Raw genomic sequence first — 72,089 nt, 5'->3', positions numbered from 1 at the left:
GCATCACATCTGGCCGTGATTGGGAGTCCCATAGGGCGGCGTACAATTGGCCCAGCGTCCTCTGGGTTTGGCCGGGGTAGGCCGTCATTTTAAATTTGAATTTGTTCTTAACTGACTTGCCTAGTTAAACAAAGGTTAAATAAATAAAAAATTATGTGAGGAGATGTCAACTCAGGGCCAAATCAGAATGGACCAGTTTGACTACGAGGACATGCAACGTAGAGACAACTTGAGAATAGCCAATATGAATGAAAAAACTGAGGCCCAGAACACTTTATTTCATCAATAGATCACTTCCAGAGTGGTTTCCAGATCTAGCTGGAACCAAAATGGAAGTGATGTGAGCTCATCGTATAAGCCCGCACATTGACAACTCAGCCAGATCCCGAACCTTGATTTTCCAGGTGCTCCGATTCCCTGACCAAGACCGCATTCTGAAGGCACTAGGAAGAAGGCGCTTGCTCAGATTACTTTCATAGATATAACATTGATGTTATATTTATTCAAGAGTCCCACTTAAAATAATTATATGCCCAGATATTTGCAAACAGTCATTATTATGTTGAAGCGTCATCCTCTGTTGATTCCAAAACTGTGGCTCCCTTGTTGTTATGAGACATAGTTTATCAGTGACTGTTCTGGAAAAATATGGTAGTGCGGTAGGATATCATAGACTGAAATGATATGAAATTAATGTACAAAATTGAGTTACACTCCATTTTTCAGAACAGCCTCAATTTGTAGGAGCATGGACTCTACAAGGTATTGAAAGCGTTCCACAGGGATGCTGGCCCATGTTGACTCCAATGCTTCCCACAGTTGTGTCAAGTTGGCTGAATGTCCTTTGGGTGGAGGACCATTCTTGATACACACTGGAAACTGTTGAGCATGAAAACCCCAGCAGCGTTGCAGTTCTTCACAAAGTAAAATCGGTGCTCCTGCCACTTACTACCATACCCTGTTCAAAGGTACTTGTAATGTCAATTCACCCTCTGAATGGCACACATACACAATCCATGTCACAATTGTCTCAAGGCTTACAAATCCTTCTTTAACCTGTCTCTTCCCCTTCATCTACCCTGTTTGAAATGGGGTGATCAAATAAGGGCTCATAGCTTTCACCTGGATTCACCTGGTCAGTCTTTCTCATGTAAAGAGCAGGTGTTTCTAATGTTCTGTACACTCAGTCTATATCAAAAATGTAATCTCAGGTAGGAAAATTGCTCCATCCCAGAATGATCCTACATTTGATGAGAATCTAACGGAGTTGCTGGCGAATGTTATTGATTTTCCTCTGATCGTAGGTGCGGATATGAATGCCGTTTTATCCGCTTTGGACCGCTCTGGCCACGAATCTCAAACAGCTCCCGCACCTGTGTCAGTGGCATTTAACAACTTGGTCAAGGATTTTATTTTAGATTTGGTCAATTCTACGTCTAGACAATTGAGTTTTTACTCTGCTAGACATACACTGAAAATATGTGGACACCATTTCCGCCACACCCATTGCTGACAGGTGTATAAATCGAGCACACAGCCATGCAACCTCCATAGACAAACATTGGCAGTAGAATGTCCTATACTGACTAGCTCAGTGACTGTCAACGTGGCACCGTCATAGGATGCCACCTTTCCAACAAGTCGGTTCATCCCATTTTTGCCCTGATAGAGCTGCCCTGGTCAACTGTAAGTGCTGTTATTGTGAAGTGGAAATGTCTAGAAGCAACAACAGCTCAGCTGTGATGTGGTAGGCCACACAAGCTCACAGAACTGGGCCGCCGAGTGCTGAGGCACGTAGCGTGTAGAAATTGTCTTTCTTCAGTTGCAACCGAGTTCCAAACTGCCTCTGGAAGCTACGTCAGCATAAGAACTGTTCATTTGAAGCTTTATGAAATGGGTTGCCATGGCCGAGCAGCTGCACACAAGCCTCTGGAGCAGTGGAAACGCGTTCTCTGGAGTGATGAATCACACTTCACCATCTGGCAGTCCGACGGACAAATGTGGATTTGGCAGATGCCAGGAGAATGCTCCCTGCCCGAATGCATAGTGCCAACTGTAAAGTTTGGTGGAGGAGGAATAATGGTCTGGGGCTGCTTTACGTGGTTTGGGCTCGGCCCCTTAGTTCCAGTGAAGGAAAATCTTAAGACTAGAAATCTGTGTTTCCAACTTTGTGGCAACAGTTTGGGAAAGGCCCTTTCCTATTTCAGCATGACAATGCTGAAAGCGAGGTCCATACAGAAATGGTTTTTCGAGATCGGTGTGGAAGAACTTGACTGGCCTGCACAGAGCTTTGAACTCAACACCACTGAACACCTTTGGGATGAATTGGAGCACCGACTGCGAGCCAGGCCTAATCGCCCAACATCAGTCCACGACCTCACTAATGCTCTTGTGGATGAATGGAAGAAAGTCCCCGCAGCAATGTTCCAACATCTAGTGGAAAGCCTTTCCAGAAGAGTGGAGGCTGTTATAGCAGCAAAGGAGTGACCAACTCAATATTAATGTCCATGATTTTGGAATGAGATGTTTGACGAGCAGGTGTCCACATACCTTTGGCCATGTAGTGTAACTCCTACTCCAGAATAGATTATATTCTAGTTTCCCACACTGCATACTCAGATACTCATAATGCAACTATTTGGAAAATAATGATGTTTATCTAACATAGAATGATGGGTCTGTTGAAGATGCCCATATCCTATGGAAATCTATAAAGGGATTTATCAGGAACTTGTCAGTGTCATTTGTGTCTCACCTTAATAAAACCATAATGACAACAATTAACAAACTAGAAACATGTTTGGCTAATCTGGAATGAGAACAACAAAACGCTTACTCTGACGACAAAAAGAAAAGAATAGATGCAGTTAAATTAGAATGTAATTCTTTGCTCAGACACAGGGCAGAATTCTTAATTCATCCAATCAGACATAACTATTATTTTAATGGGGCTAAACCAAGTCCTCTTTCAGCAATGAGACTCAGAAGCAGTGAGAAATACTCTAGTATTACAGCTATGAAAACACAGAATGGCTTGTTAACTAATCCTTTGGAAATCAATGCAGAGTTTGGTTCTTTTTAGCTGAATACTCTATTCCAGGAGTATTCAGCTCTTACCCTATGAGGTCCAGAGCCTGCTGGTTTTCTGTTCTACCTGATCATTAATTGCACCCACCTGGTGTCCAATGTCTAAATCAGTCCCTGATTAGAGGGGAACAATGAAACTACCTGGTGTAACTGGCTTCGAGGTCCAGAGTTGAGTGTGAGGACTCGATAAATCTGATAGTGTTAGTGTTGGCACTAAGAGCGGATATTCCTTACCTTTCCAACGAAGGATCACAATCCCTTGTGGAACCCATTTCATTGGATGAACTTAAACAGGCACTAACAAATATGAAAAAAGGCCAATCCCAGAATTCTACCTTGCCTTTTGGGATAAATTAGGCCTATTTTTACATGATTTGATTCTGACTTCTGTTGACAAGGGATCTTTTCACAATGATGTAAACTCTGCAATGATTGCGGTACTTCCGAAGCCCAATAAAGATCACACTCTAATGGGTAACTCAATCGACCTTTGTCGTCGTTGTGCTCGGAAGTTAAATTGTATGCTAGTGTTCTCTCAGCCCGTTTAGAATCCAGTGTGACGACACTAGTGCATCACGATCAGACAGGGTTTATTAAAACTCGACTAGCCTTAGGTAATGTGTGTCGTTTATTACATGTTGTTCATGCCACTAATAAAAAAACATGAGCTAGCGCACACCCAGAATAATAGTTTGTGTGAAGGTGCTGACTAACGGCAAATAAACTATCAACTATCAAAATAAAGTAGTCGCACACTCCATATATAATCTCCCAGCAAGTTAATGGGTCTTTACCAACGTTTCGGCATCACTGTGCCTTCCTCGGGGTAATGTCATGAATACTTGAACCAGGTTATGTAGACACACAGTGCAATTAGTGTAACCAATGACAGTAGTGAGGGGTGTGTCAAAATTATTAAGTTAATTCAAATTAATTAGTGAAACTGTTAAACAATAGTATATGGCATATGAAATATATTACGCTATTGTTATCATATAGAAACATAATGGGAGATTGTACATCATATTAGCATCAACATACATTATTATTTCATTCATTCATTTTTGTTACATGTAATCTTTTGGTTCAACCTTAATATATAAGGAACGTCATCAACTGGGGGAACATATTAGGTGTACGCTAATAAGCTGTAAAAAATATTTTTTCAATTTATTAGACTTGTTCATAAAGGAAAATGTGTTCATAAGAAGGGCCTGAGATCAAAGTCAATATTCAGACCAATAAGGGTCAATGTTTTTAGATAGGATCTCCAGTAAGCCTTGTAGTAGTAGGATCTCGTTACCTCCTCTCCTTGGTAGAACAACATGATCAATGCCTGTGTATTTGAGGGAGGAGATGGGATGGTTGGCTTCAACAAAGTTAGCTGCTACTCGATAGTCAATGTTCTTACACCTGATTTTGCTGCGGTGTTCAGCTATGCGTTGTTTTAATTGTCTTTTCGTTTGTCCTATGTTGACTTTTCCACATGAACAGGTGATGAGATAGAATACTCCCTTGGTCTTGCATGAGCTGATACCCCTAACAGGGATCTTTCAATCTGTATGTGGGTGTCTGAAGAAAGACGTTTTTATAGTGCTATTGCACTGTGTACATGAGCCACATTAGATCTCCATGTACCGTTCTCTCCTTGGATGCTGAGAAGGCGTTTGATAGGTCAGAGTAGGATTTTCTATGGTCGGTATTAGCGATTTAATTTATCAGCATGATTCAAGTTTTATATGCAAATCTTTCTGCCATGGTGACCACACAGGGGGCAATCCCCGTATCCAGAAGCTGTCGCCAAGGATGCCCAATCTCGCCTTTGCTCTTCACCCTTTTCATCGAACTGCTATAACACAGAAAATCAGACAGCACCCTTCCTTACATAGGGATGGTACACTGATAATGCTGTCTCATAATTACCACATACTCTCTACATTTGATGATTATAGCACCCTCTCAGGGTACAAAATGAATTGGACAAAATCCGCTATGATGTCATTAAGCTTAGGACTCACTCTGTCAATGGTACCCAAACACATCCCATTGGTAAAGAGCTTTACATAGTTTTTTTATATTGTTTTTTACATTTTTATTTCACCTTTATTTAACCAGGTGCCTACCTGTCTACAAGTTGAAAAAGCTGCTTGTTTAAAAAATACATGTAATATTTGTAATATGATAATTGTTGCAGAGGAAAGCAGTATAATAAATTGGTCTATAATCAATTTATATAATCAACAAGTTCTCATTGACAACTGTGACCTGGCCAAGATAAAGCAAAGCAGTGTGACACAAAAAACGCAGAGCTACACATGGGATAAACAAAAGTACAGTCAATAACACAATAGAAAAGTCTATATACCGTGTTTGCAAAAGTAGTAAGATTAGGGAGGTAAAGCAATAAATAGGCCATAGTGGCGAAATAATTACAATTGAGCAATTAAACACTGGAGTGATAGATGTGCAGAAGATGAATGTGCAACTAGAGATACTGGGGTGCAAAGGAGCAAAAAATAAATAACAATGTGGGGATGAGGTAGTTGGGTGGGCTATTTACTGATGGGCTGTGTACAGGTGCAATGGTCGGTAAGCTGCTCTGACAGATGATGCTTAAATATCTGGGTATACTGTATAGATATTTTCCTCAAAACATGGCATTAAATCATTTCCAAATATATGTGAGTAGAAGAGTACCTTTCTAAATGTTAAAGCTTCCCAACTCTCTACAAGCTAAAATATCCATCATTAAGATGAATATTCTTCCCCAAATTAACTTTTTCTCTGCAATGATTACACTTGCTCCACCAAAGAAATACTTGGACAATATCTTGTCTTTAGCCTCTCAATTTGTATGGAAAGGTAAGTGACCTCGAATGAAACTATCCACTATGCATCGTGACAAGGGAGATGGCGGGCTTTCTCTGACTAACTTTAGTTTCTAGTTTTATTAGTCGTATGTGTCGTATCGTCCAGTAAATGGCTCAGTAGAATAGAAGTTTGTTTTACTTTTGGGCTTTTGGGCTTTTGTGCTATGCCCCCTTTCAGCATGGTTTGATTCAAATGCTTTAATGTCCTGTAGACTATGGAAGAGAATTTGGCTTTACCACCCAGACTTCAGGATCTTGTCTATTCTGCAGTACCATTAAAAGAAGCCAAGTTATGTTTTGAACCACTAATTTCCTTTGTTGTGCTTTGTGCTTAATATAAAAATAATTCTAACACAATACACAAGTGGTATGCTCAGTCACCAAATTTCCACAATCATTCCCTTCTTTCTGGCGGTATCATTCACCCCTATAGGAGGATAGGGGTGTTCATGTTTGGATGATCTATTTAGAGATGAAGGTTTGCAAGCCTTTGATGATCTTAGGGCTATATTTCAATTACCTGGTACCTCTTCTTTATTTTATCTATGTTTAAGATCAGCAATCCGGGCGTATGTTGTCTACCAACAATGGCTGTGCATAGGCCTTCAGCACATTTTGTTTCAGCAACGTGACATCCCCTCCCTCAGACCAAGAGACATGGTAATGGCTGGAGCGGAATCAGTGGAATGGTATCACATATATCAAACACATGGTTTGATGCCATTCCATTCGCTCCGTTCCAGCCATTATTATGAGCCGTCCTCCCCTCAACAGCCTCCTCTGCTTGGTCTCCTTTACGCATATGTACTTAGAGGGGCAAGGGTGTGGAGACATTTTGGGAAGAGGTATCCTCTGTCTTATCTGGCGTTCTTGATATGACTATACCTTGTTCCCCCAAACTGTTATCACTTAATGATAATTCCCCACTTATCATGTCATTACAGAAAAGACGTATCATGTTGTCAGGTTTGACAGCAGCTAAAAAGATATTGGCACTAAGATGGCAACCTCCACATTCTTTGGCTATGTCCCATTGGATCCGCCCTTTTGTAGATATCATTTATTTACAACTATCCACTGGTTAGATCCATGGGGCTAGCCAAGAAACAATTGACAGCTGGTTATCTGCAGCTGAAACCATCAAACTACTATAGTGCGTATATTTCCCAACAGATTGCCTGTTACTTGTTCATTTTCGGTCTCATGTGCAAAAGTGTACCCCGCTGATTTTATCACAATTGCTTGATTTAGTTTTTAATTTCATGGAGATCAGGTTGGGTCGCCAGGAGGGGATGGATGGTGGGTTGATGCAGTTGGGTGGCCGATATATGTGTGTATAGGCTATGTGGTCTATTCTATTGTAATTATGTAACCATTCCTGCTGCTTTTTGGTATTGTCTTTGTTCCTTTGAAAATAAATAAAATGTTGATCCCAAAAAAAGGAATTAGGAGTCAATAAATGGAAAATACAGATTTTGTAATTAAGAATAGGCTTTTATTTCTACTGTGTCTACTGTTAACTTGTAAATGTTGATTACAGTACAAAAACATGGCTGTCATTTAGGCATTTTAAATTACAGTAAATTGTGTTTACTTGCATCAGGTATCTGTATCTGTAATTGACAAAACAACAAAACAAATTGCAAGTCATTCATTAACATTGGTGTCATGTTCAATGAAAATTGCTGAAAATTGCTATTCTTGGATTGCTTCTTTCTTAGACGTCTGATGCAGCAATGTTCTTCTGAAAACTATTACAAACTCATTTCCTGAAAGATATACTTGCCTGCCTCAGCATAAGTGCTTCAATTCTCTAAATTAAAATAGTCAACTGAACCCCGCCAACTGTGGGGTGACTGTCTTTTATAGGCAGTGAGACGGTGAGAAGCAGAGACAGCGACTACATCACTGCACACGGCCATGTTTGGTCCAGGGTAACAGACTTTCGGCTCGAAACGTTGCCCAATAGAACTGTGGCAGCATTCAACTGTGTGTGGGTATCTATCTATTTTCATGCAGTAAACTAGGGCCCTGTTTCCCTCACACACTCCCTATCTAATGATCAGAGAGGTCATCTGTGGACTGGCCTACACCTGTCATTCAACTGAGTACCTGCCAATCACTGTCACACACCTGCTCCGTCACTGTGTGATTCATGTAAAGGTGGAACCAGCTGCCTGACCATGAGACTGCACATCTCACAGCAGTGCACTACACTCTAAACTAATGGCCACGTCTTAGAGCACAGACATGTTCCTGAAAGAGCAGTGGATTACAGACACAGTTATTAAAAGACTGTTAGGATGGTTTGCTCATCTAGCTCTTTGATTCACATTTGTAATGATGAGGCTTTTGGTTGAAAGAATGTTTCAGAGTTATAGTCCTTCTCTCTCTCTTGCTTTGACATTTAAATGCTTTTGTGGATTTTAAAGTGAAATTGTCAAAGGCATTTATAGCCAATTATACACTCTGGCCTGCCTGTTGGGGAGGGGAGAATGAATGACAAACCCAAATCACTCTTAGCATCTCATCTCCCTAGCTGCTTGTGGTGGGGCTCCACAGAGTGCCATCCACCTCTCTGAGCTGCTGGAGAAGGAAGGAGCGAGTGATAGATAACGCTACTCAAGCAGAAGATTTGCCCCGCCAACCATATCCAGCATGTCTGAACAATGGATGTGTTCCCAGACTGACACTAACCATTATGATAATGTGGGGCTCATAGGGAATGATTGATGCTAAGGCAGGTCAAGTAGCTCGACCTGGACAATGGCACTGCCACTCAAATACACTACCTGTATCCCATCCAATAGTGTCAAACACTGCATAGACTACACTGTCCAGTCCCCATAGACTACACTGTCCAGTCCCCATAGACTACACTGTCCAGTCCCTACTCCCTATGGCATCCACAGGATTCACCCCATGACCAAAACATCGAATCACCATCAAATCCCTTTAACAAATTGCAGATATAAGATATGGTCACAAAAATGAATCTACAGTCACATTTAAATGAAATGTGCAGATGTTTTCACCCCATTAACATTTTGGAAATGCATATACACATAAATGGACCTTGAGGTATTCAAAAGAAATGCACATTAGGCACTAGAGAAATTCAAAAATCCCAGAGTAAGTATTCATGACACACAGAACTGTTCAGGTTGATACACCGCAATCCACATGCATAAATCATGAGTAACAACATTATACCCCCCCGAATCATGAGTAACAACATTATACCTCCCCAAATCATGAAATTTTCATAGATCCAAAATGATGGTGCAACCCTGTGTTATATCACTCTGAGTATGAATGGTGTAGCAGAAGATGATCCATTAATTTAATAATTAATTCATCATTAAGTCTAGACGGTGATGACACACTCCTTAACCACCTGACGCATTTCAATGACATGTCTCTTGGTCTGAGGGAGGGGATGTCACGTTGCTGAAACAAAATGTGCTGAAGGCCTATGCACAGCCATTGTTGGTAGACTTCTACAATGGTATAGGCCTGCTAAAATAGCCTACTAATGCTTGCTAAGTCTTGGTTATGTGACAGAGTTATGGTTCAATATAGCCTGTGGCCTATTTGAATGCAACACACATTTAGTTGAATGTGACAGAGACATAAGAATAGGATACTTGTTTGCACTTATTTTAATAGGTCTTTATCAATAAAATGTCCCAATAAGGTGCAGAGCGTTCAATTTGCATGCTGGGGGGCACGGACACCCGCAGCTCCACAAAAATGATTGACAACCATGTGCCATTATCACGCCTGCTTCCGCTCTCCCTCCCTGGTGCTCGAGGGCGCCAGGCTGCCCGGCATTACGCACTCCTGACACCATCATTATGCAAACCTGCTTCTCTCGTCACGCGCATAGGTGATTCATTGGACTCACCTGGACTCAATCACCTTTGTATTTCCTCCCCTATATCTGTCTGCTCCCCAGTTCTGTTCCACGCTTCTGCATTGATTGTCGTATGTCTCTGTACTACCCTGCTCTGACGCTGTTCCTGTCCTGTTCCCTGTTTGTGTAAATTAAATGCTCACTCTCCGCACCTGCTTTTCATCTCCAGCGTCGGTTCTTACAGAATGCTGAAGCCATCATATGAAGCATCAGGGAGTGCTGGCCTTTCGGTTGGTGGTGACGTCGGGTCCGGGGGCTGCAGCCAAGGGAACCGGGGTTGCCTCAGCTGGCTTGTCGGGCTTCCACGCCCTAGCTGGCTCGAGAGGTCTCCTTGCCCCGGTTGGCTCGGCCATCCCACGTCAGGCCTCCGCTGGATCGTCAGGGTTTTACGCCTCAGCCGGCTCATCAGGCTCCCACGTCCCAGCGGGATCATCTGGCTGTCAGGCCTTGACTGGATCGTCAGGCTCTTACGCCTCAGCCGGCCCATCAGGCTCCCACGTCCCAGCGGGATCATCAGGCTGTCAGGCCTCGACTGGATCGTCAGGCTCTTACGCCTCAGCCGGCCCATCAGGCTCCCACGTCCCAGCGGGATCATCAGGCTGTCAGGCCTCGACTGATTCGTCAGGGTCTTAGGGCTCAGCAAGTTCACCAGGCTCCTACGCCTCTGCCGTTTCGTCGGGCTTCTACGCCCCAGACGGCTGGTCCAGCACCCATTCCTCGGCAGGCCCTTCAGACTAGACCAGGTGGGATGAAGGGTGACACCCCTAGAGGGGTGGGTACTGTCACGCCTGCTCCTGCTCTTCCTCCCTGCTGCCCTGCATTACGCACTCCTGCCACCATCATTATGCACACCTGCTTCCCTCGTCACAGGTATCAGTGATTCATTGCACTCACCTGCACTCAATCACATGTGCTATTTCCTCCCCTATATTTGTCTGTTCCCCGCTTCAGCATTATTTGTCATATGTCTTTGTATTTCCTGGTTCTGACGCTGTTCCTGTCCTGTTCCATGTCTGTGCAAGATTAAACATTCACTCTCCGTACCTGCTTCTCACCTCCAGCGTCAGCTCTTACAGCTGTTTTCAAGGGATTGCTAAATAAATGTGAACTGTGAGCATATATTGTGAGCACAGTCCGAACTACACATTTTCGATAATTCCATACAACACAATTGTGCACATTTAGCTCTATCAGAGTTATACAGCATGCTCTTCGTGGGCTCTCCCTGTCAAGCAGCAGAAGGCTGCACTTGCCGATGTACTGTTAGCTGATCATGTTTACTTTGCAAGCTACTGGTAGAAACTTGGCTAACATGTGAAGTTGGCTAACATCCCCGTTTCAACATTGTTTTCAAGCCTGTTTAATCACGATTGCTGCTGACAGACATGATAGGCTACATTGATTGATGGACCATGTCAAATTGGCTAGCAGGTTAATAACAGATCACGTTAATATGGCTAGTTAGCAAGTTAACTTTCAGGGGATAAATTATATGGCTGTATATCCAAATATTGTTTGATGTGCTTGCCATCTATAGTGGTGATGACAGTAGTCCGACTGACAACTTTGTCAAACTCTTTCCAAAAGCATAATCTCTGATGACACAATGTTTGTTTGCTTGGCTAGCTACATGCCAAATGGATAGTCTACCCTCACGTATCTGAAATGACATCATCAATTGATGTTTACTGAGCATGAAAAGCATGCAGTTACTTGCTGTATAACTCTGATGATAGAGTTAAATGTGGAATAATTGGAAATATGTCGTTCTGACTATACTCTTCAAGAGGTGATGATATTAAAACCAAATAGTTATAACATTTATTTAACAATCCCTTGAAAACGGCATACAGTTGTCAATGGTTTTAGCGGAGTTGGATGTCTCCTTGACCCCTAGAAGTCAAATCGAACTCTCTGCACCGTATTGTGATGTTTTATTGAAAACAACCTATAGCAGGTAGTGCTGAGCAATTAACTCAAATGTTGGTTATTTTTCAATATTTAAACAACTAATTGACCAACATCGGTTCAATTATTTGAATTCCATTTCGTTCTGTTTTTTTCTGTGAGCTCAATGCCCAGAGAATTCAGATCAAGCCCAAACTGTGTGATGTAGTAGGGAGCTGTAGTTTCCAACAGGCCAATATTCTACCTAGTTTAGTGCAGAAAACGTGGTAATTAATTACAATGACCATAATCCATTGCACGCCTACTTGTCCAGTCTGTTTGGTGGCAGACACACGGAGCGGGAGAGGGAGTTGGAGAGGGAGAGGGAAAGAAGAGACAGAAGAATTGAGAGGATAGAGAGTAGTTGCTTCACAATGTATCTCTACCTGAACATACATAATCTAAGTGATTGATAGTTGGTATTCAGCAGTAAAACTATGCATTATTTACTTTGAAGAACTACTAAAATAGTGATTTTGGCAGACAGCATAGGCAGTAGCTCTATAGAGAAGAGATGACTTGGAAATTCAACTAAAACAAATGTAATATAGACAACTTAAATATTTTATTAAAGTAAAGTAATATGAATAAACAACGGTTAGTAAGCTATAAGCGGAAATGGGCAGTAACTACCATAATGGGACTTTAGTTCATTGTTGTATTGTGTGTTGTTACAGACTTTAACCCACATCATGTATATTGCATTTAATGTTTTAACAAATGATCTAAACTGAAATCTAAAACCATGATTATTGTTTAATAATCTAACCAAAACCGAACCGACCTCAAAAAGCACCAATCACTCAGCACTAATAACAGGTGTCTACATATTTTTCCACCAAGTTGTCGGCTCCATCATAGGCATCTCTCAGTGAAAGACGAAGTATAGATGTGCCTAAATAAGTATAGATGTGCCGACAGATGTGCCTAAATATACGCTGAGTGTATAAAACATTAGGAACACCTTCCTAATGTTGAGTTGCATCCCTTTTGCCCTCAGAACAGCCTCAATTCATCGGGGCATGGACTCTACAAGGTGTCGACAGCGTTCCACAGGGATGCTGGCCCATGTTGACTCCAATGCTTGCCACATTCGTGTCAAGTTAGCTGTACGTCCTTTGGGTGGTGGACCATTCTTGATACACACGAGGAACAGCGTGAAAAACCCAGCAGAGTTGCAGTTCTTCACAAAGTAAAATCGGTGTGCCTGGCACTTACTACCATACCCCCTGTTCAAAGGTACTTAGAATCTTTTGTCTTGCCCATTCACCCTCTGAATGGCACACATACACACTCCATGTTTCAATTGTCTAAAGGCTTAAAAATCCCTCTTTAAGCTGTCTCCTCCCCTTCATCTACACTGATTAAAGTGGATTTAATAAGTGACATCAATAAGGGATCATCATTCAGTCTATGTCATGGAAAGTGCAGGTGTTCTTAATGTTTTGTTTACTCAGTGTATTTGCATGATTTGAGTGTAGGCTACTGTAAGCTATTACAGCTAACTAACCTGCTGACCAAAATAAATGTACACATACATGTTATTCAATCATTGCATCCACACTGCTTGCGAGCATTAACGAGTATATGCGTAGCCAGGCTCTAAAATAGAACTTGGTTCTATTTCTGATGCTTGACACGCTGCAAGTCCCGCCTCTCCCACCTCCTCATTCGTTTTTAGGAGCATATACCCACATGGGTGATTGAACAATGAACTGAGGTCCACACTCCAGTCCAGTTGGTGGTGGTAATGCACCTTAAAGTTGGTTGCCAACCATCATATAAAGTCCAAAGAAGAAGAAGCCCGAAGGAGGAGAGATTACTAGAAGCTAACTCAGTTTACCCTTTTAACTGAGGATTTATTGTCAGAGTAGAGGACCTCGTGCATTTCAGGTAAAATGACAACCCAATGTTTATATCCCAGGACAAATTAGCTAGCAAAGGCAAGCTAGCTAGCTAAATTGCAATGAATGTGTAATGCTTTTCAACCTGTCCCCAAATTAATATAGTTTGTTTCAGAGTTCGTTTCAGAGTTTGTTTTGACATTTCAACCTGAGTGTCCTGATCGCATCTGGTGTGGGTAGACAAAATCAAAATGTGTGCGGTGGCGCACGTGGACGCACTGGCGTGCCAGGTGTAGTCAGCAGGTATGACTTCATTCACTATTTACAGTTGCATTTGGTTATATTTTGTTTATTGTAAGTTTACCAATACCTTAAGTATTTCCGTATACATGGCCTACTAGGATGAAGAGGAAAATCAGCAACTCTTGGAGGGCAGTGGAAGTTGAGAAAATAGTTTATGTGAAAGTAGTCTAGACCTGAAACCAATGCATATCAGACTTTTGCCTTCACTGGGATTTAAAGACCAAAAGAAATGTGGGTTTTATACATTTCAAAACGCCCTTCTATGAGCCCAAGACCAATCAAAATTGAAATACGAAACAAACATAGACTGACCAATAGGCTAGATTACGATTATGGAAGATACAATTATTGTAAATGCAAATCACAAATGTATTTAAAAAGTCTTAAAATCAAATAGTTTTTATTTCAAGGAAGTACTATTTTATTTAAAGTCAGGCTTTTTTTGTAAAGCATTTTTCCCAAAAAACGGAATCAGCCATTGCTTAGGACCTTTGCAAGCCTATTTTAAAGTAAAAACTATAGAATCTATAGAAAAATATTTTACACATGCCTTTCTGTAGGGAACATTTAAAGCTTTGGCATATATCACAGGTGAGAAGACCATATAAGGGGGAAAACTCCTCCATAAAATGTATTAATGAAATCTTATTAGACAGCACACATGTAGCCAACTCCCGCGCACTCCCAATGTGACTTTGAGTCGGTGGGTAGTAATACATAATATGTCCTACATTATAGGCTACTAGTACACCGGAGTGGCCTCGGCGGATGCTGATTTGACTGGGCAGACAGTTTGGCTTGTGAACAGGAGTGTCTTTCTTTAAGCAAACAGCCCTGGAGCTTTGACATTCATGGAGTTCGAGGACAGGCAGACGTAGAAAACACATGCATCGAGAATATTGTTTTAAACGATCATCATGTTCCAGAGAGAAACGCGGGGTGTGTGGGTCCAGCATCAGTGACTGATAACTCACGGAACAGGTGGCGCACAGAGACCTTCAGGGCACAGGGTAAAGGGAGATCCGGGAGCAGGACACTGCTGGGCGGCCGCTAATTTCTGCATTTCTGTGTCACGATTCCCTCTCTGTCTCTTGGCGGCTTGTAGGCTCTTTAACAATATGACCTATTAATGTAAACTAGTAGCTTTAATTATATACTGCACTATATGATTTAGCTGGCACTGGTCCCACGACGAACCCAGCGCTGTACCTGTATCGCAGTGATTAGTGGAAGCGCGCTCTTCTGGAGAAGAGATTAGTAGAATCATTAGAAGAGAGACTTTTATTATAGCTTTGCACACATATTTAAATGTCACCCCACATAACGAAATTATACACATTATATAACTAGGCTATATAAGGCCTGCTTTTAGTAATAACACACATATTATTTAAAATAAAATAATGAATCAATACTAATACTACTACTAATAATAATAATAATAATATTACGTATCCTTTCAGTTACTTTTTAGTATTTGCTTTCGTTAGGTCTATAACACTAGTATTTAAATAGACAACCACCTCGATTCTAAGACATAGCCTATACTTCACAGGACATTGGGATATTATGTTGATATAGGCTACCGGTAGACAATATTGTCAAACAATAAGCGGCTAAATGTACCGCGTTGTAATATTATTTCAGAAGTGAAATAGAAGGACAGCATCTGGATAATCAATCACATTTAGTCTGTATTCTACACTATGAAATAATGACATAAGAGTATCGCTCCTGATCATTGTGGACAATGAGGTGACCCGGTCGGTGAAAGAGCACGAGAGAGAGACCCCATGCTGTTCCCATGCCTCTGCTATGCCACATTGGTTGCTTTTTATTTCCTGGGCCCCGCCCCCTGAACTAGCCTACACTACAATACATGGCAGTGATCTAAACAGTTATTTTGGTATCTTAATTACGTCTAAAACGTATACATTAGCCTTCTCAAAATGCCACATCAGCATCGTCACACAGCCCTAATAACTAACATCTCATTCCCAGTGGTGATTTCCGTCCTCCTCCTTCCGGAGCATCTTTTAGCCTATCTGTCTATGACGATCTAACTATCAGGCACGGTGAAGCAAACAGACATTCCTTGTCCCACCCCTTAACTAGGAGCCCAGCACATGAGCGTAAATGTAAACATACACAGACATAGGCTACAAAACAGTAGTATCCTAGCGGATGTGGGGTTGACACTCTGACAATTAACCGCGCGCACTCATTCGCACACGTGTGTGTGTGTGTATGTGTGTGTGTGTGTGTGTGTGTGTGTGTGTGTGTGTGTGTGTGTGTGTGTGTGTAAAGCAACAACGTACTGCTTAGCAGGAAACTCCCACATGCCACAAACATCTACAATAATTACACTTTTTATGCTCTCATAAGAGCCTCGAATGCTTTAAAAAATATATACTGTTTTTGAAAAGGGTGTTGCTGCGTGCATACAGAAGCAAAGAAATGATACCAGAACCGACCTTTATGCATTCCAGTAAACCTGTCTTTCAGCACAGTGAGTTCGTATATCTTTCCGAATTCCTCAAAAAGGGGCTTCAGATCTTTCTCCTCCAGGTTTCTGGGAATCTGTCCGATAAACAGCTTGATGGCGTCGTGGTCCTTCATTGGAATGGTGTTCTGACCGATCATGAGTCCGTTCATCCTGCCGGCGCTGTTCGTGGTGCTGAATCCATTCTCTTGCTGCACTCCGTTTGCAGTGACTGTAGCCATCTTTCCTAAATGGGCCGGCGGCTGGTCTCTCTCTCGCTCTCTCTCTCTCCCTTTCTCCCTTTCCCTCTCTCTCAAGTCAACTGCAAACTCCCCCTACTTTATTTGTATCTTCTTTCTCTCTCCCTGTCCCTCTCCCTTTTTACACAGTTTCTCTCTTCTTCTTTCTCCTTTCTCTCAATCTATCCTATTGCTTTGATTTCGCTTTATTTATGTTTGATGTATTTTCATTCCTCTAACCCGTTCTCAATCTGTTTCTTTCTCCCTGTGTCAGCTGCCACTCTGCCTAGTGACGTCAGCTCGTAGGCTTCTGACTAGACCCCTAGCTAATTTGCATAACAAGCCCGGTTTAGCCAATTGGAGGGCAGAACGACCGAGAGTGGACAGGGTGTAGTGAGAATCCAAACATTTGTGTAAAGGGAAAGCTCGAGACTTTTAAGAGGAACAAAAACAGGAACTTGCCGCTGTAGGCTACGTATGAAATTGAATTCTGTAGATAATCATTCTCACAGGTAGCCTTGTTCTGGCTAATAGGAAAGACACATTTAGATATGTGTAGGTTATTGTCTGCTGTGTTTTGATGTCGCGTGCTCAAAGAAAACCCAGTATCTACAGTCCTAACATGTTGCTGTCCATGGTGCTGAATTGGCGCTACCGTTTAGTTTCAACAGTTTTTGGACTGATCTACGGGTTAATTTCACCCGCTTCATTATCAACTGGACTTTGTCTATACATATCAAAATCCACATAACTGATGTATATGTTGTCATATTAAAGTACAACTAATTAAGTTTTGCTTTTGGTAATCATGGTTTATGAAAGGCTCAACAGTTTGGTCATAATTAGGTCAGAGATCCTAAGTGGTGATGATGTGCATTATTACGGCAGGGATGAGATTATTGATGGGATGCTGAATGACTCCAGGACTGTAAGGCTATTTTGAGAGCCAGGCAACAGGTTATGCAGAGATTAATTGTTCATCAGTCAGTGGTGGCAAATATTCTAGAAAAGGATATAAATACAGTTGAAGTCAGAAGTTTACATACACTTATGTTGGAGTCATTAAAACTCGTTTTTCAACCACTCCACAGGCTTCTTGTTAACAAGCTATAGTTTTGGCAAGTCGGTTAAGACATCTACTTTATGCATGACACAAGTAATTTTTCCAACAATTGTTTACAGACAGATTATTACACTTATAATTCACTGTATCACAATTCCAGTGGGTCAGAAGTTTACATACACTAAGTTGACTGTGCCTTTCAACAGCTTGGAAAATTCCAGAAAATGATGTCATGGCTTTAGAAGCTTTTGATAGGCTAATTGACATAATTTGAGTCAATTGGAGGTGTACCTGTGGATGTATTTCAAGGCCGACCTTCAAAAGCAGTGCCTCTTTGCTTGACATCATGGGAGAATCAAAAGAAATCAGCCAAGACCTCAGAAAACATATTGTAGACCTCCACAAGTCTGGTTCATCCTTGGGAGCAATTTCCAAATGCCTGAAGGTACCACGTTCATCTGTACAAACAAGAGTACGCAAGTATAAACACCATGGGACCACGCAGCCGTCATACCGCTCAGGAAGGAGACGCGTTCTGTCTCCTAGAGATGAACGTACTTTGGTGCGAAAAGTGCAAATAAATTCCAGAACAACAGCAAAGGACCTTGTGAAGATGCTGGAGGAAACAGGTACAAAAGTATCTATATCCACAGTAAAAACGAGTCCTATATCGACATAACCTGAAAGGCCGCTCAGCAAGGAATATACTATTGCTTCAAAACCACCATAAAAAAAGCCAGACTACAGTTTGCAACTGTACATGTGGACATAGGTCATACTTTTTGGAGAAATGTCCTCTGGTCTGATAAAACAAATATAACTTTTTGGCCATAATTAACATTGTTATGTTTGGAGGAAAAAGGGGGAGTCTTGCAAGCTGAAGAACACCATCCCAACCGTGAAGCATGGGGGTGGCAGCATCATGTTGTGGGGTGCTTTGCTGCAGGAGGGACTGGTGCACTTCACAAAATAGATGGCATCATAAGGGAGCAAAATTATGTGGATATATTGAAGAAACATCTCTAGACATCTGTCAGGAAGTTAAAGCTTGGTCGCAAATGGGTCTTCCAGATGGACAATGACCCCAAGCATACTTCCAAAGTTGTGGCAAAATGGCTTTAGGACAAAAAAATCAAGGTATTGGAATGGCCATCACAAAGCCCTGACCTCAACCCTATAGAACATTTGTGGGCAGAACTGAAAAAGCGTGTGTGAGCAAGGAGGCCTACAAACCTGACTCAGTAGCTCAGTAGCTCTATCAGGAGGAATGGGCCAAAACATATTGTGGGAAGCTTGTGGAAGGCTACCCGAAACGTTTGACCCAAGTTAAACAATTTAAAGGCAATGCTACCAAATACTAATTGAGTGTATGTAAACTTCTGACCCACTGGAAATGTGATGAAAGAAATAAAAGCTGAAATAAATAATTATCTACTATTATTCGGACATTTCACATTCTTGGATATAGGGGGCGCTCTTTTAATTTATGGATAAAAAAACGTGCCCGTTTTAAGCGCAATATTTTGTCACGAAAAGATGCTCGACTATGCATATAATTGGCAGCTTTGGAAAGAAAACACTCTAAGGTTTCCAAAACTGCAAAGATATTATCTGTGAGTGCCACAGAACTCATGCTACAGGCGAAACCAAGATGATACTTTAACCAGGAAATGGGCAGAATTTTCGAAGCTCTGTTTTCTATTGTCTCTTTATATGGCTGTGAATGCACCGGGAATGAGCCTGCCCTTCCTATCGTTTCTCCAAGGTGTCTGCAGCATTGTGACGTATTTGTAGGCATATCATTGGAAGATTGGCCATAAGAGACTACATTTACCACGGGTCCGCCCAGTGTCCTTTGTGTAAATTCGTGCGTAATCTTCAGCCACAGGCATTTTCTCCTGGGATTCAGAGGGGAAAGCACACTTCCACGAATGATATATCATCGAAGAGATATGTGAAAAACACCTTGAGGATTGGTCCTAAACAACGTTTGCCATGTTTCAGTCGATATTATGGAGTTAATTTGGAAAAAAGTTTGACGTTTTGAAGACTGAATTTTCGTTTTTTTTTGGTAGCCAAACGTGACGCACCAAACGGAGCAATTTCTCCTAAACAAATCATCTTTCAGGAAAAACGGAGCATTTGCTATCTAACTGAGAGTCTCCTCATTGAAAACATCTGAAGTTCTTCAAAGGTAATGATTTTATTTGAATGATTTTCTGGTCTTTGTAAAAATGTTGCCTGCTAATGCTAACGCTAAATGCTACTCTAGCTGCGCTAGCTGTTACACAAATGCTTATTTTGCAATGGTTGAGAAGCATATTTTGAAAATCTGAGATGACAGTTTTGTTAGCAAAAGGCTAAGCTTGAGAGCTAGCATATTAATTTCATTTCATTTGCGATTTTCATGAATAGTTAACGTTGTGTTATGCTAATGAGCTGCGGGGATAATTACACTCCTGGATACAGGTTTTTTTCGTAGCTAAACGTGACGCACCAAACGGAGCGATTTCTCCTAAACAAATAATCTTTCAGGAAAAACTGAGCATTTGCTATCTAACTGAGAGTCTCCTCATTGAAAACATCTGAAGTTCTTCAAAGGTAATGATTTTATTTGAATGATTTTCTGGTTTTTAAAAAATGTTGCCTGCTAATGCTAACGCTAAATGCTACGCTAGCTGCGCTAGCTGTTACACAAATGCTTATTTTGCAATGGTTGAGAAGCATATTTTGAAAATCTGAGATGACAGTGTTGTTAACAAAAGGCTAAGCTTGAGAGCTAGCATATTCATTTCATTTGCGATTTTCATGAATAGTTAACGTTGCGTTATGGTAACGAGCTTGAGGCTGTATTCACGATCCCGGATCTGGGATGGCTCGACGCAACAGGTTTAATAAAGTGGTGATCCTAACTGACCTAATACAGGGATTTTTTAATATGATTAAATGTCAGGAATTGTTAAAAACTGAGTTTAAATGTATTTAGGTAAGGTGTATATAAACTTCCGACTTCAACTCTATCTAGAATATATGCCTAACTAGTGATTAACATTCAGATATTCTTATGCATAGTTATATAGGCACGGCAAATATTGATTGTTGCATGATTGTAACATCTATGCATATGATTAAAAAAAAAAATATATATATATGTATGGTATGTCAATTCAATATATATATATTTTTTTAAATTATTTTTAAAATTTGACCCCTTTTTCTCCCCAATTTCGTGGTATCCAATTGGTTTAGTAGCTACTATCTTGTCTCATCGCTACAACTCCCGTACGGGCTCGGGAGAGACGAAGGTTGAAAGTCAAGCGTCCTCCGATACACAACCCAACCAAGCCACACTGCTTCTTAATAACACAGCGCCATCCAACCCGGAAGCCAGCCACACCAATGTGTCGGAGGAAACACCGTGCACCTGGCAACCTTGGGTAGCGCGCACTGCGCCCGGGCCGCCACAGGAGTCGCTGGTGCGCAATGAGCCAAGAATTTTCCTACCGGCCAAACCCTCCCTAACCCGGACGACGCTAGGCCAATTGTGCATTGCCCCACGGACCTCCCGGTCGCAGTCGGTTACGACAGAGCCTGGGCGCGAACCCAGAGTCTCTGGTGGCACAGCTGGCGCTGGTCAATTCAATATTTAATACATATCCCAAGCATATCCTCTATGTTGAATGAAATCAAAATAGATCTTGCAGATGTTTTCATATTTGTCTTTGTATGAGAAGGTTCCTTTCCTATGTATGCAGGAGTGTGGTTGTTGTTTGGGGAGAGGAGGGTTATTTAAAAGGCTCTAGTAACATCTGGCATTGCATTGCTTTGGTTAGCTTTAATAATTTATTTTCTATTTAATCACATCCTTGTAGATCGTTTTTAAAAAGATCCTGCAGAGTTTACATGCTGAATGGGGTATTAAAGCACAACAGGCCCCCTTGTCAATACCATCAGAGGCATTCATTGCCATAAAGGCAGAGCTAATGTAACGTCAGTGTCGCCCTTTGGTTTTGTGTTTTTTTTTTTGTTTCCTTCTTTTTGTCGTCTCTCAGTGGGGAACCTTGCCTGCACAGCTGTGAAGACTTCCAAACTGCTTGGCAGGGGAACAGACATGCAGGTACTGCTGCCTGGCTGCATGCTATCTCCTATTATGCCACTGCTGCTGCTGTGTATACATCTTTTTGTTTGAGTGCGGGGAGGCGTCTCAGAAAGGTTGACAGGGTTCTCAGGCTTGTCGCTGCCAAGCCTCACCACCTGTACTGAAACGGAGGGAACCGACGTGCTTGGGCCTCTCACAGATGGAGTGCAGTCAGATGAGTTCCAAGCTGTGCTTGTGGTGGCATGTGAACTTTTCACAAAGAAAGAATGCACACAAGAAGAATATTATGTGTCCTCCAGGATTTTTCACACCTGAATACCCCATGTCACTTCATCTCTTTTTTATGACAAACATTATTCACAACGTATTCAAGGTGACTCACCGGAAAAGTCACAGGCAAGCTATTTGAAATACCTCCAAATAGATTCAGTGCCTTGAATTTCCCAAATCAGAGACGGACAACCCTGGGAGTGAAAAATGGTTTTAAAGGAAATGACCTCAGTGTGTTCATTATTAACCAATTAAACAGATCACGGGGAGTAGACGAGGTGTAATGCAGTCATGGAATCAACACATTTCACTGTCCATCTTGTAAGAATGAGTCAAATTGAAGAGAGAAAAGAGCCATTGATATTCATGTTATTGCCTCTATGAGGTGTGATAGTATTTATGTGAATTTAGGAGTGGTATGGTAATCCTGGAGCTTTCTCCAACACACAGGCTCTATCTGCTGTTGGCTGCCTCAGGGAGGGGTAGTGCTGTCAGTGCACTGTTTCCCCACACGCCCCAGGAGAGAAAACCACTCTCTCTGAAGCAATCATTTGCTTTCAAAACTTGACTTCCCTCAAAATTCATTCATTTGCCTGTGCACAATTGAAGTGGCAGTATACCACTTGTTGGTCCAAGCCTGGGCTGCGTATAGAGGGATTCTTTAGGCTTGGTTCATTTTCATTTATAAAGGCTGGATTACATCTCATTGATGAGGGACTTATATCCTTTATGGTGGGCGTCCTCTCTAGTGTTAGTGCCTGGCCGTTCCACTGAATGCCAAACAGGCATTTTACATTGCACATTAAAGAGTCGCAGTAAACAGAGGGAATGAATAAACGAGAGACAAACAAACAACAGGTCATGGAGACCGCCATGAGTCATCTGCTTCCTGGCAGCTAATGAATCCCACAATCCTCTCTGCCTGCCTGGTTCCCAGGAGTATGTTGTGCACTCAGGCATTTTGCTCTCTCTGTATGGTTACATTTCTCCATTTAACAACATCTGAATATGCATTTTTTTTGTTGCATTATGTTGGATGTAACAAAGCGACTCAGCTATATGAATACACTGCTGTTGGGTTATTGCAATGTCACAGTTTGGTGGAGAAAACCCCTCCCTCCCTCACACACACACATGCACACGCACACGCAGTCACACACACGGACGCGGACACACTCACGCATGGACGCACGCACGCACGCACTCACGCACTCACGCACACACACACCGCTGTGAGTCAGATGAGGACAACATGGGCATCTACACAGTACTGTGAGGTGAGTAGAGAGTAGAATGGAGGACTCAGAGTCCATTCACACCCAATGGCAGGAGGGATCCACTGAGGAATCACAGGTAACAGTACTGACATACAAGCAGCCAGCAGGATCACTTCCTGGCAAGCACATTCACAGAGAACAAAGAATCATCACCATGTTTTTCTCTCAATGCCCAATATGTAGAAGTAGGCAACACATTCTGTTTGATGAAGGGTATGTGGAGAATGAGTCAGTGTTATGGTGACAGCTGGAGGTGAGGCGCATCAGAACTCTCAACAGCAGCATCACATAATGTTAATGGACTTCTTTACAGCGCCGAGCGTACAGTTGTCATGGCAGTCTATTTTTACTTTGGTGGAGGCCCAGCAGGATCAGTGGTTCAGTGTGGTGTTTGAAGCTCACACCGATGAGATGAGTCACACGTATAGCAGCCCGGCTTCACAGAGCCCACTCAACTAGTTCACAAGCTGTTCTCGCTAGCTGCTGGCGCACATGTTGTTTGGCTTCCATCATCTCCTCGCTTTTGGAGAGAGAGGGAAGAAAAATAAACCTTTTTCACCAAATGTATTTTTCATTAGCTTTTAGCGCTTCTCTTGTATGAGTTGTTTGATTTCAGCAGAGATGTCTCTCCAGCGGTGTATTGTAGTGCCGTGTAGTGAGTTCTGGTTGTGCTAAAGAGTAGCTTACAGACCTATGAAAACCTTTGGTGGATCTTGCTTGGCAGGCAGAGGAGCAGGCTTTACTTTGAATGTAGATGTAGAACCATGGGCAAAACGGTACTATTTCAAAAGCATGTAAATGCATATTCTGCGGTGGAGCCACAATATTATGGAAAGTTTATTTGGATAGTCCATCTGTAGACGCTCTACAGACTCACTGACATTTCACATCACTTAAGATTTCAACTAACTATCTACTAACCCTAACCCTTATCCTAAACCTAAACTTAACCGTTACCCTAGCCCTAACCTTACCCTTATTCTAAACCTAACCCTAACCCTAACCGTAACAGATAGTTTGTTGATAGTATGACCATCTGTAGAGCATCTATACAAATAAACTATACAAATAAACTATACAAATAAACTATACAAATAAACTATACAAATAAACTATACAAATAAACTATACAAATAAACTATACAAATAAACTATACAAATAAACTATACAAATAAACTATACAAATAAACTATACAAATAAACTATACAAATAAAGTATACAAATAAACTATACAAATAAACTATACAAATAAACTATACAAATAAACTATACAAATAAAGTATACAAATAAACTATACAAATAAAGTGTGCATGTTCTTTTATTTCAGTACATTTTCGATATTTTCATTTTAAGTTTGGGAAAGGTTGATTATTCACATATCACAGCTTTCCTAAAGTCAGTAAGATAGTTCCAGTCTTGTCAATGTCAAGGCGAAGCACCAGTGGGTTGTAAACGTGGGATAACAATCTCCTTGGAGGAGAGGCAGGTATATATCCTCTGGCAAAGACATCAGAGAATGAAAGATAAACAGGGGGGGCCAAAGACTAAATGTAGCCACATCACAATATGACTGAATTATGAATGTCTCCTCAGTCAGTATGTAGGATACTTTTCTCTGGGGGCTTCACAGCATCATCCAGTTGATCATTGGGCAGTGGTATAATGGGTGACTCAATCTGTCCGTGTGTGTGTGTGTGTGTGTGTGTGTGTGTGTGCGCGCACTGCAGCTCAGTCAGACCACTGTATGATTTACATAGATAAGTCTACCTGTTAGGATGCCTGTGTACCTCAAGGGTTCAGTACAGCATTGTGCAGTTTCTCTCATTTCATACCACACAGAATAAACAGGAGAATGTGCCATTACTGTATGCAGGCCTAGTTAATGTCATATAGAAATGTTTGCTTTTCTCACAGTTAATACATTTTCCTCCTACAGAGTAGACAGACAGTGAGTCCAAGGTTGCACATGAATAAATCTGCAAAGAATTGCTACTGTATGTTTGGGGTGATACAGAGGTCAGTATGCTGTATGGTTATCTTATGCTAATGCTTGCTGGAATATTGAGAGTAGTATGGCCAGCTACAAGAGGTTTTAACTGTCACATTCTCAGGCCCTGTTACCCCTGCCAGCCAGTCATGTTGACCTCTGGCCAAACTCCTCTGGTCAACCTCCAACTACCATCAGGGGTTTTAATAGCTGTAAGGTCACTTCTGGCTATAAATACACATTTATTAAGCATTTCTGGAAAATCATGTGCTGACATACCCATATGTATTTCCTGTGTATTTACACATATTCATGTCTATTCATGGAGGTGACATGTTGTAGCTGAATTATTTTCCAGTCTACTCTGCTAGCCTCCCTCCACCGGGTCCCAGACAGAGGCAGGACTAATGTCTGGTCCAGGGGGTTCCTTGAAGCTCTCCTGCAAGTTAATACATTCTGGGCCATCTGTTTCCACACACCTCCTTTCCATTACCAAGTGCCCCCCTCCCTGGCCCACAGTCTAATTAACTTTGGTCCCTCTCCCTCTCCCTCTCTCTCTCCCTGTGCCCAGACTCAAACTGCCCCTCTGAGAGAAGGGGAGATGGGGAGAGAGAAAGATAATGAGAAAGAGAGAGACAGAGAGAGCATCTTCCCCAATATTTGGAACCAAGGCCTGATCACCCCAATCCACAAAAGTGGAGACAAATTTGACCCCAATAACTAACGTGGGATATGCGTCAACAGCAACCTTGGGAAAATCCTCTGCATTATCATTAACAGCAGACTCGTACATTTCCTCAGGGAAAACAATGTACAGAACAAATGTTAAATTGGCTTTTTACCAAATTACCATTTGACAGACCACGTGTTCACCCTGCACACCCTAGATGACAAACAAACAAATCAAAACAAAGGCAAAGTCTTCTCATGCTTTGTTGATTTCAAAAAAGCCTTTGACTCAATTTGGCATGAGGGTCTGCTATACAAATTGATGGAAAGTGGTATTGGGGGAAAAACATACAACATTATAAAATCCATGTACAAAAACAAAAAGTGTGCGGTTAAAATTGGCACAAAAAAACACAAATTTCTTTCCACATGTGGGGTGAGACAGGGAATCATCTTAAGCACCACCCTCTTCAACATATATATCAACAAATTGCTAGGGCACTAGAACAGTCTGCAGCACCCAGCCTCACCCTACTAGAATCTGAAGTCAAATGTCTACTGTCTACTGATGATCTGGTGCTTTTGTCACCAACCAAGGAGGGCCTACAGCAGCACCTAGATCTTCTGCACAGATTCTGTCAGACCTGGCTCCTGACAGTAAGTCTCAGTAAGACAAAAAAAATGGTGTTCCAAAAAAGGTCCAGTCGCCAGGACCACAAAAACAAATGACACCTTTGCCCTAGAGCACACAAAAAAACTATACATACCTCTGCCTAAACATCAGTGCCACAGGTAACTTCCACAAAGATGTGAACGAGCTGCGAGACAAGGCAAGAAGGGTATTCAAACAATTTGACATACCAATTAGGATCTGGCAAAAAATTATTGAATCAGTTATAGAACCCATCGCCATTTATGGTTATGAGGACTGGGTTCCGCTCACCAACCAAGAATTGACAAAATGGGACAAACACCAAATTGAGACTCTGCATGCAGAATTCTGCAAAAATATCCTCAGTGTACAACGTAAAACACCAAATAATGCATGCAGAGCAGAATTAGGCCGATATCCGCTAATTATCCAAATCCAGAAAAGAGCCGTTAAATTCTACAACCACCTAAAAGGAAATTATTCCCAAACCTTCCATAATAAAGCCATCACCTACAGAAATATGAACCTGGAGAAGAGCCCCCTAAGCAAGCTGGGGTTCACAAACAGGACAGCAACACAATTAGACCCAACCAAATCATGAGAAAACAAAAATATATTATTTGACACATTGGAAAGAATTAACAAAAAAACAGAGCAAACTGGAATGCTGTTTTGCCCTAAACAGAGAATACACAGTGGCAGAATACCTGACCACTGTGACTGACCCAAAATGAAGGAAAGCTTTGACTATGTACAGAATCAGTGAGCATAGCCTTGCTATTGAGAAAGGTCGCTGTAGACCTGGCGTTCAAGAGAAGACAGGTTATGTGCACACTGCCGACAAAATTAGGTGGAAACTGAGCTGCACTTCCTAACCTCCTGCCAAATGCATGACCATATTAGAGACACATATTTCACTCAGATTACAAAGATCCACAAGATTTCGAAAAACAAACCCAATTTTGATAAACTCACATATCTACTGGTTGAAATACCACAGTGTGCCATCACAGTAGCAAGATTTGTGACCTGTTGCCACAACAAAAGGGCAACCAGTGAAGAACAAACACACTGTAAATACAACCCATATTTATGTTTATTTATTTTCCCTTTTGTACATCGTTACAACACTGTATATAGACATAATTGTAACGGCGTTCTTCGTTTGTAGAAAGAGAGTCGGACCGAAATGCAGCGTGGTGGTTACTCATGTCTTTAATGAAGAAAAGTGATGATACATGAAATAACTTATAATAAATACAAAAACAACAAACGGAACGTGAAACCTAATTACAGCCTATCTGGTGAACACTACACAGAGACAGGAACAATCACCCACGAAATACAAAGCGAAACTCAGGCTACCTAAATACGGTTCCCAATCAGAGGCAACGAGAATCACCTGACTCCAGATTGAGAACCGCCTCAGGCAGCCAAGCCTAACTAGACACACCCCTAATCATAGCAATCCCAAATCCTATAAAACCCCAATACGAAGCACAACACATAAACCCATGTCACACCCTGGCCTGACCAAATATATAACGAAAACACAAAATACTATGACCAAGGCGTGACAATAATATGACATTTGAAATGTCTTTATTCTTTTGGAACTTTGGTGAGTGTAATGTTTACTGTTAATTTGTATTGTTTATTTCACTTGGTTTATTATCTACTTCACTTGCTTTGGCAATGTTAACACATGTTTCCCATGCCAATAAAGCCCTTGAATTGAATTGAATTGAGAGAGAGAGGGACAGAGACTGAGATGGTGGTTAAGAGAGAAAGAATAGGAGAAATATATATTCAGTCAACCTGTTGTTTTGAAGAGGACACATCTCTCAAGGCTACACATTCTGGGGTCCACACTATTCTGAAAGACTTTTCATTGTTCAGGGACAACGTTATTAATTAGCATGTGTGTGTGAAGGGTACTTAACACTTTGATAAAGAGAGGGAACATTTGTGAGCCAGTTGTATCACTGCTATTCATAATAAACCAAAGCCTTCGTTGGGAGAGGAATACTAATTGTGGGGGGATGAATAAATGAAAATCCACAGAACAATTGAAAACCGGAGACGTTCCCTGTGAAGAATAGACCCACAGAATGAAGGGAAAAGGAAGTCATGAAAACTCCATTTGATCTATTCACATTTATGCCATTCTCAAATAAACATGAATACATCTGGTTTGAAACCATTTTTTGTATTTTCTCCGGATCTATTATTTTGTAAAGAACTAAGATGTAAATGGATGTCTAAACCTGAGGTGAGAGTAAGAACAGAACCATCGGGCTTTGGAAAAAGATCATTTAAAAATGTCGACGTCTTTAGATAATCGCGTGCCCATGGCATATAGCTCGGTACTTGTTACAACCACTTTAAGCTTTTATTCCAGTTTAAATTCTCTAATCTTTGTTTTGCCATTGATCTCTAAAAAGTCACTCAAAACATGTACAAATTGGAGTATTGCAATAAATTATATACAATTTGTCACCCAACAAGCTTAGGCGACAGTACTGTATGCTACCTTACCCCAGGTTCAGCACCTCCATTAAAGAGAAATGCAGATTTTATATGCAGCCACATGAAACTGTAATGGTCTTGGAGGAGATGATACCACAGCAGCTGGCCTGTTGACTATGGAAGGGGGGTGTATACGGTTTTCTGACACCCTGTTGAAGAGTCTGGTATTTCCATGAATCCCATGCATATTAAATCGTACAGACCTGTTGTCAACCTCGGGAAGTCTCTTCATGGGGAAGCATGGCAATAAGTTACTGCTTCTTGTCATATGCCAGCCTGGTTTGCTATTACTGTTTGTGTGCAGGACCATTGTCTGTTGACCCAGGGGGTATTCTGTTCGAGGCTCATTTCAGCTTTATGACGCAGACAGACAGAGAGAGCCTCTACAAATACTAGGGAGCAGGCAGAGCCTTGGCAAACACCTACATCTCCTCTTCAAATAAATATTTCAATTCCCCTCCAAATTGAATTTGTGAGATGCAAAAATAGGTGGTGAGTATTTGCACATGACCATCAGTGGTGGGGGAGGAGGGGGAGGAGGGGGAGGAGGGGAGATGATGAGGTGTTTTACAACTCCGAGGAGCCTATCAGGAAGGGCACGTCCCTCATTACCTGGTGTTTGAGAGAGATGCAGCTGCAGCACGTTAAGAGGCCCATTTCACCCAGACCTCGACCTGCATCAGAGAGGGGAGGGAGAAAATCTCTGACATGACCTCCAGCGAGGCGAGCGTGTCGGGAACCACTGGAGACGGGGGTTGGAATGGATGGAGGAGAGGGGATAAACACATGCCTCGCAATCAGCCATGAAATGCAACCTGGCAGCTATTGGGCTTTGGCCTGCAGGGGGCCTCTCTCTACAGAACCGACTGAGGCCTGTGGAACAACACTGAGGGAACCTGAGAGAGGGAGAGGAGAGAGAGAGGGTGAGGAGAAAGAGGGGGGAGAGGAGAGAAAGGACAGAGTGAGGGGGAGAGAAGAGAGGACACGCCACCTCACAGGGCTGTTTATTAATGTAATTAAACACAGGCTGGCTCTCACTCTACACCACACCTGACCTCCACTGGAGAAAGAGAGAGAGAGAGAGAGAGAGATGGAGTGTTGTAACTGGGACATGATATTGGAAGGATAAGGCAGGAAACAAGAGAGGACAGGCAGAGACACATTAACATATGACGTGATGAGAGGGAGGAAAGATGTGGACACAGAGGATGAGAACCAGGGACAGAAATAGAACAGGCAAATAAACAGATAGGATATAAAGAAGATGCACAGGTGAAGAGTGAATCACAAACCAACAACAGAAGAAGACATAACAACAACAGAAAGCCACTGAGAGGTAAATGAGAGGCCAAACGGAGGGGATCTAGGGAGAGGGAGAGGGAGAAGGCCAGGGCAGATTGTGGCCCAGGGGCCTGTGTGAAATATGAAGAATGTCATGTAATCACTTCCCGTCCTGCCTGTCTGTCCCTCTCTCCATCAGCTCACCTGTGGGCGGAGGGACCCAGTGAGGCAGACAGGGCGGCAGAGATGGGGCTGGGTTGTGAAAGGGTGGAGGGATGTGAGAAGGGTGAGTGGGGAGGGGGGTGGCAGCTTGAAGCACACCCTGTCACGATCCATTTCTCGTCTCCACAGCCCACATTAGACGCATTGTCACAATAATTACATTTCTCTGTATTAATTGACGACTTGTAATGGAAATGTGAGCAGTCAGGGAATGTATCAGAGTACAACAACAACAATAGCAGAGGCAATAACAAAACAAATATCATCTGGACAATTGAGGGAGGGAATTAGACATGATTGATGAGTATTGGGGCTTCAGAGTCAGCCACACACTGTCACACTGTCTGTGTGCTCTGGGACGTCTGACACTATGCATTTCACTGGCTTGTGTGTGTGTGTGTGTGTGTGTGTGTGTGTGTGTGTGTGTGTGTGTGTGTGTGTGTGTGTGTGTGTGTGTGTGTGTGTGTGTGTGTGTGTGTGTGTGTGTGTGTGTGTGTGTGTGTGTGTGTGTGTGTGAGCGCACGTGCCTGAGATTATGTGCATTTGTCTGTTTGTATGTGGGCTAAAGACTTTGCTCAGAGGGAAATTACACCAGCTAATGAGGAATGAGGAATTGGTAATCCACGGCAGAATTGAATTACCATGCAATAATACTTATTTCTATAACAAAAAACAAAAAAACTGACGTTTTGAGGAGCTTAATCCCGTTCATCTGTAAGCTTTCCTTTTGTCATCAGTGTTACACAAAATCATTTGAGCGTAGAAGCACAGAATCGTTACCTCATTGGCAGGAAAGCCCATTTCTCTCATGTTCTACATGTTCAATGCAGTTGAACGTGACCCTACCTGTTATTCTAGTTCTAGCACTAGATTCAGCCTTCTGATCATAGGGACAAGTACTGCAGAAGATTCAAAAGAGCTGCAGAAAGTTTCTTGCCATGTATAATCAATACAATAAACAGAATCAATCATTAGTTATAATACTCTAATATATCTGTAACCCCAGTGATCCTTCCTCATCTCCTCTATCTTCCCAGACCCATCACTGCACCTTATCTTGCTGCCCTCAAAGCATAGCCCCACCATATGACCTCATCATTCAGGGCCATGTCCTGTTGCCCTTAGGGACAGGGCCACATGTTTGACTGACTCACACCACTCCCACATGGCTCTTCTACAGTACATAGGTAGAGTGGTTTAGGACTGTGAGCTGCTACCTTTCTTTCAGCCTCTCAGTAAGGATGTGGGCTCAGGTTTGCAGTGCGTTGGAATGTCTATGGAGACAGGAGGACTTGAGTTCAGTGTGGTCCAGGGAGAGAGAGAGGGTGACCAATGAGTGAAACATCTGGCTGGAGACAGGGGGCTGGAGACAGGGATTGGGACAGTATGGGAGTGGGGAAATAGAGAGGAAGCTCATCTGTTTGGCACATCTCCTCTGTCCCAGCCTCTCTTGGAGCACAATCTCTCCTTCATTGTTTCTGGCATCTTTATCTGAGACTGACAGATGGATCTTACTCCCTCAGTACACACTCACACAACTTGTACACACACACACACACACACACACACACACACACACACACACACACACACACACACACACACACACACACACACACACACACACACACACACACACACACACACACACACACACACACACACACACACACACAGAAATCCATCCTTACTCTTCTCTTGAATGCTTTGGAGAGACTATGAAGCTACGCAAACATGCCTGGCACTCATTCCAGGGTTCTGAGTGAAGCTCCAGCCACCACAGCAAACATTTCCCCACACAGTTTTTATTCCTTATAACCATGGCGATGCAGCCGAGGCCCTGGCGAGGGGAGGCTCAAGCGCTTTCAGCGTGGCTAAGAAGGAACCAGTGAGCTGAGCGTACCGCTCTCTCCCTGTCTCCCTGCCTGCTCCAGGAAACAGCTGCGTATTGGGGGGAAATGTGTGAGAGAGGAGGGACCCAGTCTGTCCCCGGGGAAAATTAAATGTAGATTTTGCGACGTGGGCTCATTTTCTGCAGTCTGGAGCTGTCTGATAGGGCCTGACTAGAGGCTTATTTGATTAGTTTAATTCACAGCCTCGTGTGGTCCTCTGCAGAAATGTACCCCCAGGTAATTAACAATTTTGTTTCTGTTGAGCAATGGAACAATCACACCCAAAACTGTGAACTGTGTGTATGTTGGCTTCACAACAATGTTCATAGTTATGACACCTACACAAGAGGTGGAACAATCATCTTTTTTATTGCTGCCATGATTTGATGACTCCTGAGAGTGTGCTCTTCTCCAGCACGTCAGTGCCTCATCACTGTGAGATAAGCTGCTCTGCAGCAGGCAGCATCACATCAGGAATCGCTCCTAGCTGAGTCATCCAGCACATCGTATTTCCTCATACAGTCTCGTACATGCCAGTGTCTCTTCTTCCTGCATCCTATGACTAACAACATGAGACAAAAAAACAACAGCATTCACTCTTAGAATTAGGGGTGACTCAAAGAACCCTGAAGATCCTCAAGGAACCCTGGGATTTCTCAAGCAACCATAGCTTTCAATGGTTAATACTTGCACCTTTGGTTAGTTGAGGGGTTCTTGGAGGAACCTTTAATGTTTCAATGTAGCAAAGGTTCCTGGAGAAACAGTATACACTTCCACCTTTAATGACAATACAACAAAACACATGATCAGGCATGACATTTACTCTCACGTGTGGTCCAAAATAACTATCTGATAGCCACACCTCCAATAAGTCACACCTACAATTTTCTGATAAGGTGCCTCAACTATAATATATTATTAAAACGGTTCAACATTTAACCCCTCCCACAACAGAAAGGTTACTATTTGAACCTTTACAACGGGGTTTCTTTGAAATAACCTTTTCAGAGGGATTCCTCAAAGAACCTTGAATTGAAAAGGTGCCCCCATAGTGGCAAACGTTTTGAACCCCAAAAGGTTTTTCGAGGCTCAAACATAGGAGCACACACACACACACTCACACACAAGGGAACATGGACAAAGAAAACCGTAAATGTCACGCCACAGTGAGGAAGAAAGTGGAAAACAATGCATGATGGGAGGAGGGGTTAAGTGATCAGAGTGGGCGACTCTTACATCATGTAGGGCACAGTGCATGATGGGAGTAGGGGTTTGGCAACATACCCTTCTGAATTCCATATCTCAGTCCTCAAGCACTGTGAAATTAGAATACAAATGAAGACTAGACTATTTTGCCATGAGATCTGGAGGCACAATTTGAAGTGACAATGGGCAAAGGGGACCCAGCTCAGTAAAGGGGACCCAGCTCAGTGTAATATCTACGGTATCTCTCCTACCAAACGGTTCAAAAAAAAAAGTATTGCTCCCTCTGCCCTTCTCCTTCTGTCTGCACCCTCTCATTTGTCACATTTACAATGGAAACATCCAAATTTACAGATGCTATCAATTAATCACCTCCGGTCTAATTACAATCCAATTAACCTCGCTTTCTGTGCTCCATGCCTGCAGCAGGACGGACACTTCTCTGTCCCAGTTCCCTCCATACTCAATCACTAAGCACACATACACACACACAAAGAGAAAGGAGGTGAGGGAGAGAGACTGGAAAGAAAACAAGAAAGAATGAGAGAGAGTGAGAGCGCAAGAGAGAGCAAGAGAGAGAGAATGTGACCATGAGCTGGAACCGGTCTCTCTCTGGAGGGGAGACACAGGTGTGTCTTGTGAGAGAGAAGAGCTGGATGAGCACTGTCAAGAGGAGGGAGGGATGTGTTCAATATTTAGGCTTTGCTTCCCTCTGTCACCATGGGATACTTCAGTGTCATACACCAATTGGTGCCCAGCTCGTATGGGCTTATACAACACTATTTCTTTAAGTAGGTGGATGTGTGTGTCTCTCCCTCAGTTCTAACCCCAGATGGATATACACCATGACTATTACCTGAGTAGGCAGGCCTGGATTTACAGCTGGCTGTCAGCCGGGGCTTTTAACGCCACACTGGGGCTGTTTTACAGCTCTGCCCGAGGGCCCCAATCGGCTTTCAATTAGCAGGTGAGCTGCAGCCCTGCTACCAATCAATAGCCTAGTCCAGCCCAGCACACTGAAGCACAGGCAGGCTGGCTGACTGGATGGAGGGGCTGGCAGGGGGGAGCGGGGGGTGTACAGGAGGGGCTAGGTAGACTCATGCCACATAGCCAGAGGGCTGCAAGTGGAAAGGGTCTGGCATTCTCTGTCTCCCCTCTCGTTTTAAACTCAGTCTGCAACCTCCAGTGTGTCTCACTACTGAGAATACAAAACCGAGGGAAGGGAACTGAGGAACAGAGAAAGAGAGAGAAAAGACAGAAAGTGATTGCCTCAATTCTTATCGTCAACCTCTATGAGATGGTCTCTCTCGCTCTCTCTCTCTCGTACATGAAAAAGCCCAACTCCCCCTAGTGTCAGAAGAGAGAACAGACCTGCCAAGCCAGTGAATACTGTAGCATGGAATTACATGCAGCTCTTTCCTTGCATCACACTTGATTTTGAAAAGCGATGCTGTCATACCATTTCTGTTCTTATTCTGCTCACTTCAGCATTCTGTCTCTCCAAAGTCGCAGCTCAGAAACAAAGAGAGGGAGAGCAGTATTGTGTCTAAGGGATGAGGGAACATAGAGGCATGGAGAAGAGGAGCTATGGAAGGAGGAATAAGCAACATGGGTCTCTTTGAACGCTCCACGGGGTGGGGATAGGGGAAAGGGTTTTGGGGGTTGTTGGGGGCTTGAAGTTGGGAGTGGGGCCAGGGTTGCCTCCCTTCCACGCGGGGTAGCTTCAAGGGGGAGAGGCAACATGGGCATCTTTGAAGGCTCCTCAGCAGGGGGGTAAGGGTGTGTGTGTGTGGGTGTGTGTGTGTGAGCGTGTGTGCGCTTGTGAGTGTGTGTGTCTGTGTAGAGGGAGGGGGGTAGTTGGTAGAGGAGCATGGCAGCTATACATCTCACTCCGAGCAGAGAGAACAGAGCTGGAAGGGGAGACAGGCAGCTCTTCCCTCCACACATCTCTGTTCAAAGGCGCCATCAAAGTCTGGCAGAAATGTCAGTGCTGTAGGCAGGGGACCGGCCTCTGAATGTCACTCCTTCTCAGGTCAGCACAGAGCGTGCCTGCCATGCTCCAGAGGAGGGTGGGAAATCGAGAGAGGAAAAGTAGAGAAGGGATAGTGTCTGTGAGAAAGTACAGGGCTACTCAGTCTATCATACGATATTTCTGGGATTTTTTCCCCAGGCTGTTTGAGAGAGAGGTTTCTGAGATAGGTTTGACACCTGCAACCTCCTAGTTTAACAACAACCGTTCCCACAACTTTAGAGAACATTCCTTTCAGAGTCTTACTAGGTCATCGTCTAATGTTTTCTAGGAATGTTCCTTTGATGTGCAAGGAATGTTTCCAAGAGACCTTTCCATTAATGTCAATTAAAACGTACTCAGAATGTGGTTACCATGTTCTTAGAACTTAAGATATGAATGTCCTAGACACGATATATGGTAATGTTACGAGAACATTCATGTGTCCAGTTTTCTGAGGTTTAGGAGAATATTCCATCAAAGTCCCACCAAACACACACAGAATATGGTTGCCATGTTCTCAGAATACAAGATAATGGGGCCTCCCGAGTGGCCAGGGGTCTAAGTCACTGCATCGCAGCGCTAGAGGCATCACTACAGACCCGGGGGCGATCCCGAACTGTGTCACAACAGGCCTTGAACGGGTGTCCGATAGGGCAGCGCACAATCCTCCGAAGGCACTTAAGTAGATTAAACTATTTGATAGGTGTAAGCAAAAGGGTGAATGCACTTTTAAGTAAATCTCAGTTTTGTTAAAAGTACACTCAAGAAAAACTATTTTATTGATCATAGTGATTCAAGAGTAGCATTAAAACAGGTTAACACTCTCCACCAACATTAGACAACTATACTGAAAGCTCTTAAATTATAAGTAAATCAAATCAATTATGAGAATAGTCAGATTAACCGATACATGACACAGACATGGTGGCGTAGCGGAGCACCGTGAACCAAGAGGTTGTGAGTTCAAATCCCAGATGAGGACATGTTGAATAATAATTACTGCATAAATGAACATGCACAATGTAATCATGTACGTCAAATATGTAAGTTGAAAACACTGTATGTTAAAAGCACTGTGTGTGAGTTTCTCTAACCTTGCCAACAGACAAAGAGCTATGAATGGATCAGTGGTTCACCAACCAGGGCCTTGATTGGCTCGGCGACAGTAACAAGGCGAGTTGTGTAATGCCATTTTTAGGTTTGGAACAACTTTTCTTTGGGACCATCAGGCGACGTCCTGAGAACTGATACACAGAAACGTTCCTGCAACATTGACATTAAAAGTGTCTAAAAAAAACGTTTAGCTTATGTTCTGAGAACATGGCAACCATTTCCTGTGTATGTTTGGTGGGCAGATGATGGAGTATTCTCCTAACCCTGACAAAACTGGACACATGAATGTTCTCATGAACCAAGTCTAGAACATTAAGATATTGTCTTTGACACACATGCTCACACCCACATCTCCAGCGTCATCACTCTCCGCCACATGGCCTCAAACTGCACCATCTTGTTTCTTTCCATCGCCCATAAACCTTCAACATTTAGATAATAAAGAATTTTAACTTCCCATTGTTGTTAACGACAGAGGATTGGTTGATTTCCAGTTTTTAAGTGTATGTTTTTTTCGAGATGATTGACGAGAAGAAAGAAATTCCAACCCATCGGATGTCACTGCACCCTCATACGGCATGTCTTGATATATGCAGACAGACGGGTTAAAAGTACATTTACATTGTAATACTTCTAACAGCCAACTTTCTACCGCCGGCCATACGTTTTGGACTTCACAACATTCCCAGAACGTGGATTATTGAGTCATTGTTAGTTGTACACTTCAAACATGACTCTGTCGTTATACGGCAGAATTTGTGAATTTTATCTCTTTGTATCAAGTTCTATATTTACTTTATACTGGATTAAGCATACATTTTCGTTAACTGTAATTTTGTTAGTTATGTTCCAACATTCCCTCCATCTTGTGCCAATATCAGTTATTTTAAAGTTTTGGTTCCAATCATTTATATTTTTTCTAAGAGATTGTCAGTTGGATAGGCTCTCTGCACGGTTTTGTATAGGCTACCGATCATATGAATATCCTTTTCTGACTCAAACAGGGTTCCCTCAAGATTTCTCTGATGTACTATATATTTCAAAACTAAATTAAAATATCTACAATGTTCAATCCAAAATGGCTTTTTAATGCTGTCATGGAAATGTAAGGTTTTTCTCTGCCTTTAGTTTTCCATGTGGGCCTATTTTTCGATGAATTCTGAAAAGCTATCCAAGGATTGTTCCATAAGGTTGTGTTTCTAGAGTGATATTGGTTCTTGTAGAATGTTTCATTTTCTTCCATATCATTATAGTGTTCTTAACTATGAAGTTGTTCATGTTCTTAGCTTTATCCTTGGAAAATAGACATGTGAAAAGATTCTGGGGGTGAGCATGTGCATCTTCAATATGTACACATTGTTCCTCTTTAGTGCATTTAACTATATGTGGCAAGTACAAGCCTTGGGTGGCAGGTTGATACAATCCCGAGTCTGGAAGGTTAAAACCAATCTCAGATTTAAGAAGATGTAAAACTTTCCTTTTTAATTTATGAGTTTACAAGTATACTTAAAAAATACATATGTATTCGCTGGGGTAATTGGGATGACCGAGTTTAAGTATAAAATCTTTGGGAGCCATGCCATTCTGAATAAGTTTATTCTACATGTTAGATTTATGGGACAAATGTTCATTAGGAGTGCTTTCAAATGGTTGAGTAATGGGATAAAGTTGTCTTAACATATTTTTCCATGTAAATTATATATCCTGACATTTTACAGTTTTCTTAAAATATTGAGTTTTCAATATTGGTCAGGTATATCAGGAGATCGTCTGTATCAGGAGACCGTCTATATCAGGAGATTGTCTGTAAATAAGTTGAGTTAATATTTATGTTTACCAATATTGATACCTGTTACGTTTGGGTCCTGTCTAATTCTTTCTGTAAGTGGTTCAATTGCCAGTGCGAACAAGAGGGGGAGAGAGGACATCCTTGTTTTGTGCCCCTTTATAAAACAATTTCATCTGATAATGTATTGTTTTTGTATGTTTTTGCTTTAGGAAATTTACAATGCATTCGGAAAGTATTCATATCCCTTTAATTTTTCCAAATGTTGTTACATTACTGCCTTATTCTAAAATGGATTCAATCTACACATAATACCCCATAATGACAAAGCAAAAACAGGTTTCCATAAATGTTTGCACCTAAAAAATGTATATATTTATGGAAACCTGTTTTTGCTTTGTCATTATGGGGTATTATGTGTAGATTGAATCCGCAAAGTCTCATAGCTATGAGACTTTGCTAAGAGACTCCAAATTGAAACGCCAACTGAAACTCTCCAAATTAAAATGCATCTTGTTTCCATTGATCATCCTTGAGATGTTTCTACAACATTATTGTCATCCACCTGTGGTAAATTCAATTGATTGGACATGATTTGGAAAGGCACACACCTGTCCATATAAGGTCCCACAGTTGACAGTGCATGTCAGAGCAAAAACCAAGCCATGAGGTCAAAGGAATTGTTCGCAGAGCTCCGAGACAGGATTATGTCGAGGCACAGATCTGGGAAAGGGTACCAAAACATTTCTGCAGCATTGAAGGTTCCCAAGAACACGGTGTCCTCCATCATTCTTAAAAAGAAGAAGTTTGCAATCACCAAGATTCTTTCTAGGGCTGGCCTCCCGGCCAAACTGAGTAATTGGGGGAGAAGGGCCTTGGTCAGAGGGGTGACCATGAACCCGATGATCACTTTTACAGAGCTCCAGAGTTCCTCTGTGGAGATGGGAGAACCTTCCAGAAGAACAAACATCTCTGCAGCACTCTACCAATCAGGTCTTTATGGTAGAGTGGTCAGACGGAAGCCACTCCTCGGTAAAAGGCACATGACAGGCAGCGTGGACTATGCCAAAAGGCACCCAAAGGACTCTCAGACCATGAGAAACAGGATTCTCTAGTCTGATGAAACCAAGATTGAAGTCTTTGGTCTGAATGCCAAGCGTCAAGTCTGGAAGAAATGTGACACCATCCCTACGGTGAAGCATGGTGGTCGCAGCATCATGCTGTGGGGATGTTATTCAGCAGCAGGCACTGGGAGAATAGTCAGGATTGAGGGAAAGATGAAAAGAGAAAAGTACAGAGAGATCCTTGATGAACACCTGCTTCAGAGCCCTCAGGACCACTTTACCATTGAGGACCACTTTGGAAACAAGCGTTTTAATTAATACCTTTAGGTGATATCCTCTGGGTCCACATTGTACATTTTGTTGTATTTGTCTGTCACCAAAAATAAATTCAATTCAGGACTTCAGACTGGGGCGAAGGTTCACCTTCCAACTGGACAATGACCCTAAGCACACAGACAAGACAATGCAGGATTGGCTTCGGGACAGGTCTATGAATGTCCTTGCCCAGCCAGAGCATGGACTTGCCCGGCCAGAACCCGATTGAACATCACTGGAGAGACCTGAAAATAGCTGTGCAGTGACGCTCCCCATCCAACCTGACAGAGCTTGAGAGGATCTGCAGAGAAGAATGGGAGAAACTCACAAAATACAGGTGTGCCAAGCTTGTAGCGTCATACCCAAGAAGACTCGAGGATGTAATCGCTGCCAAAGGTGCTTCAACAAAGTACTGAGTAAAGGGTCTGAATTCTTATGTAAATGTGATATTTTATAGTTCAATATTATATTCTTATGTAAATGTGATATTTCAGTTTTTATTCTTAATACATTTGCAAAAAAAGATTTTTTATGGGCTTTTTAATTTCTAACTCAGATTAAACGTTTGCCGTGTCTGAGATTATCATTCCCCTAATGTACGCCTTAAAAGCATCCCAAATTATATCGGGGCCAGCTTTTCTCTATCCTGTATGTCTACATTTGTAATGGTAAAGGTTTTTATTTTTCATTTAGGTATTTAATACATTTTGGGTCTTCAAGATGCGCTCTGTTCATTCTCCATATTCTGTTGCTAGGTGTATTTTCTATTAGTGTAATTAAGCATGATAACAGAGAATGATCTGATATCACTGATATGTCATGGATTTCTTAACCCAGTAAATTGTTGAGTACATTTTTTAAAATAAAAATGTAAAGTTTTGTAAATTATATTTTCTTACTTTGAGAGAAAAAAAAAAGAGTAGTCTTTTGTAGTTGGGAATAGTAATCTCCAGGTGTCCTGTAGATTATTTGTAGAGATTACATTTTTAAGCCTCTTTGGAGGCTCCTTGAATTCTTCTTTTTTATTACTGCGTCTGTCAATGTTATTGAATGTATGATTTAGGTCGCCTGCTAAAATAATAGTTCCTGTCTGGATTTGATCTAATACAGCTGGAATTCTATCTAAAAACACCATATTTGCACCTGGTGGGATATACAATGAAATCAATGTGTATTTCTCACCATGTAAGGTACAATTCAACATCAAGAAATGGCCTTCGTGGTCCGTGTGCTGGGATATAAGCGAAAAGGGGGTATTCTTATTTATCAGGATGCTTACACCTCTGCTGTTACTAGAGTAGGTGGCAGCATAGGCCTCACCAAACCAGCTCCTCTTTAAATATTCAATTTAGCCTTTTTTGAAATGTAACTCTTGCAGGAAAACAACATCTGCTGATGGCACCACAGGCTAATAGGCACCACAGGCTAATAGGCACCACAGGCACCACAGGCTAATAGGGATTTTTTTCTTTACTCTCATCAGACGGAAACTTTACCATTTGAAAGTATACATAAGTACAATATATTATTATATTACAAGTTGTATTTATTTTCAAATGAAAATATGCGAATGAGGCAACCCTGTGTTTTTTCAACACATTGCTTCAAGGCAGAATGTTTTGTTGCTGTTTTATTGTGATAAAACACGCAAATGGTCAGACTTCTACAGATCAGTTCATCAAAATATTGTCATTTCATGGAATCATTTAAAAAACACTATTCAGATGTATGACGGATGCAAATTTTGCATAAATTTGCACATAAAATTACACTTAAAATCAAAACAACACGAGATATAAAAAAAGTCTCTGTAAAAGAACCTGTGTGTGGAATAATGGGTATGTACGTCCTTTGAAGACAGAGAAAAATGAATTGGCGCCCCGGGAACATGTGATAGGCTAATGCAATTAAAATGTACTTTCCATAAATATGACCATTTATGTCACATTAACTAAACTCTTATTCACATATCACTTCTAAACTGACAAATAAACATAAAATATACATTTTACAAATACAATTGCATGTTTAATACATTTGTTTCAAGCAATAGAGCATATGCTTTGAATACTGGTCTTTGGCAAATATGCAGTTTTGGGCAAATTCTCATATCACTTTGCTCAATTTGTCACATACAGGACAACGATTTTGTATGACTGTTGAAATGTGCAGAACATTGACTGTAGATCTTTCTGAATCTCTGCAACTAAAGTGGGGGGACAAAGTACTTATTATGTCTGTCGACATTACAGACATAACTGCAGGACTAAATATTAGCATATCAGCATATTAAATATCAGCATGTAGACTACAGCCCTATGGCACTGTAAGCCTATGTTACAGTCTCAATGTATAGTTATGTTTTCCTATCACTCTGTTTATAAATATGATTTACACACAGCAAGTCACCTGACAATAATGTGCTACAATCCCTTTTTATTTACCTGGCATGTCTCTGATATGAGCTGAGACGCAAGGAAGGAATCCCTAGGACTTTGCTTATTTTCTTTAGAGCTGCATAACCAAGTCCAAGTTCGTGGGCTAGAAGAACCATCCTCACATTTATATCAAATGCCACATCTTCCCTGGAGCACTCCTACAGCCCGGAGGAAGTGTCAACACTCCTAAATGCATCACGATCACCTTCACAGTCTGCACATTCTATCATGACATATTTGAAGAATCACTGGTTGGTGAAGTCTATGGTGATTTTAAGTCCAGTGTTTAGACATTTAGGGCAAATCAAATCATGTACGTGTTGGTTTATTTGAGACATGTGGAATAAAAGCCATTGTTGGCTGTCTGCTGTCTGGTTGATCGCTGCTAACGTAGTTGTCATCTTCATCTCAAATAATTTGCGTCTCAACGCGATGCTGCGGGCTACCTCCTCTACCTATACTGCCACGATCGGCGGATCAGACAGATTTTTTCTTTCATTTACTGCTTTTCTCGCACTGGCTAACTGAGATCGGCTGTTTTTATTCACATACTGTAGGTATATTCTTCGAAATGTTCTAATTTTGTCTCTTTTTACGTTGATTCTTCGCGGGAGATATTTTCAAACGAGTAAGGGCTGCGTGGCACGTAAGGGATTTTAACCAATCAGGTTGCCGGAAAGGGCCTTTAAATACCAGTAACCGATCGGATGTCAGGAAATTACGAATCATTCAAAACGAGGCACTACGTCTACGAAGAATATAGCCATGTATGGACTAGATAACGATACGCACCGGAAAACAAGCTTTTGAATGATATATGATTCAACATGGAGATTTAAAAAAATTGCGGTTGAATAAAATAGCGGTCTACATGAGACATACGGAGTTGGGATACAATTATACAAATCAAGTATTTATATACATTATTGCCGATGCATTTGTACATTTGATGAAAGTTTTAAAGCAAAATAAAAAAAATGTACCTGTGGTGCCTGGCCTTAAGTGTTCAAGAACCATATGCTATTTTTCCCCATCATGAAGCTTGTGCACATTCCCATGTAATAAGTTGGATTTCACGATACTGTAGAATCAAAGTTAAATCTGTCTGTTCCGTCTATAATTGAAGAAGCAGATAAACCATTTTAGCAGAAGTCATTTGAGGGCGGTGGACATGCCATGAAATGGGAGAGTCATAGTATAAATACAAAGTTAGTATATACAGTACATGTATAGAGTGTGTGAGCTGAACAGACATTTAAAAGAGAACACATTAAAAAAAACACAAAGCAAAGTACTTTGAGGCGCTGGGCCTTTTTTAAGCTCTTCTTTCTCTCTCCCAAGCCAATCCTTTCTCTCTCTACCGTTAAGATCTGTTCTGAGGACATGGCAACCATGTTCTGTGCATGTCTGGTGGGAGGTTGATGGAATTTATTCCCCTAACCCTCAGAAAACTGGACATATGAATGTTCTTGCAACGTCCCATGAAACGTGTCTCGAACATTAATATGGTATATTCTGAGAACATGGTAACCACATTCTGGATATGCTCTGTTTGACAACTCTAATGCCAAAACATGCAAAAAAAGTTTATCCAAAGGTTTTTTGCTAACATAGATAGAATGTTCCCCTAACTAACAGAAAACTGGACGCTCAGACAGAGGAACATTACGGGTAACATTACAAAAAAGTTTTCTCTCCCTAGAGTTGTTAGCTGGAATGATGTTGTCAACAACCTGAGGTCATTGGGAGATGAATGGCAATTGGTGAGTCACAGTGGTTTGCTTGCAGATGATGTCTACTGAAGCTCTTTAGGCAAAACATTGCAAATTCAATCAACAAAGATAAACAATGTGTTCTCTATTTCTGTCTCTCTCTCTCACACACACACACACACACACACACACACACACACACACACACACACACACACACACACACACACACACACACACACACACACACACACACACACACACACACACACACACACTTCCTCCCTCAGTACAAGTCATGAAGGAGCTGTCAGATTACAGGAGGGTAATTGAATTTGGGAGTGCTATGGGGAGGGACCAGACAACACATCTTCCATTGTCTCCCCGGAGTGTCAGGAACAGGAGCGGGAGCTCAGGGGAAATTCCTGCCCGTTGATGGGGATTTCGGGAAGGGAGATTGTGGAGGGCAAAGGAGAAACGAGGTGGAGGCTGGGACCCACAATATGCACAGCTTTATTTGGAAACTAGTTCAGAGGGGCAGCCTTCAGTGCGCTGCAGTCAACAGAGAAAGACAGAGAGACAAGCAGAGCAAGTCAACATGACAGACACACAGAGAGAGGAGAGAGAACATAAGCATGACAGACAGAAAGAGGGAGAGAGATACGGAAAGGATCGTAAACAGCAAAGACAGACATACAGAGAGAGGCTCAATGCTGAGAAAGACATGTGGGAGGGAGGGAGGGAGGGAGGGAGGGAGGGAGGGAGGGAGGGAGGGAGGGAGGGAGGGAGGGAGGGAGGGAGGGAGGGAGGGAGGGAGGGAGGGAGGGAGGGAGGGAGGGGGAGAGAGAGAGACAAGATCACCCGCCTTGAGTCCATCTATCCATCAGGCTCTCATACCACAGGAATTGACAAGTGACTTTTGGGTAGGACAAAGTGATATACAGCGCAATACTATATGAAGAAGATCAGGAAAAATACAAATGAATCAATGCTTTTTATGAATGGAACGTATGGCTTTCTCATTTCTCTCTTGAGGTTCTACAAGCCTACAGTATGAAGTGAGGGGGCCGAGGTGGCACATTGACAGACACCAGACTTCCATTGGGTGTCCTGTCTCTCTCCACACTAGCCTGGAGGCTAACTGAGTTGGAGCAGCTAACATGGAGGGTAGTTCAATCAGGGGAAAGCTAGCTAGTGTCTGTCTGTTTGCCGGGTGTGATGATAGCAGACAGGGGATGTGATGTGTGGATGTCATTAAGTCTGTGAAGTGGAAATAATAAAGAATTAGGATTGTCTCAGAAGACATGAGAATTAATCCAAAATGAATTACACGAAGGAGGAGGAGGAGGAGGAGGAGGGAAAATAAACATCAGCTTCTTTCCTCTCCTCTCTGCTTCAAGCAAGATAGGGGGCAATTTCAATGATTTCTCTGAACTACGAAAAATGGTATTAATAAATGAGAGAGCAAATAAAAACAGATAAATTAGTGACGATGTGGGGGAGGGGGGAGAGAGAGAGGAGGATAGTCAAACAGAGGATAGAAATAGAGAGAGAGAAGGAGGGGAGGAGATGGGCCATGGCAGAGGCAGTAGTCAAAGCCCTGTGGCTGCCAGATTGCCCTGGTCTTTTGTTCCTGGTGTTTTTCTGGAGAGGGCTGCCAGTGTTAAAGAGGAGGCGCTGCCGATTGTAATAAACGGCACTTGTAAATCGCGGAGTGGAATTATACAGCATGTAGATGGATCCATATGCCATCATGTGCAAAACGTGGCCAAAAACTCAAAGTGATAATTAAGACTTAGGGGGTGAATGGCAGAGACATTTGTGACAACGGAATATGGCGTCTCCTGGCACTGGGGGAAACAGAAGGGCTCGGAAAAGCTCTGTGTCACAAAACATTACCCACGCAGCTGTTGGCTTTATGAGCAGAGCTGGTGTGCTCTTCCCACCCCCTCACCCTTCTCTCTCTGGGTCGATATGCACAGTGGTGCTGTTCACTCCCAGTTTGTGACATTTTAAAGCAACATGTCCCCTTCTCACCTCACACTCCCCCTCAGGGAATAGACAATCATTCAAATCTACACGTGCAGCATATTACGAAGTAAAGGTCACCAATTCAATCTGAACGTTGTTACGGTTTCTACTGTACTGGTTGCTCCTTGTGTCATTTTTTATTTAACTAGGCAAGTCAGTTAAGAACAAATTCTTATTTTCAATGACGGCCTAGGAACAGTGGGTTAAGTGCCTTGTTCAGGGGCAGAACGACAGATTTTTACTTTGTCCGCTTGGGGATTCAATCTTGCAACCTTTCGGTTACAAGTCCAACACTCTAACCACTAGGCTACCTGCCGGCCCAATTATGCAGTGTCTTTGGGCTGGTCTTTATTGCGTTAGAGCTGCTGATCTATCCCAGAGCTTGTGTGTGTGTATGTGATTGCACTGTACCCTGCAATCACACCTGCAACCCTGTACATGTGACTATTAACCAATCTGAATCTGCGTATGTGTGTGTGTGTGTGTGTCTGTCCATTGTCCCCCTTGCACCAGGAGTGCAGGCAGCGTAGACATATAGAGTCTGTCTGGGAGGAAACCCTTAGCGCCCTGTTAAACCGTCAACCTCCTCTGTCTGCCGCCACTCCAGACACGGGGCTGGAGCTGCAAACAAAGAGCCCCCGAGCTCAATAAAAATGTGGGTGATTAAACAACTCCCCTTAATTGCTCCTTTTGTCCGGGAATCAAACGGTCACCCTGATTACACAGGTATGGGAGAGGCAGAGAGCTGACCGTGCCGACGAGAAGGCCAGACACCTCTGCTATCCCTCTGCCTGCCCTCACGGCTCACGTCACTGCCTTTTTATCCCACTAAACTAAACAACCAGCATCTGTGTGATATGATGTGTGTGTGTGTACATGTGTGTATGTGTTTGTGTATGTCTGTGTGAGTATGTGTGTCTCTGGCAGGTAGGGAGAGCGAGGTAGAGAGACAGAGGAAGAGAGAGGGTTCTGAGGTGAGCGACACCAGAGCTCCCCACAGTGGACGGTTGTTGTATTACAGCAGGCTAGCACAGCCCACACTCTGGGTTCTGAGCGAACAGCCAACTGGCCGTACTGCTGAGGGGACGAGCCAAACCCAGGGCCTGTGTCCAACGTGACGCAGCATGTGTAAGATCACAGCAGCATGGGAACCATACACATCATCTGCCAGTCACAGAAATGAAGACATTTCACTCAAACACAAGGCCCCGAACACAGCGCCTGTCAAATCGGTCAATATGAAAGGGAGGGGCTCAATTACTGTGCCCGCAAATATACACATTAAGTGCCTTTCAAGGGTCTGTAAGTACTTCACTGTAGTACTTCAATGCTCTCTCTCTCCACATTCACCACTTGTGAAACACAGCAGCCATTTTGGTGCCAAAACACCCATCATATTAGAGCTGGGCTCAGTCAGTTTCAGAGGAGTGTTTTCTACGGTCAGATTTAGAGAGTCAGAGTGAGAATTTGGCTGGAGAACAGGTCTTAACAACCCATCTCTACGAGGGAAACGTGCTCCCTGCTGACACCATATGGAGCACCTACCTACCAACACCACGCACAACAAAAAGGTCTCCTATTAATGCTGGGTCTGACCAAACCCAACAACCTCACAAACCCCACAATTATTGGCATCACCACGATACACCTGTACACCAGAATGGTTTAGCTTATAAATGTTATTTTTAATTGATGAAGTTAGATGTTTAATAAAACTGCCATTGATCGTCACGGTAGTGAGACACACTGCTACAACAGTTGGCATGGTGGACAGTAATCACGTCTGGGTAGTCACACGGAGCGAGGACGCCCCCTGTAGGCTACGAGACACCAGTGCATATTTTCATGTAACGTCGTATGGTAACAACACCCTTTCTGCTCCACAACACAAGCAACGACTCTCAAAACACTACAAAAAGAAAAGGAGGCAATTATTAAAATTGTGCAAAATCTTTATTCATTCCTTTCATCATATCTTTCCATCGTCGTCACCATCATGAACACACCACTGACAGAGAGGGACAAGAACAGATAGGGATCTGAATACAGTCACTCTTAATGGGGGGACAATACGTATCAGCTGTCAACGGGCCCTACATACCGCAGCCAGAAGGAGCACTGGATAGGGAAGGCTGGGTAAGGTGTTTCCCCCAGTCTTTTCATCTCTACAAACAATAATTGACATGTGCAGATAGAGCCATTTCTCTCCCAACAGTACATTTCTCCTTCTCTGGTCCATATTCACATTTACAATGTTCAACACCAACGCCACTATGCATGTATGTCCGAGTGAAGACATTTCACCATAAGGGGCATTTAGTTATTTTCTTCACTTCAACTCCAAATATAAATATTTCGGTGGTTCCCTGTCTTTCTACACATTAGACAGGTAGACCTTGAGACAAGGCTGAGAGAGAGAGAGAAGAGAGGGAGGGGAGAGAGGGAGGGAGAGGAGAGAGAGAGAGAGAGAGAGAGAGAGAGAGAGAGAGAGAGGAGGAGGAGAGGAGAGAGAGAGAGAGGAGAGGAAGAGAGAAGGGAGGAAGGGGATGAGAGAGGAGAGAAGAAGAGAGGAGAGAGGAAGGAAGGGGGATAGAGAGAGAGAGGGAGAGAGAGACGAAGCAGAGAGAGAGACCTGAGAGAGGAGAGAGAGAGGAGAGGAGCAGAGAGGGAGGAGACAGAGAGTAGAGAGAGGAGAGAGAGAGAGAGAGGAGAGAGAGAGGGGAGAGAGAGAGAGAGAGAAAGAGGGAGAGAGAGAGAGAGAGAGGAGAGAGGGGAGGGAGAGAGAGAGAGAAGAGAAGAGAGATCGAGAGAGAGAGGAGATGAGAGAGAGAGAGAGAGGAGAGAACATACATTTTATCTGGGCTAGGCAAATGTTGAATGAGTGCAATGTCCAGTATATTTACTATAGTACAGAAAATACGAATAACCCACACATACATACAACTAACTGATAAACAGAGTAAATTATACACAGGGTTGCCGTTCCCCAAGGTAAACCATAAATATGTAAGTAAAGCACTGAACAACATCCAGTGTCTTGTGGGTAGGGCCATAGCCATATAATATCTTCATGTTATATATCTCTCAGAGTAGGGAGGGATAGCGGGCTGTAGGGCATGGATTCACCTGGGGTCACTGCCCTAGTCTCTCAGAGTGGATGGACTGTACTTTATGGAGCAAGTCACAAGTCAGTGCGACAGTTTCAGTGCTATGGGTTTTGCATCATGCTCTCTCAGATTCAGCAGTCTAGAGGGCACCAGTATTCTCTCTGTCATCATTTTGACTCTCCGGTCTAATTTCCCTAAATGAAACATCAGGAGAAGACAAGAAAGCCTTTAGTCGACAGAGGGAGCAGGCTGTGGCTGTGTATGTCTGTGACTAGTCTCTCCTGACAGACTGGTAACAATATTAACTAGTGATGGATTCTCCTGTGTAACATATAATCATTTTACTCAACCAGAGGGCTTCAGGTCCCTCTGTCTGTGCTATCTGAAGACAAACTGACCCACTACATGACGAGGCACGGTAGAACACTGCTTTGACCCGGGAGATAATTGCATCTTGGCCCGTCAATTTATGTCATTAGTCAAAGAATAGAAAATAAACGGATCACTGAGAAAATGCCTACAACAACACAATAAAATAACACATTTCTACATGCATGTAGAATGTAGATCCATGATTCAACGTGTAATAAACTAAACATGACTCGTTCTTCTTCCTCTTCTAGATATCCACAATGAGAACTGATGAATATAGATACACAGTCCAAAGAGCGTGGATGAGACTTGACAGTGGCTCAGGAGGAAATGAGAGACCAGGGGCTGAAAGGGAAGTGTGTGTGTGTGTGTGTGTGTTTGCGTGTGTGTGTGTGTGTGTGCGTGCATGTGTGTGTGCTCTTGCGCTTCAGCTCAGAGTGTGTGTGGCAAACCAGTCCGGCTAAGCTTTCCTTCATTCATCCCTGTGTTTTCCAGCTCTATCTAGCCCACGGGTGTGGCTCACCGGAGCACAGAGTAGGAACTGTTACACATGCTAGCCAGACACAGGGAGAACGGAAAGCAGAGGAATAAAAAGTGAGGGGGAAAAAGGGACAAGGACTGTAGATATGAGGCGTAAAGATCCTCAACCTTCCTCATCTGGTCTGAGTTTGTGTTTCCCAAATGTCTGTCTGTATTTATGTCTATAGTTCTGTCTGTCGGTCTATCTGCAGTACAGACCTGTTCCTCCAAGGGCCACCGGGGAGCCTCCATTAGCTGGAGTAGATCTGGGTGCCGATCACACGCATTATCTCCTTCTGCACCTTGGGCTCCTGGGTGTTGATGTTGGCATCTCCCACCTGGCCGTCCTCGTACCTGCAACACAGAGGTGACTGTTAGTTCGCTGTCTTGCTGTGCGTCACGTTTTTATTGTTCCTCATTTTGTTACATGGTTGTGGAACGTCTTACGGAAACGCAATAACAACTTTACAGACAACAGACGGAACCAACGTGTCACTCTGATTTCTAGGGGAACGATAAGAGCCAGGACAAGGTTACTCACACGAAGAAGAATCGCGTGCAGACGTGGTCGGACACAGGACACACCCAGATGTTGCCGTGCTTCTGCAGGTCCTTGGACGTGATCACTGAGACAGGCAGACGGCGTTAACAAAACACACCACCCCACGACCAAGAACAATTGACCCAGCTCGTCTATACATTTCATGCGGTACAGTATTTACCTTCACAAAGGGCAATGCAGTTTAGATTCCGGCTCTGGAGAAACCTTGACAGGACAGGACGGCTCTGTGGAGGCAGTCAACACAGAGCATGATGTCATGCCCGGACACGTATCAACAGGGCAAATGGTTGTAAGTCCTACGTGTCTCTCACCATCAGACACTGCACCTGTGGAACGGTATTCATTCGGTTGTACCGCTGCACCAGCTCATCTTTGGTGGGCATGCGGTGCTGTCCTTTACCCATCCCTGAACACACACACACGGATGGGAACAAACGCCAAGCTGGTCAGAGCTGTACTGGAGCTGAGATACTACCATATGCTGAGCAGGTCAACGGCTGAACATACTTTTGAGTTCTGTTGCTGGAACAACACAGAGGAGGTGAGGATGGCATAGGGTCAGGGTATTGCTCAACCTCACTTAAAGAGGGCTGCTTGCTTACCCAGTTAGACTTGGACGCACACACACACAAAACTAGATGACGTCAGATGAGTGTGTGATATGCAATGCACAGAGCCAGACACATACAGACCAGACCAGCAGCCCCACAGTGGACACACAGGACAATGTAGTGCAGGGACAGCACAGGTAGGTGAACCCAACCCAAAGATGAAGATGCCAGGTGCCAGAGACAGAGACAAGTCAGCTGAACAAAGAGAGCAGACACAACCAACCGTCTGAAGGACGAGGGGTGAGAGAGAGAGAAAGAGAGACAAAGGGAGAGAGAGAGACAGACAGAAAAACAAAGCGAAACAGAGCGAGACAGAGAGAAAGACAGAGACAGAGATAGAGACAGACAGAAGAGCAGAGAGAGACAGAGAGAGACAGAGAGAGAGAGACAGACAGAAAAACAGAGCGAAAACAGAGCGAGACAGAGAGAAAGACAGAGACAGAGATAGAGACAGACAGAAGAGCAGAGAGAGACAGAGAGAGACAGAGAGAGACAGAGAGAGAGAGACAGACAGACAGACAGAAAAACAGAGCGAAACAGAGCGAGACAGAGAGAAAGACAGAGACAGAGAGAGAGAGAGAGAGAGACCAACAGGAAAACAGAGCATAGCAGAGCGAGACAGAGAGACATAGAGACAGGGAGAGACAGAGAGAGAGACAGACAGAAAAGCAGAGCGAGACAGAGAGACAGAGAGAGACAGAGAGAGAGAGCGAGAGAGAGACAGACAGAAAAACAGAGCGAAACAGAGCGAGACAGAGAGAAAGACAGAGACAGAGATAGAGACAGACAGAAGAGCAGAGAGAGACAGAGAGAGACAGAGAGAGAGACAGACAGAAAAACAGAGCGAAACAGAGCGAGACAGAGAGAAAGACAGAGACAGAGACAGACAGAAAAACAGAGCATAGCAGAGCGAGAGAGAGAGACATAGAGACAGGGAGAAACAGAGAGAGAGAGAGAGACAGACAGACAGAAAAGCAGAGCGAGTCAGAGAGACAGAGAGAGAGAGAGAGAGAGACAGACAGACAGACAGAAAAACAGAGCAAAGCAGAGCGAGACAGAGAGACAAAGACAGAGAGACAAAGACAGAGAGAGTGAGAGCAGACCATTGCCTGCAGGACAGAGGGTCATTCCTACCTGAGTATCCAAAGGAAATGCTGGAGATGGGGCTGAGATAGATACCCTTTCCATAGGCTGCACCATGCAGCTTGTGTTGAAAAGAGCAGGGGGAAGAATCACTGAGAGCCCACCAGCAGAGCACACACTCAAGAGACACACACACACACTCAGAGACACACTGACAGAGGAACATACACTCAGAGACACACACGCTCATACACACACACACACACGCACACAAGAGACACACACACAGAGATGTAGCAGTGCAGAAAGAAGGTAGAAGGTAGAACACAGTGGGCTCTATGTTGAACCACAAGGTGAAGTGCAATAGAAAAATAAACCTGCCTAAAGTACAATATATTGACTATTGTAGGACCCCATAGCCTCCTGTTCCACTCCCCAATAAGACCTCATAAGATGTTGAGGTGAGGTAACAAACATCCATGTAGAAGTCTTGTGTTGAATATTCATGTAAATCATCCATAAGGATGTGGAACTACATCAGAACGGATGGCGACAGAACAAGGGGAGGACGAGGATGAAGACGGATGATGAAGACGGGGAATGTTTGATGGACATCCATGGCAGAGCAGAGGGAGTTTCAGCTCCAGTGGAGAGGTGACACCCACGGAAATACTTTGTGAGAGTGGAGGAAGAAGAATCACTTCTGAGTTTAGGAGACAGAGATGACATGTATCTGAAGGACAGCGTGAGAGAGAGACAGAGATGACATGTATCTGAAGGACAGCGTGAGAGAGAGACAGAGATGACATGTATCTGAAGGACAGCGTGAGAGAGAGACAGAGATGACATGTATCTGAAGGACAGCGTGAGAGAGAGACAGAGATGACATGTATCTGAAGGACAGCGTGAGAGAGAGACAGAGATGACATGTATCTGAAGGACAGCGTGAGAGAGAGACAGAGATGACATGTATCTGAAGGACAGCGTGAGAGAGAGACAGAGATGACATGTATCTGAAGGACAGCGTGAGAGAGAGACAGAGATGACATGTATCTCTAGGACAGCGTGAGAGAGAGACAGAGATGACATGTATCTGAAGGACAGCGTGAGAGAGAGACAGAGATGACATGTATCTGAAGGACAGCGTGAGAGAGAGACAGAGATGACATGTATCTGAAGGACAGCGTGAGAGAGAGACAGAGATGACATGTATCTGAAGGACAGCGTGAGAGAGAGACAGAGATGACATGTATCTGAAGGACAGCGTGAGAGAGAGACAGAGATGACATGTATTGAAGGACAGCGTGAGAGAGAGACAGAGATGACATGTATCTGAAGGACAGCGTGAGAGAGAGACAGAGATGACATGTATCTGAAGGACAGCGTGAGAGAGAGACAGAGATGACATGTATCTGAAGGACAGCGTGAGAGAGAGAGAGAGAGACAGAGATGACATGTATCTGAAGGACAGCGTGAGAGAGAGAGAGAGAGAGAGAGACAGAGATGACATGTATCTGAAGGACAGCGTGAGAGAGAGAGAGACAGAGATGACATGTGTATCTGAAGGACAGCGTGAGAGAGAGAGAGAGAGACAGAGATGACATGTATCTGAAGGACAGCGTGAGAGAGAGAGAGAGAGAGAGAGAGACAGAGATGACATGTATCTGAAGGACAGCATGAGAGAGAGAGAGACAGAGATGACATGTGTATCTGAAGGACAGCGTGAGAGAGAGAGAGACAGAGATGACATGTATCTGAAGGACAGCGTGAGAGAGAGAGAGAGAGAGAGACAGAGATGACATGTATCTGAAGGACAGCGTGAGAGAGAGAGAGACAGAGATGACATGTGTATCTGAAGGACAGCGTGAGAGAGAGAGAGAGACAGGATGACATGTATCTGAAGGACAGCGTGAGAGAGAGAGAGAGAGAGAGACAGAGATGACATGTATCTGAAGGACAGCGTGAGAGAGAGAGAGACAGAGATGACATGTGTATCTGAAGGACAGCGTGAGAGAGAGAGAGAGACAGAGATGACATGTATCTGAAGGACAGCGTGAGAGAGAGAGAGACAGAGATGACATGTGTATCTGAAGGACAGCGTGAGAGAGAGAGAGAGACAGAGATGACATGTATCTGAAGGACAGTGTGAGAGAGAGAGAGACAGAGATGACATGTATCTGAAGGACAGCGTGAGAGAGAGAGAGACAGAGATGACATGTGTATCTGAAGGACAGCGTGAGAGAGAGAGAGACAGAGATGACATGTATCTGAAGGACAGCGTGAGAGAGAGAGAGACAGAGATGACATGTGTATCTCAAGGACAGCGTGAGAGAGAGAGAGAGACAGAGACACAATGAGATTTGCTGTGCGAGCTGAAGGCGTGACAGAGTGAACAAACACACGCTCAAGGTGAAGAGGAGGGAGAGAGCGAGGGACGCAGAACAAGGAGATGAAAGACGAGTCTTCAAAGCTCTAACGGCAAAGGTTCTAATACTGTAATATACTCCTAATAAACTGCTCACTGACAACAAACACCCTGCTGACTTCTCCCGGTCATACAGCATAATAAAACAACAGGAAGGAGCGAGATGGCGTGTTTCAAAGGTGTATACAGCATGAACCTAAGAGTCTATAGACATAGAAGTAGATTGTCATGCATGTGGTTTAATGTCTTGTACATTGTCTTGGACTACCAGGAGGTTCAGCCATATACATATTAAACATCATTAGGTTCAGCATAGAGGTAAATAAGAGAGACAGTATAGGTGTTGACCGTTACTGACCTTCCTTGGGTCCCTCACCCACTCACCCACTCTGTGGATCCTCATAGCGAAACAGACATGGGGCGGGGCAGCAGTCGTAACCTCTGACCTAGTCTACTCAGTGCTCTTAGTGGTCAACCCAGGCAGCCACGCCTTCAGCCAGGCCGACTGGTAACCCCCAGCACCCCAGCAGACAACACAGCCCCTCCGCCACTCTATCAGGACAGGAAGAGGCGTGGTGTCCACTGCTGTCAGAGCAGGAAACAGGAAGTGCTCGACATATGCCAGGGGAAAATTACTGGTGGGCCTGGCATTTTAAAGCGTCCAATACATTGAGAGAGAAACCTGGCATCCGTTACTGTCAAAATGGATCAGCTGGACAGCCAACCTGCACTGTGTGTGAGGAGGACAGACAGGCTCTGTCCACGGGAGGATGCGTCTTAGTTCAGCCAACTGCTGGATCTACATACCTGCAGTTTGGTATAAGAGGCATTGACTAGTCCATTTCTCAGAACGGAGTGCCAGTTCTCTATATGGGAACCACTAGAGCAGGTGCAGGGAGAGAGAGAGATAAGGAGAGCTGTGAATACTGGACACTTCTTCCTCAAACAGGGCCAGTGCTTTCTAAAGGCTCCAACAATGCTGTGCAGAGATCGTTCAAAACATCATTATTTCCACGTTTGCATGCCCACCATTTATGGACAGATTGTTATACTGTACCTCGAGTAAAGCATTCATGCCCGTGAGATATCTACATCTTATTGGCAATGCAATAAGTCTGTTTCCACTGTGTTTTTGGCTGATTGTATGGGATAGTAATTCTATTTTCTCACATTTTCTAAACTTGTCATGTTTGTTTGCTAAAAACAGCAGGATGGCTGAGGACCTACAGCACAAGAACAGCTCAGAAATCTCCTGATATTACATCACCCCTCCTTCTCTTTTCAACAGCAGGATGTGACGTGAATAGAAGTCTCAGTGGGAATACATCAAACTGTACCGTCTCTCATCTCTTATTGTCCTCAAATAAACCCCAAGGGGTGAAACAGGGTAGCCATGCTGTTATTCTTAGCAGAGACAAAGTTCAAGAGGAGTGGTTGTTGAATTGAAATCAGCTAGCTGCCTGAGGGACGGAGACAGTTCTGATTGCTTTGAGATGGTCCCATGCATGCTTCTGCTTCGTGCCTTTTGTACAGCAGGGGCATGGCTGTCTGTTGCTCACACTGATGTCTCTACATCAGGGACCCAGTACTGCTGGGAAAACAGGGTGTGGTGTCTGTTCACTGTGCTGTCAGCTGGTGGATGCTGTAACTACCAGATATGTGGGACTCTATTATGTGTTGTCTCTGTGTCTATAAGACTGGGCGGCAGGTAGCCTAGAAGTTTCAATCCCGGATCTGACAGGGAAAAGAAAATCGGTCTGGAAGTGAGCTGGCAACCGGAGGATGCTGGTCTCTAATCCCAAATGCCGTTGCCTGACATTGTGCCCTTGAGCAAGGCACTTAACCCCCCACAACAACTGCTCCACTAGCGCCCAGTGTGGCAGCCCCCTGCTCCAACCTGGATGTGTCTTTGGGAGGGGATGGAATTCATTTCGGTTGGACTTTGTGCACAATTGACGAATCAAGTAATCTCAAACTTAATAAAACATAGTACCTATTCTGTATGTGGGAGTCTATGGTTAAGGGGAGGTTGGTGCTGCCATATACTGTATATGGGACCACTACAGAGTGGCACCCTTAGGGGAGAGATATGGGACTCACTGGAAGGCAAAGGTGCTGCCGTAGAGCTTCTTGGCCGTGCGAAAGCGTGCCTCCTTGGCAGGCGGGCTGCTGAGTAATAGGAACTGGTGGGATGTGTGCATGAACTTCAGTTGCTATAGGACAGAGAGAGAGAGAGAGAGAGACGGAGGGAAGGAGAGAGAGAATAGAGAATCATGTACTGGAGAACACACGGCAACAGTTACGAGGAAGAGCAGACACCAGAGATCTGTGTTATTCATACCCTGCTCAGAGGCAGCTTGACGATATGGGATCGGTTACTGGATATGATCCTAGAGAGGGAGAGAGAGGACGAGATAGGATGGGGAGAAGAAAAACAGGTTAGTGAGAAAGGCAGAACAGGGTTGGAGGTTTAGATTGCAGGAGGTGTAAGCAGAGACATTCTACCTACCACTGCAGTAGAGGGTGAGCCAGGGGGTCCAGTTTGTCCATCTGTTTCTTAATCTCCAGATATGAGCCCTGGAAAAGACAGCTTTCATTATTTCACACCCCACTATCCTTTCGTCACTAGACTACCAGATCTAAATATGACAAGGAGACGATTCAATGCAACAACACATATATAGTTTCTTTTCACAGCCCAAGTCCAGCACAGGACTGGCCTTCCTTCATCCCAGCCTCCCCCAGCCTCAGTACCTGGGTCATCTCGCGGATGGACATGACACTGTCCAGTGCTTTTTGCAATCTCTCATAGTTCTTCTTCTGTGACCAGGGAGCAAGATGGAGCCACAGAGACAGGCGTCAGAAGGACAGGGAGAGAGAAAAACATGGGATTAATACCTACAACCCATTCAATGAGCCCAAAGTAATGTTTCAGAATGTTATCACATATTAGGATAACCAGACATCCTGTAACGTGGTGTGTAACCACAGCAACAGTAGTAACCTTTGGGTTGAAGGCCAGAGTCTTGGGGTCGTTGGGGTCGACCACAGACGGGTAGGGTTCAAAGATGATGCTTTTACGAGGAGACTCCAGAGCAGCCCGACACATAGCCACCAGCAGATCCACCACCTAGGGATCAACATGAAAGCCCATCAGTTATCACCACATAGACAGGGACAGACAGACCAGACAGGGGGATAGAGAAAGTGTGTGTTGTTAGTCAGGCAGTCACCTCTGCTCCAGTGGCCACCTCCTCTGCTGCTCCTGACATCACCCCCAGAGTGTAGAAGGAGAACACACATAGCTCTCTAGTGCACACAGCCGGCTGCGCACCCACACACACGCACATGCACACGCACACACACACACACACAGGGCAAGTGGCACACACACGCACATGAACAAACATCAATCGGAGTGAAACAGAGAAACTTGCTCATAGCTGAATTGAAACGTTTACATTTTAACATTCACTTCACACTGTATGTTTTTTTTAAATGTGGTCTACCTTCAACATGGATCCGTTCTGAAAGACGTGCTGCTCGTCACAGACCACACAGTACTCATTGAGAGTGGGGATCCTCTGCTCCGAGTATTTCATTATCTGTCAGGAGACAAAACATGATATTCCTGCTAATCACTCCATCCTCTCCTCCAGCCCCATATATCACTCTTCTATCATGACATCATCAGCTGACTGGGCCTCTTATCAACGTTTTAGTCTGTCACTTTACCCAGGGTTGAAACAAACCCATTATACACACGACAATGAATCTAAATAATTTGATAGGTAAAACATTTCCTCATTTCAACTTTCATGAATCAATTAAACAGAGGTGGAGGTGGAGATGGAGACCTTCTTTAAGCACACACTATGTCCTCTAACTCTTGGAAGGGTCATTTGACCCTTGATAATTTGACCCGTGATCAGTGTTTGTGCTTTGGAGTTGTTTTGGAAGGACGTTCAGAGTGAACTAAAAGCCTGTTTAGGGCCCTAGCTTTGCCCTTGAGGTCTTATCTACCTGTACTAAGAAGCCATACTCCAAGGTAGGGATGTTCTTGCAGTGGCCGCCCGCCTGGGATGAGAAAAACAATTCAATCAGCTGCCTCGTGGTAATCTGCGCTGGGGCCCTGGCCGCCGGGACAGCCACAGTCTGATGGGTACAGTGAAGACAAAGCATTATGGGACACGGCGCCAGCCATGTCAGGTATGGGTAGGGAGAGGCTCAGGAAGGAAGGTAAGGTACAGTACAGTAGGTGTGTTGGTTGGGGGAGGGGAACAGTCAAAGTTGTCAGGTAGTTCAAAGCGAGAAAAGAATTAGATAGTGTGGATAATAGAATGGGGAAATAGTTGCTTGTTACGAGTATTGCTCTGAATTCATGCACTTTCTGATATGGATGATGTATTGTGTTTGACTGTTCTAGCTAGCTGTAAGGTCACAGTGATTTTTTGAATGCAATAGAATACACATCAAAACACACACACGTGAAATTTCATTAGGTGCAATAACTGGGCTCTGAGCAATATTTAGACATGTGTTTATGTGTTTCACAGCTCAAATATCATCAGGTCCAACAGCAATATGTGGAATGACGTTTATGTGTATTATCTTGACCTCTGTTTTGAAACGTGACTGCGTGTCTTGACTGCTGTTATGAACATGTCTGATGTATGTATGTTGACCTTTTGCATATAATGTTGTCATGTTTATGTGTTCACCAGCCAAGGGGCTGCAGATGTAAGTTAGCTGTTAGCTAAATCTGGTGCAATGCATCTCTTCTCACTTCTGAGATGTTTTTGTTGTCCAAATAAACTTAACAAATAAAAATAAATAAATATTGTGTTGTCTGTGCTGATGTGTATAGGGGTAGTCAGGAGAGGGGTGTGTGATGGTGGTGGTGAGGCGAGGTGGCCTCCGACCTGGCTGTTTGGGGGGTAGCTGAACAGCTCCCCCTTGGGGTTCTTCATGGTGCAGGAGATGGAGCGATTCATGAGCCGGGTCACCCTCAGCTCTGGAACACTCAGCTTCCCCTTCAGAACCGTGTCCTGGATCAGAGGGTAGCTGGGGGACCTGGGAACACACAGACACACACACACAAACCAGAGACCATTAATGGATAGACCTGGAAGTATACAGCACATACACATACAGACAGACATTCAGACTCCTACGCAAGAAAATTATACGAACACAAAAGTTCAGAGCAACCAATTAGTGAGTATGTTTACATGCAAATAATTGGATATTAAGCTGATTATGGCAATACTCTGAGTTTGGCACTAGTCATGTAAACATCTTATTCTGATTATCTTAATCTGCGTAAGAACAAGCAAAGTAAAAGCATAACCTGGTTAAAACACCTCCATTATCTAGCAAACTAGGACATGTAAACACCTTTATTAGAGTTCCTGTGTTGTTATTGATCTGCGTGTGCTATCACCATCAATCAGAGCCTCCCTCGAGCGAAGTGAGTTCGGGAAAATGTCTTTAAAATAGTTTACACATACAAATGTTATACGTCCAAACTCAAATAGGCTTCCCAAAAATAACGTGGTCGCTGTGATACAATGTTCATTTTCATTGGCAATTTTCTACATTTTTCCATCAGGAAGCCGGATTATGCTCTGTCCATGTGTAGCAGATTGTAAGCGAAATCGTTCTTCTTGCAAACCATGTAAACGTTTTAATCTAAATATTTTATTAATCAAGAGTTTTCACAATAATTGTAATGTTGAATGGATGTAAAAATGTACCCAGTGACTACTGAGATGACAGTGATGATGAAATCTGACGTAGCCGGGATAGTACTAGAAGCTATAATAGTATCCGGGATAGTACTAGAAGCTATAATAGTATCCGGGATAGTACTAGAAGCTATAATAGTATCCGGGATAGTACTAGAAGCTATAATAGTATCCGGGATAGTACTAGAAGCTATAATAGTATCCGGGATAGTACTAGAAGCTAGAATAGTATCCGGGATAGTACTAGAAGCTATAATAGTATCCGGGATAGTAGTAGAAGCTATAATAGTATCCGGGATAGTACTAGAAGCTATAATAGTATCCGGGATAGTAGTAGAAGCTATAATAGTATCCGGGATAGTACTAGAAGCTATAATAGTATCCGGGATAGTACTAGAAGCTAGAATAGTATCCAGGATAGTACTAGAAGCTATAATAGTATCCGGGATAGTACTAGAAGCTAGAATAGTATCCGGGATAGTACTAGAAGCTATAATAGTATCCGGGATAGTAGTAGAAGCTATAATAGTATCCGGGATAGTACTAGAAGCTATAATAGTATCCGGGATAGTAGTAGAAGCTATAATAGTATCCGGGACAGTACTAGAAGCTATAATAGTATCCGGGATAGTACTAGAAGCTATAATAGTATCCGGGATAGTACTATAAGCTATAATAGTATCCAGGATAGTACTAGAAGCTATAATAGTATCCGGGATAGTACTAGAAGCTAGAATAGTATCCGGGATAGTACTAGAAGCTAGAATAGTATCCGGGATAGTAGTAGAAGCTATAATAGTATCCGGGATAGTACTAGAAGCTATAATAGTATCCGGGATAGTACTAGAAGCTATAATAGTATCCGGGATAGTACTAGAAGCTATAATAGTATCCGGGATAGTACTAGAAGCTAGAATAGTATCCGGGATAGTACTAGAAGCTGTAATAGGAGCCATACTTGGGGATGGGAGAGAAGATGCTGAGTCCTGCGCGGAACTTCTTGATGGTTCCCCCGGCCTTGAACCAGCTGTGTCTCTTCTCCTGCTGGGCCTTCAGGAACTCATTACTGAGGTGCTTCCACTGCTGGGACGTGAACGTGCTCAGGATCCTATAGGGCAGACAGCACAACCAGTCACAATCAATTAGCAATTAGCAGATGTCATTGACTCTACTGTACATTTAAGTCCATAATATACATTAAATGACCAAAAATAGGTGGACACCTACTCGTTGAACATCTCATTCCAAAATCATGTGCATTAATATGGAGTTGGTGTGCAGGCCAGTCAAGTTCTTCCACACAGATCTAGACCATTTCTGTATTGACCTCGCTTTGTGCCCTTAGGCATTGCCATGCTGAAACAGGAAAGGGCCTTCCCCAAACTGTTGCCACAAAGTTGGAAGCACAGAATTGTCTAGAATGTCATTGGATGTTAAGATTTCCCTGCACTGGAACTATGGGGCCTAGTCCGAACCATGAAAAACAGCCACAGACCATTATTCCTCCTCCACCAAACTTTACAGTTGGCAATGTGCATTCGGGCAGAAAGCGTTCTCCAGGCCTCCGCCAAACAAAGATTTGTCCGTCGGACTGCCTGATGGTGAAGCGTGATTCATTACTCCAGAGAAGGCGTTTCTACTGCTCCAGAGTCCAATGGCGGCAAGCTTTACACCACTCCAGCTGACGCTTGGCATTGGGCATGATGATCTTAGGCTTGTGCACTCGACCGTTGGAGGTCCTGTTCTGTGAGCTCGTGTGGCCTACCAGTTCGCGGCTGAGCAGTTGTTGCTCACAGACGTTTCCACTGCACAATAACAGCACTTACAGTTGACCGGGGCAGCACTAGCAAGGCAAAGATTTGACGAACTGACTTGTTGGAAAAGTGGCATCCTATGACAGTGCCACATTGAATGTCCCAGAGCACCTCAGTAAGGCCATTCTACTGCCAATGTTTGTCTATGGAGATTGCATGGCTGCGTGCTTGATTTTATACACCTGTCAGCAATGGGTGTGGCTGAAGGGGTGTCCACATACTTTTGCATATTAAGTGTAAGTTGTATAGGTGTCATTGAAAATGGTGGAAATCTTGTGAAATTAGTGTAGGACCCATGGATTGCCTCTCTGAACCAGAATGTGAGGAATCGTGCTGAGTGGCATATGACTCGAGTAGGACTCACTTCTTGAGCTGCAGGCCCAGGCTGAAGCCCTCTTTATTGGAGGGCTGGAACACCTCCACTGACGGTTCTGAGAATAGATGACTCATTATTTCACAACCCATAGGAGTGACGAGCTCAGCTCTGATTAAACACACACAGGCACACATACAGTTGAAGTCAGAAGTTTACATACACCTTAGCCAAATACATTTAAACTCCGTTTTTCACAATTCCTGACACTTAATCCTCGTAACAATTCCCTGTTTTAGGTCAGTTAGGATCACCACTTTATTTTAAGAATGTGAAATATCTGAATGACTTATTTCAGCTTTTATTTCTTTCATCACATTCCCAGTAGGTCAGAAGTTGACATACACTCAATTATTATTTTGTATCATTGCCTTTAAATAGTTTAACTTGGGTCAAACGCATCAGGTAGCCTTCCACAAGCTTCCCACAATAAGTTGGGGGAATTTTAACCCATTCCTCCTGACAGAGCTGGTGAAACTGAGTCGGGTTTGTAGGCCTCCTTGCTCGCACAAGCTTTTTCAGTTCTGCCCACAAATGTTCTATTGGATTGAGGTCAGGGCTTTGTGATGGCCACTCCAATACCTTGATTTTCTTGTCGTTAAGCCATTTTGCCACAACTTTGGAAGTATGCTTGGGGTCATTGTCCATTTGGAAGACCCATTTGTGACCAAGCTTTAACTTCCTGACTGATGTCGAGATGTTGCTTCAATATATCCACATAATTTTTCTCCCTCATGATGCCATCTATATTGTAAAGTGCACCAGTCCCTTGTCATGGAAAATTGCAAGATTATGTTATAATGCTTGAATTGCTTTATAATGGTTATTTTATTTGACAGAATAGAATATTCTGTTAACTATTGTGTGTGTGTTCTACTGAGGATGGGCCTCTATGAGATAACATTGACAAAAGAGATTTACGATGTCTTTGGGTGATAAAACCTAAAGAGCATTCCAGAGAACATGAGCGAATGGTTCTGTTCTATGCCGCACCAGGGAGAGACGGCTTCTGTTTGGAGTCAGGGGGCCAGACACTGGTCTATACAATGAGAGCTGTTGACACAGCAGTAACTGTCTGCTATGTTCTATAGATATCTTTCATACAAATCTTAACCTTTGTGAACTGTTCCTAAGATCTGTGGTTCGTCATGTAAGTTGAGAGGGGTGTATCTTGGCTATAAAAGATCTTTGTACTTTTCTGTTGGTACTTTTCAAATGGTTCATTAGAGATAGCGCATCATTGAAAGTCAAAAAGGCTATTGCAAAGCTCTTATTATTAAAGATGTAGATGTAATTATAACTCTGACTGGTGTGTGAAGTTTGTAACTCTCCTCATTTGGTAAAGCAGAAAAAAGCCACCACATCCTCCTGCAGCAAAGCACCCCCACAACAGGATGCTGCCACACCCGTGCTTCACAGTTGGGATGGTGTTCTTCGGCTTGCAAGCCTCCCCTTTCTCCTCCAAACACAACAATGGTCATTATGGCCATCAGACCAGAGGACATTTCTCCAAAAAGTACGATCTTTGTCCTCATGTGCAGCTGCAAACCGTAGTCTGGCTTTTATATGGCGGTTTTGGAGCAGTGGCTTCTTCCTTGCTGAGCGGCCTTTCAGGTTATGTCGATATAGGACTTGTTTTACTGTTGATATAGATAATTTTGTACCTGTTTCCTCCAGCATCTTCACAAGGTCCTTTACTGTTGTTCTGGGATTGATTTGCACTTTTCGCACCAAAGTACGTTCATCTCTAGGAGACAGAACGCGTCTCCTTCTTGAGTGGTATGACGGCTGTGTGGTCCCATGGTGTTTATACTTGCGTACTATTGTTTGTACAGATGAATGTGGTACCTTCAGGCGTTTGGAAATTGCTCCCAAGGATGAACCAGACTTGTGGAGGTCTACAATATGTTTTCTGAGGTCTTGGCTCATTTCTTTTGATTTTCCCATGATGTCAAGCAAAGAGGCACTGAGTTTGAAGGTAGGCCTTGAAATACATACACAGGTACACCTCCAATTGACTCAAATTATGTCAATTAGCTTCTAAAGCCATGACATCATCAGAAGCTTCTAAAGCCATGACATCATTTTCTGGAATTTTCCAAGCTGTTGAAAGGCACAGTCAACTTAGTGTATGTAAACTTCTGACCCACTGGAATTGTGATACAGTGAATTATAAGTGAACTAATCTGTCTGTAAACAATTGTTGGAAAAAATGTCTTGTGTCATGCACAAAGTATATGTCCTAACCGACTTGCCAATGATATAGTTTGTTAACAAGAAATTTGTGGAGGGGTTGAAAAACGAGTTTTAATGACTCCAACCTAAGTGTATGTAAACTTCCGACTTCAACTGTACACAGGCAGGCGAACGCATGCACACACACACACACACACGCACAGCCACTGGGGCTCTTCTCACCCGGTCCATCTAGGTACTGGGAGAGAGAGAACCGTAGTCTCAGAATGATGGGCTCTGTTCGGATGACCTTCCAGGCAGTTGCCACCTCCTCCTGGAACAAACACACACACATATGATATACACATACACTTTCTACTATGCTGAATTGTAATACTGGAATGCCCAAAGATAATAAAAATTAAAACTCACATCCAAGAAACTGATATTAATCTGAAGGTCAATGTCCACATCATCAATGGTTCCATACTCTCTGAAAGAAGAATCGCAAACATTCAGATGTAATAATCACATAAACTGAAAAGCTTTTCCGCACCAAGAAACTTGACATCTCAGTGGGTCAGATGTTCTCTGGAGCAACGTATTTACTGATAATGACAATATCAGTTAGTGGTCTTGGTTTCCAGACTTGGCTGTGGCGACTGTGTGTGTACTGTAGTACCTGACAGAGACAGCACTGTCGGTATAGATGTCCTTCACTGCCTCGATGTCTGCATCCAGTTGAGGGTGTCGGTACAGGTCAGCAGCACAGCTCCCCTACAGGCCGGGAGGGGCACACATCAGACCACTGAATTATCCCCGGAGATGCTGCTGTAGCATCCATGTACAGTAATATGAGCTAGCACTGATACTCATGTATACAATGACTGTAGTATTAGAAAAGGTACAGGGGCAGTCTCCTGTTCTGCTGCCTCACAGGACTGTATCGGCGTGTCTCTATCTCTAGTTCTGTCTTCTATCTGTCTCGTTGTCACACACATATATTAGTGCCTACAAACAGGCTCTCATCTCTCGGTAGATGGTCTGAATCCACTGGAGAATAGGCTTTTAAAACCGGACTGAATTTACACTACTTTCAACTCAATCCTTTAGAGATAACTTTTTGTAAAAAGCTGATTGAAAGATTAAGACATTGTGTATGTCACATAGGATTTGAGGTAATAAGATTGCAGTTACTGAAGACCCCTAGGGGAGTTCTGTAGACCCCATGTTTTGAGTCTGTTTGTATTGGACCAAAGAGCCTAGTGGGCAAAACTGGTTGAAATTAAGTCATTAAGACATCATTTCAACCAGTTTTGTCCGGTTTGCCCTCTGGGAGGGATAGGAGGCCTGGGAGGATGTCATGACAGCCTGGGTACCTGGATCCCATAGAGGAACTGCTCCGACTCATTCTCCCCATCTGATTCCTCATCAGTCCAGGACTGGCCTTTGATGTCCTGCAGGCATACAGACAGATGTGAAACGCCATTCTAGTTATTATCGCTCCATCTCCCATCCTTTCTCTCTCTCTGTCCATTTAGCTGCCAGTTCTTCAAAGACTTCAAAATAAAGCTTTTGATGTCAAGTCAAAGGGATGGACGGAGATCCATTTGGATAAACAAAGTACAACTAGACATGAAATAAGCCACAGATATTCAATACATTATTTGTAAAACATGTATGACGATTCACTATTATGTTATTGTTTGGCTTAGTAGTTATCGACAGCAAGGCATCATGCCTTATATATCTATTAGAGATCTACACACATCAGACATTCTGACTGTATCTATTATGATAACTGCAGCCTGATGATAAACAGAGACTACAGTATTACGACTATGATACTACCATTGGATATGGTGTTATAAGAGTTGTCTCACCATTGGGTCTGTTGTTCATAGGGGTTTCTCAGACAGGGTTAGGCTTCTCCCATCCATAACAGCTGAGCTCCATGTAGGTGGAGGGACTGAGGTTGAAGTCTGGCCTGGTCACTCGGACTTCCTCTCAAACCGTGGTACCTAACCATTTGGCATGAGAGACAGGAGGAACACGAACAATAAGCTTACAGTATGTCTCTTATTTCAGCATTTTCACAAAGCATCTACCTTAAATAAACACAGTCTACTAAACAGTGATGCAATGACGTTTTCCGCATTGCCACTTCCTAATGGTGGTCTCCTTTTCCCTTTTTCTTTCAATCATCTGCACTCCACCGTGCCATGTATCCTAGCAACAGCCACTTCTGCCGTCTGTCACCCTCCCATTACTCACAGTGAAGACGGAGAGTGTGTGGGAGAGAGAGGCTTTACGTGTTTGTGCTTTGTGCACAATTTTATGTTTAGGTCATCTGAATAGTCAACAGAATCTTCATCTAACCTTTTCAATATGTGTACAAAAGATAAGGAAGGGGTAGTCCATTTGATAAAAATCACTTCATTGTATTACCTGCACTGTCAAGTTTAGGAATAGTCTTTGTTCGGAATAATCATTGCAATTGTGCAAAATATTTATCTGGCTGAATTAGGAGTTAAAGCCAGGGAGGGATACATTCCTCTCAGGGCATTTAAAAAAAAAATTCTCAACATCCTAAAATTGTGATATTTCAATAGAGGTATCATCATCAGCCATTAAGCTCTCAGACCTCACAATGACCTCAGAGGATGAGATCACTGTGCTAGATGGCACCAGGTGTGTACTTTTATAAACTGAATCTATGATATATCCCTAACAGCTCATAACAAAAGCATAATAGCGTTCCAGATTATACCGTACTTCCCTGCACATATTCCAGCTGCCATATCTTTACATTCAGATGTAAACACATCAGACATTGTGTCCCCTAAGCTAAACACAACATGCACTGAAGGCAATACCTTTTCAACATTGGACAAAATCACAACATAGATGGCAAAAGATCTAGAGTGACACATCCAACACAAAAATAATATTATATCAGTTAAACTGCATAATGGTAATGGACTCCTGTCAGCTGTACGATGCTCATAGTTGATAAACACACACTCACGCTAATAAACACACACTCACAACACATACACAGCCTGTGGCTGTTAGCGTTAACAACAAATCCAACGATGCCTCCTCTACCAGATACGTATGAGTCCATAAAAATGAAGAAACACTGTCTCTCTTTTCCTCTTCCTCTCTCTGTCTCTCTCCTTTCTTCTTCTGTCTTTACTCAGTTCAGCGACCTCATCTCTCCCCAAAACTGAGCCATTTTGTTTCACCAGAAGCTGCCTCTAGCGAGACCACATTCAATTCAATTTCAGCTATAGTGTATTTATCATGCGTAATTTTGCTATTAATGGTGTTCCACATTTCCTGGACGTTCAGCAATCCTCTTTTGTAACCCCCCCCCCCCCAAACTGACCCCCTCCCCTCATTCCTTCAATGAGAATTAAACACACGCAGAGGCATGCAGCTTTTACCCATCCCCCACCTCTCTTCCGTCTGACACGCTTACCTATACAGGAGCTGGAGATGGAGGATGGAGATGGAGGATGCTGTCCTTGGTCCTGATCCTTTCCCTCTTAAAGGGAACACCTGCTTTTATATCCCTGCTATGTCCCCCCTGAATGAAAAAATTAAAATAAAACGACTTAAAAACAGCAGTGAGAATTGTAAATGCCAAAATGGCTGCCTCCCTCTCTCTCCCTGTCGGTATCAGCCTCTCTGCTTCCCGGTGGCTGCTCTATGTCTGTGTTTATCTATTGCAGATCTCTGCTCGTACTGCCGTCTTAGTTTTTGCCTGACAACACTGAGGGGCCTGAGCATGCTCAGTTGGAGCTAGCAGCTGGTCATGTGACTTGCAGCTGATTGTGTTTCTGCTAAGGGGAGAAGGGGGAGAGAAAAATTTAGGAAAATGGCAGTCCTGTTAGTGCTGTGATGACTGTGTGTGTGTGTGTGTGTGTGTGTGTGTGTGTGTGTGTGTGTGTGTGTGTGTGTGTGTGTGTGTGTGTGTGTGTGTGTGTGTGTGTGTGTGTGTGTGTGTGTGTGTGTGTGTGTGTGTGTGTGTGTGTGTGTGTGTGTGTGTGTGTGTGTTTCTGAGTCTGTTTCTAAATCTGTGCCTGTGTCTCTACCAGAGCAATCACTTTTTGAGAAAGAACTGCATGTCTGTTGTCTGATACTATTTTAGGACCATTCTGTCTGTTACGCTCACAAATCTCCTTTTCTAAAAGATTAAATTAAGAAAATATATACAGTGAAAACTCAGGAACGAAACCACAAAACATTAAACACACTACATTCTAATTAACTAATGAAATGTAGAAGCATTGGTACAGTATTTAATGTATTGCAGTGTGTATATTAATTATATAGCAGAATATTGTTTAGGATATTGTACAATGGCTGAGTCAGCGTCTGAGCCAATGGCAATTAGCCACTGTGCAACAGTCTTAATCAGTGTTTATCCTGGTTAGCTCCCTGCATCGTGGTAAGTACTGACCAATATAACGGACAGATTAGGCTCTGGACGAACTGTCTGTTTGGCTCTGCTCTGTGTCCACTCTTAGTAAGGAGTGCTGTCTCACTCTTTGCTGATGTGTTATGGCAGGAATTACAAAGTGCAGTGACCCTTGTAAAGATTTTCTGCCTGAAGACAAAGATAGGACATACAATGCATTCAGAAACTACTCAGACCCCTTGACTTTTTCCACATTTTGTTACGTTACAGCCTTGTTCTAAAATTGTTTTATTTTATTTTTTAATCTCACCAATCAACACACAATACCCCATAATGACAACGCAAAAACAGGATTTTAGACATTTTTGCAAATGTAAGTATTCAACATACACTGCTGTTCAAAGGTTTTAGAACACCTACTCCTTCAAGGGTTTTCTTTCTTTACTATTTTCTACATTGCAGAATAATAGTGAAGACATCAAAACTATGAAATAACACATATGGATCCACGTAGTAACAAAAAAGTGTTAAACAAATCAAAATATATTTTAAATGTTAAATTATTCAAATAGCCACCCTTTGCCTTGATGACAACTTTGCACACTTGACATTCTCTCAACCAGCTTCATGAGGTAGTCACCTGGAATGCATTTCAATTAACAGGTGTGCCTTCTTAAAAGTTCATTTGTGGAATTTCTTTCCGTCTTAATGCGTTTGAGCCAATCAGTTGTGTTGTGACAAGGTAGGGGGGTATACAGAAGATAGCCCTATTTGGTAAAATACCTACTCCATATTATGGCAAGAACAGCTCAAATAAGCAAAGAAAAACGACTATCCATCATTACTTTAAGACATGAAGGTCAGTCAATGTGGAAAATTTCAAGAACTTAGAAAGTTTCATTCGTGCAGTCGCAAAAATCTTCAAGCGCTATGAGGAAACTGGCTCTCATGAGGACCGCCACAGGAATGGAAGACCCAGAGTTACCTCTGCTACAGAAGATAAGTTCATTAGAGTTACCAGCTTCTCAGCATCAACTGTTCAGAAGAGACTGTGTGAATCAGGCCTTCATGGTCGAATTTCTGCAAAGAAAACACTACTAAAGGACACCAATAATAAGAAGAGACTTGCTTGTGCCAAGAAACATGAGCAACGGACATTAGACCGGTGGAAATCTGTCCTTTGGTCTGACGTCCAAATTTGAGATTTTTGGTTGTGTCATTGTGAGATGCAGTGTGGGTGAACGGATGATCTCCACATGTGTATTTCACACCTTAAAGCATGGAGGAGAATGTGTTATGATGTGGGGGTGCTATGCTGGTGACTCTCTTTGTGATTTATTTACAATTTTATGCACACTTAACCAGAATGCCTACCACAGCATTCTGCAGCGATACGCCATCCCATCTTGTTTGGGCTTAGTGGGACTATCATTTGTTTTTCAACAGGACAATGACCCAACATACCTCAGGCTATTTTACCAAGAAGGAGAGTGATGGAGTGCTGTATCAGATGACCTGGCCTCCACAATCCCCCGACCTCAACCAAATTGAGATGGCTTGGGATGAATCAGACCACAGAGTGAAGGAAAAGCAGCCAACAAGTGCTCAGCATATGTGGGAGCTCCTTCATGACTGTTTGAAAAGCATTCCAGGCGAAGCTGGTTGAGAGAATGCTGCCAAGAATGAGCAAAGCTGTCATCAAGGCAAAGGGTGGCTATTTGAAGAATCTCAAATGTAAAATACATTTTGATTTGTTTAACACTTTTTTCAATACATTTATAAACATTTCTAAAAACCTGTTTCTTCGCTTTGTCATCATGGGGTATTGTGTAGACATAGAATAGATAGTTCTGCAGTGAATAGTGCTTTTCTAGGTCTTTTTCAAAAATGGAATCACTTCAATGAAATATTATAAAAACCTGATGAAAATTTTTACATGATATGAAAATAAACTATCCTCTTAGTCAGAAAACATATAATCTCACAAATCAAAATATGAATATATCATCACTTATCGCTTATCTAATATCTATATATCTATAGGATTTGACTGAGGATTTCACCAGGGTGAGGGTTATCTTACTGTATCTCATGGCTGTGGTGTGTGAGACGATAATGCCCTGTGACAGGTGTGGGCTTTGCCAGTGTGGCCAGGTGATTGGGTTGGAGGGAATGTCCCTCACCTGGGCAGGTGTCCATTGGTCTGAGGGAGCAGAGCAGAGTGCAGGACACAGCCAGAGTCTGGCCGGGGCCAGGGAGAAGCCAACAGTGGCAGCAGCTGCAGCAATGTTACCGTTGAGATCAGGTGAGGACTACCGTAGGAGCGGACAGAGAGGGAGGGGTTACATTCCATAACTGAATGGTGAACATGATGACATGTAGACAATCCCTACACAGTTAGAACACTTCGCCAGTGACAACAGGTAGGAATTTTCCTCTAACTTGGCTTGATGAGGGTTAGGCAGGACTTGTAGTCTCAATCCCATCTGTGATGAGAGCTTAAATTGAGTAGGAATACAACAAGTCAGATTGAGTGAAGGGGTTTTTGTTTATATAACTCCTTTACCCAA

At 43.1% G+C, this 72,089-nt stretch overlaps 2 protein-coding genes across 19 annotated transcripts in view; both read right to left on the bottom strand.

Annotated features, from left to right (window-relative positions):
- celf6 (CUGBP Elav-like family member 6) overlaps window positions 1-16,963 on the bottom strand; it is a 176,013-nt gene extending 159,050 nt beyond the window's left edge. For all 15 annotated transcript variants that reach the window (XM_031810490.1, XM_031810501.1, XM_031810524.1 and 12 more), the window contains exon 1: window positions 16,442-16,963. In XM_031810490.1, coding sequence (XP_031666350.1) covers window positions 16,442-16,691 — 250 coding nt within the window. In that variant the 5' untranslated portion in view covers window positions 16,692-16,963. The remainder of the gene's footprint in view (window positions 1-16,441) is intronic.
- Window positions 16,964-32,951: 15,988 nt separating this feature from the next.
- LOC109887191 (protein mono-ADP-ribosyltransferase PARP6) lies at window positions 32,952-68,849 on the bottom strand. Of its 4 annotated transcripts, none has more exons than XM_031810476.1 (24): window positions 68,578-68,845; window positions 66,977-67,114; window positions 66,473-66,550; window positions 65,776-65,870; window positions 65,526-65,586; window positions 65,337-65,427; window positions 62,910-62,976; window positions 61,690-61,839; window positions 59,907-60,057; window positions 59,008-59,139; window positions 58,494-58,589; window positions 58,218-58,310; window positions 57,989-58,114; window positions 57,739-57,804; window positions 57,494-57,561; window positions 57,326-57,374; window positions 57,085-57,197; window positions 55,792-55,864; window positions 52,611-52,680; window positions 51,177-51,271; window positions 51,026-51,089; window positions 50,845-50,929; window positions 50,523-50,657; window positions 32,952-33,194 (listed from the first exon to the last, which is right to left on the bottom strand). In XM_031810476.1, exons 2-23 carry the CDS (start codon window positions 66,977-66,979, stop codon window positions 50,555-50,557), a joined length of 1,929 nt encoding a protein of 642 aa, XP_031666336.1. In that variant the 5' UTR covers window positions 66,980-67,114; window positions 68,578-68,845; the 3' UTR covers window positions 32,952-33,194; window positions 50,523-50,554. The 4 variants fall into 4 exon arrangements, with proteins under 4 accessions (XP_031666336.1, XP_031666339.1, XP_031666342.1 ...); XM_031810479.1 differs by lacking the exon at window positions 32,952-33,194 and adding an exon at window positions 49,117-49,606 and having other exon boundaries at window positions 68,578-68,813; XM_031810482.1 differs by lacking the exon at window positions 32,952-33,194 and having other exon boundaries at window positions 49,117-50,657; window positions 57,739-57,801; window positions 68,578-68,849.
- Between the last annotated feature and the right edge of the window lie 3,240 nt (window positions 68,850-72,089).

The sequence above is a fragment of the Oncorhynchus kisutch genome, linkage group LG3, assembly GCF_002021735.2.
Source record: "Oncorhynchus kisutch isolate 150728-3 linkage group LG3, Okis_V2, whole genome shotgun sequence".
Taxonomy (NCBI): domain Eukaryota; kingdom Metazoa; phylum Chordata; class Actinopteri; order Salmoniformes; family Salmonidae; genus Oncorhynchus; species Oncorhynchus kisutch.
Note: the sequence above shows the minus strand (reverse complement) of the source record. Positions and strands in the feature narration are given on the sequence as shown.

Coding starts and splice junctions, on each gene's coding strand:
- LOC109887191 (XM_031810476.1), bottom strand. Junction 65,428..65,525: donor TTAATATCAGTTTCTTGGAT/GTGAGTTTTAAT, acceptor TGTTTGTTCCAG/GAGGAGGTGGCAACTGCCTG. Junction 51,272..52,610: donor CATTTCCTTTGGATACTCAG/GTAGGAATGACC, acceptor GTGTGTGTTCAG/GGATGGGTAAAGGACAGCAC.